The following is a 58,859-nucleotide window of genomic DNA, read 5'->3' as shown; positions in this document are numbered from 1 at the left end:
CACCTAGAAATATAATGGTACGTCCCAACCATATAAATGGGAGTGAAGAGTTAAGAATCCTTTCACTTCTGTCTGAAGATTGCAGGATATATCTATCACTACTTTTCACTCGAAGTAATTTTATATACGCTCTGCTTTTAGCATCGAGCACATATATTATATGCATATCAAGGTGTGTTTGTTTTGGCTTCTAAAACCACACCTTTTAGTGATTGACAACTCAAGGCTGTCTGTGTGTAATTTCTTATTTGCAAGAAACGGGGAAGTGGTGTGGAGATATAACAAAAACCGTTCGCTGTAAATCTGCCAGTCGTCCATCAAAGTAGTTCACTTCATGTAGCCTGATATCTGTCGTTATGATGGTCTACTACACTTTTATAGTAACGTTGACCTTTGCTACGGTGTTTCATTTTCAATGTGAAGGTAAGTTGTTTAAAAGTCATTCAATGCTAGAGCAATATCATTCATCGATCGGTGTGAAGCATTGATTGAATCGGCAGCTTTCAGAGATACGTGCAGTGTAGTATTTCTAACATCAGTCGCAATTCTACCGAGATCGTCATGGTCGTCATGCCATCCCCGTTTTGCTACGCGTAGCTGACGACAAGGAAATGAAGCACGCAATCAGTGAGACGCTCGATTTTAATCTCAGAGACGGTGATTTGCTTTTTGCAGCAAGAACGACAACCCACTGGCTAAACACGAATGAGGCAAAGTTTTTCACCAGTTTAGCGAAGCATAACAAATTGTCATACATCATAGACTTCCTTAGGAGCTTCCTGTACATTAACATAGACAAGTGAACTATCATCTCTTTCCGTTACCGTGTATTAGTTTTGGCGGGAAATATATATTATTTTTTTCAATCGGGTGAGACCTCTGAAAAAAACAGCAAAATCACTGGTGATTTGTCAAAATTCTGCAAAATGGTTTAGGTCGGGTTACCGAAACTCACATATTTACTTTTTGTTCAGCGTATTTACGAGCCAGTATCATCACAGCACTGTTCGTAGTCTGCCACTGCAGCCACCATTTAATTGTCATACGGACACCAGAAATCACGGCTCATCGCCTTGGTTACTCATAATAGGCAACGAAGAGATCCTGTACATCTGAAAATTGAACCCTCCTGATAAACCTGTTCATGCATTCACGCTAATTTCGTTTTTGATAATGCAGCAGCCTGTTTGTCTAGTTCCGGCATGTTTTAAAGTCGGCCTATTCAAAAAGAGAAGTATACGAGTCATATTCCTTATTTCCTTGTTGAAGTGTTTTAGAAAATGGTTCTCCTTCGACAAGTCTATCGATGATCCATTGTTAGGCAAAACAACTTCCGCACTTCTACACAAGAGTTACTACATCCCAGTAAACCATACCAGGGTGGGTTTTGAAAACTGAACTATTTATTAGCGAGGTGCAATGGCATGCGTGCTTAGGCCTACATTAGCAAGCGAAGTAGTCTGACAAAATTACCAAAGGGGCAGAACCCAGCGCAGCTAGGATTTGGGTAATTTAACATTCCTTGTTCTCTTTTGTGAGCAAATTTCCACCGGATTCACCGAATTCTGTACCGAATTGCCGCTGAGACTCGCCTTCTTGAACAAAAACTTGGTAAACATGAATCGTCCCGTTATAAATCTGCATTTTTAAATATTGTCCCACCATCTAAAAATCCAGAATCGTGTATGATGCCAGGTACGAGGGCCACGAAGATTGCCATGAACATGGGACTGTTGGTATCCGCTGCTCGACGTTGGGAATCAAAGGGGAAGCAAAGAGAACTAAAAGTATCTTGTTCCAGGAAACTAGAGCTGCAAAGTACAAACTCCCTAATATTGAATGGGATTGCTATGGTTACTGCGATGACAGCTAAAATGTCTTTAAGCTATAGACCACACCAAGCGACGGTATACCAAGAGATTTCGACCAGGTCACGACATATATGCACAAACGATAGCGAGTGCATGCATAGGGTGAACTGGTGAAAACCGCGACGTTGCCAGAATGGTTTATTGCTAATATATCATAATAATATATATTGAAATTCTGGCTTGAAACGTTAAAAAACGGGCATTTTCTCTGGATGAGAGCTCGCGGAGATGAGAGCACGGTTACAGCCGTGCTATTATCATGGATATAGCACGGTTGTTTTGACGTCTTGACCAATCAGATCATTTTATTTGCGCCTATAATATACTGGCATGATATAACTGATAATATAAGCTTATTTATGCTTTCAAAGATAGGTACTACAGTACAAAAAACGTACCATATATTTCATACTTCTAATTTTCCGATATCGATACTGTTTGACAGTAGGAAACAAAGTAAAAGATAATTTTTCATTCATATTACTCTGTTTATATATACCGAGATAAATTTAAATTATTAATTTATTTCTGGAATTTAAATTTCAGCATTACAGACATCCCACATGCACAGCGCAATGTGAGCTTGTAGTCTTTATATAACGCTTAGCTTCCGGCAGTGGCTAGTGAAAGCCTGCCAAGAACCTGTCGTTTCTGTTCAGCAGGAACAGTTTATGGCAAGACATAAAATCAGTGATGCTTGTACTCAGACTACGGAGAAAAGATCTCACAGAATAAAAAAATGGATGGAGAGTCACCATGTTTCCCATGTAGGGTGAAAAGGTTTTTCGAAAGTAATAAAGCCGCATACACACTTGCTATAATTTTGAAAGCTCCTCCAAGAGACTGGCAGAAATTACAGGGAAAAGTCATTTAAGGTAGAACGCACCTCGGGGACGGACATTCGGACTCTCAAACTTTTACCTCTTCTGATATACCACTTGTGGGGGTTCATTTTAAAGCTCTTTGTGAAAGAAAACTTTTCACCGGATTAGTTTTCCGAATTTCGAAATTTTTTATTTTTCTCTATAGAGTTAACACAGGGATGGCGGCCATTTTGAATTTCGAATATCGGTAATTCTTGGGTAATTTGTTTCTCTAGTACCAAAATTTGCACGGTGACCCCCTATTTTTATTCTTGATTTTGAAAGAGAATGATTTAAAGATTCCTTGAGGAAAGTTTGAGCAAAAGTTTAAGTCTTTCACTTTCGAGGTGCATATTACCTTAATGTTGTTTCAAATTGGAATCGGGATGTGTTTGAAGGGTCATGAAATTTCACGTATGCCTTTAGGGGAGGGTCATCATTTTTTGTGCAACTATTAGAGAGCAATATGTGCATGGCCGATATAGTGCTTCCTTTAACAATATGAAATCATAATACATGGGAGTCCATTTGGCAAACTATTAACAATTTCCCCCTAAAAACAAGCCGTATATGTACATTTACATATGGGAAGTAAAAGGTGCATGTGTGTACAAGAAATTTGATTTTTGGATTAAATCGATGTTGATTTACTATATAAATTTACTTGATCAGAATTGAGTGGTTACAAGCGCATATGTGTATAAGAAATTTGATTTTGGAATTTCACCGAAAATGTTGATTCACTATACATTGCAGTCTATGAGAAAACTATAAATACTTTTTGACGATACTAAACTAGCTTAATTTATGATTTTATAAGTGTTTGGTAATTGATACAAATGTAAATAGGGTGTTTGAAATTGCAAATGTGAACAACAAATGTTTTAGAATTTCATCCAAAAATATTAATTCACTCCTCATGGTAATCTAAAGGCAAGCTATTAAAAAATTCCCTTACAAACTTGCTATATCTGTGCATTTATATGTAAATACTGTTAAATGTTGATTTTTAGGCTGTAATAAGTTTCTGGACAATCAATAATAGTACTTCTCTGTATAAGTTCAAGCCAAATTATAAAGTAAACATTAGAGCTATTCTCCCTTTGTGATCACAAAAGAAAGGTTTGGAAACAGGATGACTACCCTCACCTGCAAGCAAAACTGGACACAATCAACACATTTGTATCAAAGGGACGTTAGGTGCACCTTTTGGCCAATCAAGTATGTTTTGTTGTGTGTATCGACTGCAGTTTCTTGTTCTACTCCCCACAGCATACCAATATAACAAATATTCATTTTGGCAAAATACTCTGCATATGTGTAAACTTCGGACCATAATCATTGTTACTGATGACAAATAAATTCTAATCTAGGCATGAATTCAATTTTTAAACGATGGCAATGCTGACTGTACACGTATGGCTGTGCTGATAAGTTAAGAACTGGACTTTTCATCACACTTCAGGGAAGGCAATAAGAAACTGCAATGGATATACAAAACAAAACCACCTAAAATTAGCTAAGCGTCACAGCTATAAATTAACAACTCAACGCATTTCAAATCAATCAGAGACAGTTTTATTTCGAGTCCCCCTATAAGTCCCAAAGCAAATCCCTTCAAATATGCCCTCAACATACCTTGATATTTTCAGAACCCCCCCCCCCCCCGCCCGTCAATTCCCTCGAGGTATTTGAGAATAAAGCCTATCACTTTTGAAAATCAAGTGACTATACGCTGTGTGGAAAAGTCATGAAACACACCGCCTCCCCATTTGCAGTTTACAATTTCAAATGACATCCCTGGCTTTACCTGCCAACCCACAGCCATAGTAACTGGGACGCTTCCTCAAACATGTCGAAAATGAAGCATTTACCGTGCAAACACAGTGTGTTGTATGTAATGTTCAACGATATTGTTGACGAGTGAATTCGCGTCCGGACGGTGAGTCAATCTATCAACAGTATGGGACGTTTCGTCCATGCCTCAAATATTGCAAAATGGTTTGGGGAGTAGAGGAAGAAGAAGACACATTTTACGAATAGAATAAAAACACTGAAAAATACGCCACAGGATCAGCCAATAAAGTTTTAAATTCGCCATAAAACCCTCAGGCCCATAATTCATACTGTAATCTTACCGACTTTGTGAAAGAATTTGAATTATTTAGTGTATATTTCTTGTATTTTTTTTAGCTTCACATGACCCTAACGAAACAACCCTTTATGGAGAGCATGGCCAACCTTCTTCGTCGAATCGCCGTGACGACATCAGGTATGTTATTCCTGTTTCCTGTATGTGGGGCAATGACCTTTGACTCTCATCACCCAAAACTCGCGGAAGTTCGTACCCGACCGATGGCAGTTTCTCATTTGGCTCTCAGTCACACAGACAGACATGCAGACACTCGACATACGTTCACAACATGCAAAATATAATCTATACCCACGTAGAGACCTTTTTGAAAAAGGGCGTCAGCATAACTTCAAGGAACCAGAGCTGAGAAGGACTAAACTATCCAATGGAAGCATTAGCGAGGAGAAATGGGCATAAGGCCAAAGAAAAAAAATGTGCTGTTCCAATAACCCGACGTACCCTATTTTTTGCCTGCCGACCCTAAACTTTTTAGAGTTACGTAAACACGGAAATAAAAAAAAACCCGTAAAATCTCTTGTTCGTTGCCTGACATTTGATTTTTCCTTGAACAAGGACGTCTTTTATGTTTTTATTCCTTTTATATGTATGATACGTTTTCCTGGAAATGTTGTGGCCTGTGTTTCATCGCCCTGAAAAATGCGTATTTAAAAATCAAAATACCTTGGAAAAAAATTCCTAACCCTATTTTGAAAACTATGTTTTCGGAACAGCACAATTTCTTTTCTTTTTTTTCTTCTTTTTTTTGGCATAAGCATTTTCCCACTTACTAGGTTGACACTTATAGTTTAATGCATGTTTCTATGTTGATAAATCATGTACTCTGTTACATTAAAACAAAACCATTGTGTGTTGCTCATCGTGTTAAAGGGAGGCAGTCGTTGGAACTGGGTGTGTGCCACTTTCTTGTTCTTAAACAATGTATTTCATGCATGATATTGAGATGCATTACTTCAACATTGCTGCGACATTTAAATTTTACGATACTGTAACAAACATGCTTCAACTTACATCAATCGCCAACGTACACTAGATACAGTATTTACATCGGTCGTAGGGGGTCCCTGGAAACCTTTGAGCACAGTTCCGACGAGCGCCTCCATTTAAATGTAATAGAAGCCATCATGTTTTTGCAGTCCAAGGTCAAAAGGTCAAAACTGAGTCTTGAATACAACAGATCTAAGGTATTATAAGATACTTAAATTATTAACGGCATATTTACTACGTGTAACGTTTCTCAAATCTTCAACCTGTCTGTATAAAGCTCCTGTAATATCGTGAATTTTCCAGCTGTACAATCAATACAAGACTTCATAGTTTGATATATCGCACCGTGAGTACATTGCCTGTGTTTCATGAAACGCTACGAAATTACATGCCTTTCTCGGTGACAATGGCATGGCAAGCAACTTTGATAGTGTTCCCCGATTTGGGCAGCAAATTAAACGTAAAGACTGGTGAATGACAGCGCACACAGTATCCCGGCCTTGCAATGCTCAATTGTCAGACCGAGGCTTTGCTCTCTACAGTCTCCAGGCCAAAAGCCATCGCTAGAGGCTGGTCGGTTGAGGTTTCTAAATTGATTTGCAGATTACAGATCCTTGCTTCTTGATAAAGCACATACGCCAAAATTTCATCAAATGGTGCGTCATCGATCGCTCCAATTTTAAGCGACAAAAATCTAATCGCTTTCTATTTGTTTTGTTCTCAGTGTTATAAGATCTGTCGGTGAATTTAGATTAAAAACTTTGTTGTACTATCGTTTGGCACGTTCACACGTTGACCGTTTGGCTGTTAAACATTTCCCTCATACTGAATAAAGCGTAATATAATGTGGGTTTTACAATATGGGTTGTACACCAATAGGTTGGTGACATAAAATATGCTAGAAATGTAAGTACTTAGGATAAGTAGTAGAGAGAAGATCTGTGGTTCAAACAAAAGTCAAAATTTCAAAGTTTACAGGTACTTTCCGGCGGACATCGCTGTGCGGAAAAAAAACTGCCCGCGTTATATTTATGATACGAAACGTACTTTCACTGACCGTGTTTCATACAAATTCACGTAGTTCACTGAAACTTCTCAACTGAGAGGGGTCACGAAGCGTTTCTCTATTCACGGCAAGGCAAGGGTGGCTCCCTTCCGTCTGTGTCACCATGCGAATGCACTATTCCGTTTGCAAGTGCCAAAGTCGCTTGCCGTTGAGAAGTACACGGCGGACGGTCCTGTGAAGTATAGGAAAGTTGCATTTATCAAAGTGTGAGCTTTCGTTTATATTACATTGCATTACATTATGTTGTAATATTGGAGGATTTCTCATCAATCTGTATGCTGGTGACATTTGCCTGATTAGTCTTTCTGTCAAGTGGTTCGGAAGTTGGTCAATTGATTTTGTTACTCTTTTTGTACAGATATGACGCACTTTGTTACATTCACCGTACGAGTTGGAATCTAAACAATGACCGACGAAACCAGGAGAGGCAAACACTTATTGAGGTAATTACAGACACCCAATATGTATGTATGTATGTATGTATGTATGTATGTATCTATGTATGTATGTATGTATGTATGTATGTATGTATGTATGTATGTATGTATGTATGTATGTATGTATGTATGTATGTATGTATGTATGCATGCATGCATGCATGCATGCATGCATGCATGCATGTATGTATGTATGTATGTATGTATGTATGTATGTATGTATGTATGCATGGAAAGATGGATGGATGGATGGATGGATGGATGGATGTGTTCGACACTGTTGAGCCAAATTTTATTCCAGCTCTTCTCAAAAAAATTCAGTTTGGCAATTATTTCATATATACTATTAGAACCATGTACAATTCTTGTCAGAGTTGTGTTAGCAATATATAATGGCTGGTCTTCTTCTTACTTTGATCTTCAACATGGACGTCAAGGTTGTCCATGTCAGCTTTATTATATCTACTTGTAGTGGAAATCATGGCAACACATATCTTACAAAGCCGTTACATTGCCGGCATTGATGTCTGTTGTCAACCCCACTTCTACTGAAATCAAACTCTCACACTTTTGCTGATGATACTACTCTTTTTTGTGTCAGAATATGTCTCAATCCACAACGCTATTGATGCAGTTACAGCTTTTGGATCTGTATCAGCTCAATGTTAGCAAGTCAGAAGGTTTATGGCTTGGTTCTTGGAAAATATAAACCGGCTGGTCTAGACTGGGATCCGCATCCTATAAAATCCCTCGGGGTCTACTTTCGGATATGATCGTGGCAAGTGTTTGCTACTTAATTTAGAAAAGAAAATTGAAAGGCTCCAAATTGTGCTTCATTTATGGTCATGGCGTAGGTTAAGTTTATATGGTAAAATTACAATTTTAAAATCATTGGCCTTCCCAAAACTTGATTATGTCATGTGAAACCTAATGACTCCCAGTTGACCGGCTGAATACTGTCAATAAAATTATTTTCAGTTTCTCGTGGAAAAGCAAACCAGATAAGATCAAGTTATTGGTCATTATGAGAATGATGGGCTCAAGATACCTGGTATTTTTGACACTCGCGATGCACTTAGTGCATCATGTATTCGTAAATTATGTGATATTTTGTATGCTGAGTGGAAGGCTTTGCCAATTTATTGGTTTAGCTACTACGATCCAGATCTCTTGATTCCTCACTTTTTTCGTGTTTTCCCTTTTTTGGAGATAATTCCGCTATTCTATAGAAGCCTGATCTAAGCCTGGCATAAAGCTGGAGAGAATGGAATGTTACTTTCTGGAAGCCCACTCATCTAGACATTCGTTATCAAATTATTTAGGGCACCTTTAACATTTCTGACCATGGAAAAACTGTTTTTTCCCCGAATAGGATTCATTCAGATATTATATTCAGGATATTATTGGCGATAATGGGGAGTTCTTGTCCCCAGCTCTGCTGTTACAAACCTATGAAAAAAATGCTACACTGATATTCTTAGTCTGCTGCACCTCAAGCCACAGCCCAGCAACATCGCCAGCACAGACAATGCAAACTAAGTGGATTATGTAATAATGGAAACTTGGATGACGTTCCTAAAAAAAATTTCGATAGATCTTATTCAGGTTCTCGCGGCTTTGTATTTTTCACCAAATTTCACACTTCTTAAATTGAATTTTTCCAGTTCTGCGTTAAGGTTAGGGTCGGCGGGTAAAACCTAGGGTAGATTGGGTACCCTGAACCACATGATTTTGTTTTACCTTGGCCCAATGGACATGGAAATAGAAAAACAAGTGAATGACACAATATATATATATTATAGCCCAAACATGGGACTATGTGCCGGAGGGTAGGTCACCATTTGCCCTCCTTACATCGAGCAAATGGTCTCCTGCCCCGAGGGTACATAGTCCCTTGTTTGGGCTATAATGGTTTTCTTACATGCCTTTCTTGCATAGTTTTCACTCAAAATATTTAGTTTATTGGCAAATGATAATCAAATGCTTTATTTCCATCTTGGACAAAATCTATTAAAAATGGAACGATTTTTTTTATCGAATGGCGCATTGATATATTTAAACTATTGTTATGCGGTTTATCAATTTTTTAAGCAAATTTTCCAGAAACCGGATTTTCTGTGCAAAACATGAAATTTCAACATCCAAAAGCTGCCTAGTTGAAAATAGTTCCGGTTCACTTTCAGTCCAATGATGACTATGCGGCCCGCGACGTCATTGACGAGTTACCATTGAATCCTATGGAGCGTGCGACGTTTGATATGCGAGGCATGTAATAAAGGAAGCTGACGACGATAAGTTAACTGTTACGAATTGTACAGTGCTTACATTTAATTAGTCATGATTGTGGTTTCTATCATGCGTTATGCAATGAGATTTGTTATGTATTTTAACTTATTTTTCGAGCCAACGTGAAAAAGAAGGGCGCGGCTAGTCAAGGTCGACGCGCTTCATGATAAGAAAAAAAAGCTTTGCCTTTTTAAACAAAATGTCACGATGCTGAAGTTATTTTCGTATTCGTTTTCGTATTCGTTTTCGTATTCGTATTCGTATTCGTATTGGAGTCACTGACAGAAATTGTTATTTTTAGTCCAGGTTTCAGGTATGAAACGTGCAATATACGATATTTACTGAGGTTTAAATATTGTGATAATTTGATTCGTAATTTCATCTGCCAAATTTGGTTAAATTTACATAAATTTGCATTTGTAGATTTTAAAGAATTTTGTTCACTTCATTTTATTTGAAAAAAAATACTTAAAATCGGTTGGGATCTGGTAAGGCAGCATCTTCGCCTGCCAATGTCTCTTGACCGGGCAGCTGGATGCACCCCGAAATCAGGTGGTCATTGCCAAGTAATGAATGGGACTCGTGAGAGCGGGTGCAAAGGAGCGCTAGCTGCCCTGGACTGTACCATTGTTTTGCGGGGAGGGCAGATTTTTGTGAGGCGCTGCAAAACGGGTGACTGTGAAAGCTATGATGAACGGGGGACTTGTCTAGGACAACCATCTGAATAAAAAAATGTGAAAATTGTTATATCCGGTCAGGGGGTATACAAAACGAAGACCGAAGATCGAAGACCGAACACCGAAGATCGAAGACCGAAGACCGAAGACCCCTGAATTTGGATTAAAGGCACGATGCACTCTAACCGGCAAGGACGGATCGAACGTTATAGTATTTAGTACGCAGTAATTACGCTTTTTCAGACATGATACACGCCAAATTACCATCACATCGGAGTCAAACTGAAACACTCGCCTGCGCGACTTGATAACGATGGCGGCTAACATTCAAACACAATACACGAAGTTCAACCGAAATTAAGCTAATACGGCGAAATATGGTCCTTAAATACCGGAGATATCACAGTTCTTTGATTTGTACTTTTGACTTTGACAGATACGGCAAGCCGCTAGTATTGGTTTCGGATTGTAATTCTCAAATAGGCGCAACTATTTTAAGTTTTAATGTTTCATATAGCCATTTTTGATATAATTGTGGATGAATAACTCTCACCTTGACCAATTGAAACAATCCCGACGAAATATGGACGATTATTACGAGAGATATGCCAGGGTCTTCGTTTTGTACATTTGGACTTGAAAAACGCCCAAAATTAGTAGGTTTTTCTTAAATTACTCCAAAAATATACGTCAAAATTTGGTTTTTGGCACGGAATTGACTTCCTCCCACTATTCGTCACAAAATAAACCAATACCGACAATGAATGATCCTTAAATACCGAAGATATCAAGGGTCTTCGTTTTGTACTTTTGACCTTACAGATACGGTAAGCCGATGGCATTCGTTTCTGATTCCGATTCTCAAATAAACGTAACTATTTTAGGTTTTAATATTTCACATGGCCATTTTTGATATAGTTGTAGATGAACAAATCTCTCCTTGACCAATTGAAATAATCCCGACGAAAAATGGACGATTTTTACGAGAGATATGCCAGGGTCTTCGTTTTGTACATTTGGACTTGAAAACCGCCCAAAATTAGTAGGTTTTTCTTAAATTACTCCAAAAATATACGTCCAAATTTTGTTTTTGGCACGGAATTGACTTCCTCTCACTATTCGTCACAAAATAAACCAATACCGACAATGAAGTGCCCTTAAATACCGGAGATATCAAGGGTCTTCGTTTTGTACTTTTGACTTTGACAGACTCGGATACGGTACTAGCCGCTGGCATTGGTTTCGGACTCCGATTTTCAAATAAATGCAACTATTTTAGGCTTTAATGTTTCATATGGCCATTTTTGATATAGTTGTGGATGAATAACTCTCTCCTTGACCAATTGAAATAATCCGAACGAAAAATGGACGATTTTATGAGAGATATGCCAGGGTCTTCGTTTTGTACATTTGGACTTGAAAACCGCCCAAAATTAGTAGGTTTTTTTGACATTACTCCAAAAATATAGGTCCAAAGTTTGTTTTTGGCACGGGATTGACTTCCTCCCACTATTCGTCACAAAATAAACCAATACCGACGAAATATGGTCAACAAATACCGGAGATATAAAGGGTCTTCGTTTTGTACTTTTGACTTTGACAGATACGGTAAGCCGCAAGTATTGGTTTCGGATTGTAATTCTCAAATAGGCGCAACAGATTTTAGGTTTTAATGTTTCATATGGCCATTTTTGATATAGTTGTGGATGAATAACTCTCTCCTTGACCAATTGAAATAATCCCGACGAAATATGGACGATTTTTACGAGAGATATGCCAGTTTTTTTTTAAACTTCTTCTTAGTTTTGTCTTTTTCATTATTTTCGGTCAGTTCTATTATTTTTTACCCAATACCACATAGATATCAGTTTTTTACCTGTAAAATATTAGTTAGCCGCCTCTGATGACTACATTTTGTCGTCTGCCACACAGTTACGCGTGGTTCAATACATAGCGGCCGCCACGTGGTATGCACGCATACCACACGGCGTCCGCTATGTATCAACCGCACATATCTCTGCTAGTCACCCATGCAAATTCTGGTGGAATCAGCAATCTTTGTTTTCCGTTTTTTCTCCGAGTCAGTAAGACTCGGTTTTCCCCGACGCGTCATGACCGATCACCGACGCAAGTGGTACTGTGGCGTACAGCAGCGTTAGCGTAGACTCGTACTCCATAGTTTAGTTGACAATGGCCCCAGTGCCGAACGTTCGATGTTCGGAAGCTGGATTTAGGTGGGCCACCGGAATTCAAACTTTTACTTTTTTGGGGACATATTTTTATCGATATCTCGCGATCCGCGCGCAGTCGCCACGTCAAATATCGACCGTTGGCATTAAAAAATACGTTTTAAAAATGTTACCAAGTGGGAGTGCCTCTTTAAGTAGCACATAGTGGATAAATCGAATGGTCGTACTGGAATTTGTTTCATGCATCAAAATTGACTAATGTTTACTTTAACATGGTATTGTGGATATATTGAAATGGCGTGAGTGGTTACACAAATTCGTTTTTTGTATTGTTATTGCCAAGTACGTGACCTAAACAACTATGTGTTTCTTGTAACATGTCTCCGAAAATTTGGTTAGGTAGGACGACGATTGTTTTTGTTGATAACACGATTGGAACTAATTTGAGATAATGGGATTTTCATATTTTTCAAATTTCTCAAAAATTGTACGTGCCCTATAGCGGAATGATGCAATATTACAAATTACTCATAAAAAAAATGCATTTGTCACTTAAAAAGACAAGCAAGCTAACGGAAGATATAGCTACGCTGTGTTTATGTAGAGAATAACTATTTTTGACACATGTTGATGAAGAAGGTGGAAATCTTTGATAGCTCAATTCAGGAGCCGGAAAAAAGTGGCTAAATAGCTGCAAAAATACACAATTTCATCATAATTTGAATATATCTCATCAGATCATCCCTAAGAACATGTCAACCAAAGCTATCTGACGAGTAGTTTTTTGAGAATAAAATTTTCTGACCAAAAATGGTAAAGATTGCCCCAAAAATAAACATTGCAGATTTCACCATAATTTCAATATATCATATATTACAATAGCCCCTTGGAAACTGTATACCAAGTATCAAAGGAGAATCACAGTTACTTATACGGCGATGTCAGGATGGCTATTAAAATGCACATCACCAAGTTAGGGTCTGTCGTACTACCCATGCTATTACTTATTAAGCAACATGTTCACATGTACCTTGTGTAAAAATGTTTCAACAGTATCATAAACCGATGACCCTCGCTGTAATTGTTCTAAGCAATTGTTTTCCTTCGTAAGATAATACCGATCACAATACAGTAGTTATCTTGAAGTTCGAATTGCTACAAATTTGATGTTTTACCATTACAAAGGACTATGTAAGGTCAGCGTAAAGTTGACAGTTCATTTTGTTTTAATAAAAAAAACTTTCAAATAGCATTAAGCTTGTTTATATATATAATATATATATATATATATAATATATATATATATATATATATATATATAAATATATATATAATCTAAATCTATCTATCTATCTACCTCATCTACTTCTATCTCTCTATCTGTCTGCATGTCTGTATGTATGTATGTATACATTTATGTATGTATGTATGTATGTATGTATGTATGTATGTATGTATGTATGTATGTATGTATGTATGTATGTATGTATGTATGTATGTTAATTAATATAAATAAATAATTTATTTAACTCTTCGATATTCATTTATGCATTTATTATTATAAATGTAGTAAAAATGCCTCACAACAAATAAACAAATATAATTCAGTGAATTTTAGATTCGTAATCTGTAATCAACGCTAGATCATGCTTTCGTACCTGTCAACGTCAAAAGTACAAAACGAAGACCCTTGATATCTCCGGTATTTAAGGACCCTTCATTGTCGGTATTGGTTTATTTTGTGAAGAATAGTAGAAGGAAGTCAATCCCGTGCCAAAGACAAAATTTGGAAGTATATTTTTGGAGTAATTTAAGAAAAACCTACTAATTTTGGGCGGTTTTCAAGTCCAGTGTACAAAACGAAGACCCTGGCATATCTTTCGTAATAATCGTCCATTTTTCGTCGGGATTATTTCATTTGGTCAAGGTGAGAGTTATTCATCCACAACTATATCAAAAATCGAAATATTGAACATTAAATCCTAAAAAAATTGAGTTTTATTGAGAATCGGAATCCGAAACGAATACTAGCGCTTTGCCGTATATGTCAAAGTCAAAGTACAAACGAAGACCCTTGATATCTCCGGTATTTATGGGCCATATTTCGTCGGTATTGGTTTAATTTGTGAAGAATAGTAGGAGGAAGTCAATTCCGTGCCAAAAACAAAATTTGGACGTATATTTTTGGAGTAATTTCAAAAAAAACTACTAATTTTGGGCGGTTTTCAAGTCCAAATGTACAAAACGAAGACCCTGGCATATCTCTCGTAATAATCGTCCATTTTTCGTCGGGATTGTTTCAATTGGTCAAGGTGAGAGTTATTCATCCACAACTATATAAAAATGGCCATATGAAACATTTAAACTTAAAATAGTTGCGCCTATTTGAGAATTACAATCCGAAACCAATACTAGCGGCCTACCGTATCTGTCAAAGTCAAAAGTACAAAACGAAGACCCTTGATATCTCCGGTATTTATTGACCATATTTCGTCGGTATTGGTTTATTTTGTGAAGAATAGTAGGAGGAAGTCAATTCCGTGCCAAAAACAAAATTTGGACGTATATTTTTGGAGTAATTTAAGAAAAACCTACTAATTTTGGGCGGTTTTCAAGTCCAAATGTACAAAACGAAGACCCTGGCATATCTCTCGTAAAAATCGTCCATTTTTCGTCGGGATTTTTTCATTTGGTCAAGGAGAGAGTTATTCATCCACAACTATATAAAAAATGGCCATTTGAAACATTAAAACCTAAAATAGTTGCATTTATTTGAGAATCAGAAGCCGACACTAATGCCAGCGGATAGTACCGTATCCGAGTCTGTCAAAGTCAAAAGTACAAAACGAAGACCCTTGATATCTCTGGTATTTAAGGACCATTCATTGTCGGTATTGGTTTAATTTGTGAAGAATAGTGGGAGGAAGTCAATTCCGTGCCAAAAACAAAATTTGGACGTATATTTTTGGAGTAATTTCAAAAAAACCTACTAATTTTGGGCGGTTTTCAAGTCCAAATGTACAAAACGAAGACCCTGGCATATCTCTCGTAATAATCGTCCATATTTCGTCGGGATTGTTTCAATTGGTCAAGGTGAGAGTTATTCATCCACAATTATATCAAAAATGGCTATATGAAACATTAAAACTTAAAATAGTTGCGCCTATTTGAGAATTACAATCCGAAACCAATACTAGCGGCTTGCCGTATCTGTCAAAGTCAAAAGTACAAATCAAAGAACTGTGATATCTCCGGTATTTAAGGACCATATTTCGCCGTATTAGCTTAATTTCGGTGAACTTCGTGTATTGTGTTTGAAATGTTAGCCGCCATCGTTATCAAGTCGCGCAGGCGAGTGTTTCAGTTTGACTCCGATGTGATGGTAATTTGGCGTGTATCATGTCTGAAACAGCGTAATTACTGCGTACTAAATACTATAACGTTCGATCCGTCCTTGCCGGTTAGAGTGCATCGTGCCTTTAATCCAAATTCAGGGGTCTTCGGTCTTCGGTCTTCGATCTTCGGTGTTCGGTCTTCGATCTTCGGTCTTCGTTTTGTATACCCCCTATCCGGTCATCCTTTTGGACTCACTTTAGAATGATCATATCCATTTACAATTTGTATTTCAAGTATTTTACTTGATTTTGATATGGCTCTACGTAGACCTGAAATAAATTATAATAACAATACAATACAATACAATACTTTACAAAACTCAGGGAGTGCGGTAAGGCAAAAATTACAAAATTGCAAGTTACGACTAAGTTGTACGTGCTGCTACAGGGAGAAAGTAACATAAATCAATGACAATAGGTAGTTTATCTTTCAGAGTAAAGATGTGAGCAATATTATACATAAAACCGGACCGACCGATAATTCAAGTATTACATTCATGAGGCTCAAAGTAGCGACCATTTTCAGTCGCATAGGTGACCAAATTTTATGAGATTGCGACTGAGTTTTTTTCAAGACATTTCTCCATACCGTATACGTGATCAAATACAACATATATTCGCTCAGTGTTCACGGAGCATTGTCCTGAAAGGCCACGACCCCAAAATACGCATTGAATAAGCATAGCCGTTGAGCGGAGTTACTCAAAGGTTTGAGCGCGTTCTCTCCTCTGCACAGCGCTGCCAATGTGTCTGCTGATGTTATCTTGAATGATCTGTCAAAATATCCCATGAATTTAATGATAAATTTTACTACAATCCAATCAAGTATCAGAAGCAGTTTTAGTGCTGTCACATCATTTCAATGAACCAATCATAATCCCAGCATAAAATGTCATCAAAATATAGCTGACAAGGGAAAACAAGAAACCAGTAACTGCAACATGTTTCATGCGTTCACGTGCGTAATGAATATTTGCGTTAATAATAGTGGCATGTGACCGGCTAGACCATTTCCGGAAATCGTCCTTTGGAAAGCAGATCAAAGCATCGATTTCATCAAGCTTGGACTGGATTATCCTGTTTCATAAAGGTTTTTGTTTTCAGCTAGATCTAAATAGCAAGCAACTTTGTTGAAATATCATGGCAAATCTGCCGGGTAGCGACTGCAATTTTGTAGAACCATGGAGGTAGTAGAGAACAGACCATGGATGGGACTGTGGCGATGACCTCAATGACCCGAGCGAGTTCGATACACGCCACAAGTACCGCTGCGATATCACAGTTAGGATTAAATGCGCATATACCTTTGAGTTTTGTTCTCTTGCCTACAAAATATCTATCGAAAGTTGATAGTTGCTGCATTTCTATTCAGAGTTTTTGTTGAAAAAAGGAGCTCTCTACGGCTAGCGGCTTAATTGGTCCCCCAAAATAGTACTGCTGAAAGTTTTCGGAGTGACCTGCAGTACGGAGTTGTAGAGCGGGGCAAACTGCGTAACACTAAAACTGGATCGCACAGTAACAATGACGGAAACCGATCGAGCCAGTTGCGACAGCTACTAGACTAGCTGAAGTCTATTTATCATAGAATACAGGTATTTCTCGATATTTCGCGATACAAATTAATTTCCATGCATTCTAGGTGTATCTTATCATAACGCAAGTTGATTAACATGTTCTGGCAATGACAGTTGACGCAAACGCAAGGAAAGAAAAAGAGACGGGGGCCGTACTGAAATAAAGACTCTGACAACAGCTCACACATTAATTTAATCTTTATTAGGGAAACAAATGTACCGATCGGGACATAGGCCGATGATACCATTTTATTCATCTCGTTTTCTTTTATGACGCTTTCCCACATCATATGAGATGATATTTTCTTTGCGACAGCAGTCTAAATATAGCATGTCATCGACTTAGGGGCATGCGATAACGTTGAGCCCTGCATTCATTGTCGTTATGACGATCACTTTCTCAGAGATATCAGTTTAAACAAGAAAATTACCTTTTAAGTTTACAACTCGTCAAATTGGGCGGGTCAGCTAAATTTCCATTATCGATACTAATGATGTCAACAGAATGTTTAAGTTGGTTGTTGTGATAAAGTTAATACGAAAACGAATACGAATACGAATACGAAAATGATGTTTGTTTAAAAAATCTTTCCTCCAAAGACTACTACTGGCCCACAGGCGCTAATAGCTTGGTAGTCTGCTAAATAGATCGATTTTCGGCTCGATCTATCGATCCCGTGGTCAGTATGCCCGCCACTATAACCTAGTGAGTATTTTGGTTACATGGCGCGCATATCGACTACGGGATCGATAGATCGAACCGAACATCGATCTATTCAACAGACTACCCAGCTAAGGAGTGCCTGTGTACTGGCCGTTTGTTTTTAAAATCTCTCCTCTAATTATAGCAACGATATCTTTCAATCTAGGGCCTAAAAAGATTGGATCTTTTTCAACTTACATTCTCAAATATTGAAGTATTGATATATTGTCATATAAAAAGCACTTTAAGTTCTGTAAAGACAGAACTTTTGTATAATACGTACGAAATTTGGACTAAAAATAAAAAATTTTGTCAGTGACTCCAATACGAATACGAATACGAATACGAAAACGAATACGAAAACGAATACGAAAATAACTTCAGCATCGTTAAACAAAATGTCGTGACTTTTTTTCCAGATGTTTAAGGCGACTAATGGCAAGAACTGGATCAACAACGGCTTCTGGTTGGAGGATGGGATAGACCAATGCGAATGGTATGGCATATGTTGCAACCGACTTGGGTTTGTGGAAAATATTACACTACCAGTGAATAATATGACTGGTATTCTACCAGACCTGTCGAGACTGAGAGACTTGCGTTGCCTCAAAGTCAACACAAACCATCTAACGGGACAGATCAGTGACTTCTTGAAACCAAATATGGCTAAGCTTGAAAGAATGACTCTTTCTTTTAACCGTTTCTCGGGTTCTCTAGAGGGCGCGCTGATCAGAAACATGCCTCTGCGTTTTGTTCAACTGAGTGTGAACCCAGACATCACGGGTGATCTACCGATTGAGCTCTGTAATAAGACTAACCTGACGGTTCTCAGTGTTGGCGAGACGGCCATAACAGGTGCCATCCCTGAATGCCTTGGCGAAAATAAACCATATTTACGATTTCTTGATTTTGAATACACAAAGATGAAAAGTCGTTATCCCAAATCACTACTCGAGTTGAAGGCAATTCGTTCGCTACACATGTCAGAGATGGGCCTGTATGGAGAACTTCCGGCAAATTTTGGTGAAAATTACCCAATCCTAGCAGCGATAATAATGGCGAATAACAATGTGACAGGCATACTTCCAGAATCAATCGGAAATTTGCAAAACCTCTCTCGCTTAGACATGTCCTTCAACAAAATCAGCGGGAAATTACCAGAAAATCTTACTGTTTTGCCAAAGTTAACCAGTGTCGTTATGAAGGGCAATCTTCTGTCTAGCCTTCCTTCTAAAAAGTTTGAGCACACTGATTTGGTAAATGTAGACTTGTCGGACAATCCGCTGAATGACGAGTTTGATTCGATCTTGGAAAAGTTCCGAACGTGCACCTCTCTGATTTGGCTGAATCTTTCCAGCACGGGGCTCCATGGGCCGCTCAATTCCAAAATGTACGAGTACCCCTATATGAGCTCAATTGATCTGAGCCACAATAAGCTCACCGGCAACATACCACATTGGTGGACAGATATGTCATACCTCTCATATTTAGATTTTTCTGACAACGACTTGTCTGGTGAGGTGCCAAAGACATACGTTCACTTCAACAATCTCAAGTTCTTTAACATCCGAAACAATCCGGGAATGCGAAGCCGCACCGGTCGCTTGGACGGCGGTCTGTTTGTTGTCAATGAGGAAAATGTAGTTAATGAGCCGAACAAAGATTTCTCCTGTCCGAGAGTTCGTCTCGTGAAACGAAATTCGGCGGAGTGTTTTATAGAAATGGATCCGTCTTATTACGATTATCACCTGTGCACATGCAATGAGCACTTTTTCGGCCAGAAGGGGCGCTGTCAACGCTGTCTTGAAGGCGGGACGTGTCCCGGTAAGGCGGCATGGAGCACGATGACGTGGTCCTTGAATTATTGGCCGTCACCTTCGCCGGACAGTGTTCGTCGTTTCGAAAAGTGCTCGGTCTCGAGGGCTGAGGACCCTGTTTGCAATGTCAACGCAACTTGCCGTTGTCACCTTGAAGTCGACCGGAGGCGCATGAGAACTGTATGCGACGAGGCATGTGTTTGCAAAGAACATCACGGAGGTCGGCTGTGTTCGCAGTGTGAAAGTGACAGCTATTACCATGACAGCAAGAACAGTTGCCGACCTTGTTATGAAGGCACAGGCAAGACTTACAAGGTGCTGGTTGCCATGTCGATCGTGACTGTAATCTGTATCACCGTGGCATGGCTCGTGCGTTGGCGGGTGAGAAAACAGGCCTTCGTTGAAATCGCTACGACGAGTGCACTTCAAGTTTTCTTGTTACTGATTCATATTACCCTCAGCGCCTTTGGCCTTACACCTTTTTGGGCATTCCAACTATCTTTCATCGTGGTTGTCGCTAACCTGTCAGGTCTCGCTGGAAATTCACAGGCCATCCTAAATGGTTTGGTGTTCTACGTTCAACTTCTCGAAGCTACTCTACGTACATACCCAGTGGCACCAAAAGAGATTTATCACGTAATATATTTTGTCGTGGATGCGTTCAATTTTCAGTTTTCCAGTCTAAGTTGCGTGTACCCGAAATTATACAGGCCTCCTGGCCATCTGATAGTAATGCTCACATTGCCAATAGTAGCTGTCGTGTTAGCTCTTCTTGTAATTGGTGTGGGCGCCTTGATAGTCTTCTTGGTACATTTTAGAAAACAGCGTCGCGGACTCGTGCACGAGCGCTCCCAGCTCCTTCTCCAGTCGGAGAGCTCCGTGGAAACAACTCAGTCAGGTCGCCCTATTGACTGGAGTCCGGTTATACAGTTTGCGTACAAGTGTGGCGGCGTCGCGATATTCGTCCTCGGCGTTCTCTACTTCCCAATTATAAAGTTGTCGCTTACTTCGCTCACAATATGCGACAGGGACGTGACAACAGGTGTTCATTACATGCACAATTACCCGACAATTCCCTGCGGGAGCGCCTTGTGGGCAACACTGGTCAGTTGGTCGTCTGCATCGCTAGGTATTTACGGCGTTCTGATGCCGACTTTATTTGGAATTTTACTGTGGGTGTACATTCCGAGGAGACGAAAAATAGCGGCGCATTCCGACTTGACTCCTGAAATGGTGCGGTCGTTGAAAAATATCGATACTTTTCTGGGACGCTTCTTCAAACCTTACAGGGCTGGCTTCGAATATGTTGATATGTGCTTCCTGTTTCGCAAACTCTGCCTGGCTGTGTTGTTCTCTTGCGTGCCCCGAAGCTCGGCCCTACAACCGGTATCGATCACAGTTGTGTTCGCCTTATGCGTGCAACTGCAGAATTCCTTTCGTCCCTTCCAAGGCACTCTGGAGAACATCCTTGAGGGGGCGTCCCTGTGGACACTTCTCTTCACCGTCTCCTGTTCGGGTTACCTGTACCTCGCCAATGTGGACATCCAGAATAGTCAGGCTACCTTTGTCATCTTGTATGCCTTGGTCGTTCTAAACGTCCTAACATTCACTTTGTATGTAGTGGCACTTCTTTACAGGATGTCAAACTGCTTACCGCGCCCAGTCAAGATAAATCAGACTCACTCCTGATAGATTCTCAGTAACCGTGTTCCGATATTAGGCACAAGACTCGATATTTTTGTGCTATGTTAGTCTTCTCTGAAAGTACAATAGATCTCACATAGCGTGCTGTTATATATATGTATATCACTTTTGATTACTTTCAAGTATCTATGCGTTGTACTTCTTAAGTGACGTTTCTTATTCACAACCACCATGTACCAATGTCAACAACGACACCTGCATTTCGTCTGCAAGGCTGTAATTTTGTATTGCAGCATACTTTCGGAAATTTAAATACTTGTTTCTTGAACAGAAGTGATGAACATGATAGACAAGAGGTCTGTCAGCTTATAGGCTTAACTGATTCAGGCGAAATAGCAAATTGCTCGTTGCACACACCAAGCTGAAATGTTGGATGTTTCTGAAAAAGAAATAAAGATGTTTTAAAGCAAAGACGCTGAGTTCCGAGGTAAATAAAGGGAAGAATTATTCTTCCAAAGGTCAAATACCCGGGAGGGGTACTCCTGATATTTCATACGGGGGTGTGCCGCACAAGTCGAAAACATCTACCGGTATATTCCAAAAATATGTCCCATTGTTAGGGATTTGCTTGAGAAATTTGGGAAATTTTCACCTTTGCGGCTGAGTGTGAAGATATTCCTAGAGCATGTGACATTTGCTTTTTTGTTGACCCATACTTAGGATTGTTTTCGTGAAAAAGTTACCCATTCGGCGGCACTTACCCGTAGTCATTTGTTTCGAAGTACCCCCCCCGGGGGTAAAATAAGACGAGTCAACACATATTCGTTTCCAGTAATCTTACGCTATTAAGTGTTCTGCTCCGGTTTTCAAACAAAGGTCAATGTAGAACCAAAGGGTCTGTATGTCTGTGTTTGCCTGTTGGCAAGATATCTCAAGGTCGGCTTAATTTGATGGGTGTGAAATCTGAAACAGTAGTTCCTATTTAGAACTGGCAAGATCGAAGTCGTTTAGAGGTTTTTGTTTATGTTTTCCCCGGCTGTAGCTGGCATTTATATTTGATTATTGATACACAAATCACATGACTTTCTCCAATATAGCTGACGTCGCTGCGGATTACCGAGAGAACGACGATACAAAATATTTGGTGATCCTGTTCGAAGGGTCATTCATTACTCAAACTGACACAATAGTTTAAATCACACCAATCAAAGATTGATCTTATCAGAGTCATGCCGTAAAGATGATTTGTAAAATATTACAATTTTACGATTAAACAATTTGCGCTAAAGCGATCGATGGCACAAGAATAATTCAGGGTCACACGGGCACAAACAGAGTTAAAGTAAACAAGAGAGCTGTTGTGCAGAGACCCAAGTACTACGGTTTTACGGTTAATCCAATACGTGGGCGACAAAATGTTTGCTTTAGGGAGCCGTCATTACGACCTTGAGGGTTGGGGGTCGGAGGAATCAGAGCGGGGGTCACTCAAAAAATTGAAAGCCACAAGGGGGTTACTCAAAATGTGCAAAGGGAGAAGGGCTACTCAGTTTTTTTGGCAAATGTACTGAAGCATTTAGCGCAGTTATGAAATGATACAAAAATAATAGAAAAGAAATAAAAAACTGGTACAATTTGATGTATATACCAAGTATGTTGACTATCATTACTAAATGAGTAATTTCTCCGTATTTCCTGATAAAAATATGTATATTTGCCTGATCAAGAATGAGAAACATCTACTCTCTATTCTACAGGGTACTGATTATTGGGGAATGTGTAAAGAAAGTTAATTCTACAAAGTATACAAAACATTGGACTGCTTCGATAACAAACCCATCTTTTTTGCAAGAAAATAATTTGTCGCAGTCCCAAAATACCTGAGCGATAGATTCCAAATGAAAATTTATTTTCTACATTAATTTTCTGTTTTCTTTGTCTTGTTTATTTTCACTGTCCTCTTTGACACAAGATTTTGCAATCTCTTGAAAACATAATATTGCAGAAACAAAGTTTTGACACCTTAATAAATAGAAAGCATAAAATTCATTCAATGCATACTTTGATAAAATATGTTTTACTCTTAAAGATGTTAAATATAAAGCAAATAAATGCTTTAACAGAACAATCAATATTAACTACATGAAACCAGACAAAAAACCCAAAGTACAGTAATGTGTAAATCCCACTATGCATCTTGATTTGCCGTTGATAGACTCAAAAGATGAAAATGCAGTGTATTTAATAACCATTTTGGCATTTAACCACGCGCATCCAAATTAAACTATACTATAATTATGGTTGGATACCGATTATTGGCTGAGCTTTTATATCTGTATTTGTTGTGACTTTGAATTTTATTTTGTTGGTTTCACTTTTTTCAACTGTCATGGGGTAACTGATGATAATCTAAAATGGTAAACTAGAATCTGACAGGTCTTTATTATTGCTACGTCCGTAAATAACACGAATACATGTATCCATATTTAACTTTTCGAAGTATTTTTGGGCGGTGGTCAACCAAAATTTCTGTATTAGAATGTGGGTTTACTGAAATTCATCATCGTTGGCTAAGGAGAAGGGAACACTCGAAATTTTGGAGTTTCTTAAGTAATTCCTCCGTCCGAACTCCGTAAATAATGACGGATACCATATAAGCCCTTATGACCCAGCGCTAACAACACCTTTCAAAAGCAGAAGAAAACCTCTTTTAAACTCTATTATACGAAATTTCTGAATGAGACAATAAATTCCACTTTTCGAATGAGTAGCTATTTACTCAGCCGCGAAAAAACGAGAACCGAAAAACCTAAAGCAAAAGTTCCCCAGCAGAAGAAGTAGTGTTTGTGTCAATACAGCAGCGGTGACCAAAATGGACAAAATAAACATACGCCTAGCCAGACATTCACCAACTTGTTCTTTCATTTTCACAAACCGAAAGAAACGCGTAGAATTTTCAGCGTCTTTTTGAAAACAGTCTTTTCCAAAAATTATCATGGAAGGTTAGCACATTCCAAAAAATTCTGATTATTATTAGTTCTGACAATCCAGAAATTCAAACCATCAGCACAATCGTGTTTTGTTGATATCTGTCGGAGATCCAGACGTTCATTGACTGCAAACGCTGTGAACTTCAGTGGGGCGGACTTCCAGGGCTGACCTTTCTCAACAAAAGCGCTCTGGGATAGAGTTATGCAAGAAGTTACATAATTATTAGACTTGGTTCAAGTCGTGAATTTTAAAAAAATAAAATCATTTATAATAGTTTCTTTTGTGTCTCTCCTATTTCGTACAAACCTATCCGGAATTTGGCAGCTCACGCCAGGTTTTCCCAGCGATTGAATGCGTCACGTTTGAGTCTGCGCAGTAGTGAGTTAGTTTCTGCCGGATTCACCGACTTGGACTTCTTGCAAAGTACAGGCGGTGAGACGGACTGTGTACACAGTGACGTAGAGCAAATACAAAATGATTGACAGCCCCCGCCGTTATTCTGGCCAATAAGAAGAACGCTTGCTAAAAACCTCTGCATGCATTACAAAGTTTGTTGTCATCTCCGTGATTCCGGGTGAAACTCCGCTGTATAGCGTTCACTCCACTCATCGCGTTCACCCTACTCATCGCGTCCACTCACGCGCGCGTTTCACATGAAAGCAAAATACAAATCATCGCGTTCACTCCTCTCAAACATTCACAAATCACAGACTTGAACCAAGTCTACATAATTATGTACAGCACGTAAATACCATAACGATTACACAAGACGTCTGCCAAAAATACATGAGGGTACGCGGTACCAGAGAGGCGTGTCGGTTATTGTGACAGTAGGTTCATGATTTAACTTTCATGTGATTGTAAGCCGTGTCACGGAAGGAACTCGGACTTTTACGTCGAAAGAAGCAGCAAAAATAAAGCTGTTCGCGAATAGAAAGTTGTTCGTCAGCGTACCATCAATTATAGGAAAAGGGCGGGCGTGCTATGACATCAGCGAGAGGAGACATTATTTTCTTCTGGTGCTAAACGGACGAGACTTTAGAAAACACCAGTGGGCTATTTACGGAGTAGGATTTGCCTTTTACAGGGATTTGCCGAAGGAAATCCGAGGGGACAATCGTTTGGCGGGCAGACCGCAGTGGAGTGCTGAGCCAAGGGAATTTTGAAGACAGGATACGGCCAGTTACACTGGTGACGACTAGGAAATTATTGAGAAGGGGATTTTTTAAATTTTGGGGGAACGCTTCCATTTCCGTTGGAACGCTTCCATTTTCCGTTTGACTTTTGATCTTGTTCAACATAGCGGAGAATAATGTATTGTCTTTACGGTGGAAAATACGCCTCGTTGTATGTAGTGGCACGTCTTGACAGGTTGTCAAACTGCACAACCAGAAGAAATCAGACTCACCCCTCATAGTATCTCAGTAACTGTGTTCCGAGATGAGGCACTAGAGTACATATTGAATTCTTAATTTCTTAGCTAATGAGAAATAAACCCCTCTCGTCACGGTGCTGAGGATATTTATACAGTTTTCTTCAATGGAAATATCAAAATAAAGAGAAATGCCTATAATTTACATAGAGATATTACATTGCTGCATAAATTGTTTCTTGTTTCGTTAACTTGAAATAATAAAGATGACAAATAGACATGTCATGGAAGCCAACGTTTGATCAATAATGGAAACTATCAAAGTCGCTCTTTTTTGAGCTTTTTTCGTGAACTTCGTTTGATATGGAAAGCAGTTTTAGTTGTTTGACTTCTTTAAACACGCTGAAATACTTGTCAACTGTGGACAAACTCAAACCTGCTTACAGCCACACAAGATTAAATATTCAGTGAAACATTCTATGGTCTGTACAAAAAAATCAAGTTCAAAAAGTCAAGTGCGCAACTCTCATCATGCATACACCGTTACATGAAGTTTGGTCCTCATTCAACTTGAAGCTTTTGTAATGAAATCTAAGTTGGCGGTGCCTTATACGGATAGCAGCTTTCCCATACCCTGTGGCCATGTTCATTTGTCATAGGAAAGCAATTTGAATGTACCGCCGTCATCTGGCATACTGAGTGACTTATTGCAAGTATTTCACGTTTTCTTGTGAAAAAGAGCGGATTTGTTCCTGTAAGTATATGTCCACATTAAGGGTATTTCCATCAAATATTCTGAAGATTTTAGGAAATTTTGAATACACATGGCAACTGATTGTAACTGTCACTTTAGGGACCGTTCAGTTTTACGGCCGGGGGGGGGGTATCGTAATTTTGGAATCCGCAAAGGGGGGGGGTCATCGCTTTTTCACTGATGGAAAGGGCGGGGGTCACCACATTTTCAAAACATAATACCTACAATAAAGTTCACTTTATGCCATGGCCATGATTGACCCTCTTTACCGGCGGGCCGAAGGCGGCCCACTACAATAAATATACTTTATGTATTACCCATGACCCTCTTAATGGGCAGACGCCTTTGGCGGCCCACTCCAATTAGGTTTACTTCATGCAATGGCCATGGTCGACCCTCTTTACCGGCAGGCCGCCTGTGGCGGACCACTACAATAAATTTACTTTATGTAATACCCCATGACCCTCTTAATGGGCGGACACCTTTGCTGGCCCACTCCAATTAGGTTTACTTCATGCAATGCCATGATCAACCGTCTTTACCGGAGGGCTGCGGCGGCCCTCTACAATAAATTGACTTTATGTAATAGCCCATGACCATCTTAACGGCCGGATGCCTTCAGCGGCCCTGTCCAGTACAGTTTACTTTATGCAATGGCCATGATCGACCCTCTTTACCGGCGGGCCACCTTTGGTGGCCCACTAGAATAAAGTTGACTTTACGTAATGGCCCATGACCCTCTTAACCGGAGGGCTGCCTTTGGCGAACCACTCCAATAAAGTTTACTTTATACAATGTCCATGGACATAAGTTGTCTATGGAAATGAAGTTAAAAATTGCCTCACAGCTGTCCTAATTAACAGACGTTTGCATGGATGTGGCTGGGAAGTTTGTGCACTGGCATCTCTGCTGCACGAATAAAGTGCGCTGCGTACCGGAGTTCAAATCCAAACTGTGCGGGTAAATTTGACATATGAGTTTTGGTTATTTTTCAGCGGGGGTGGGGGGGGGGGGGTCATCAAACTTTTTCGTGTGAAAAAGGGGGGGGGGTTATCTTTTTCACCAAAAATGCAGGGGGGTCTATATTTTTTTGGACACCGGCGACAAGATTTTGCCCCCCCCCCAGGCCGTAAAAACTGAACGGTCCCCTATAATGAATTATTGCGACTGAGAAATTGCGGAAGCTTGGCATGTGTAATCGATCCGCCGTTTCCTCTATCATAGCTTTACAATTTAACAGAACAGTCAACTGGTTACTGATTAGTCTGGGCAAACCAAAAGAGTTGCAGGTTACAACAGGAAATAAATTATACCACAGTAAACATCGATCTAAAACAGTCGAGTTATTTGCGGGAAAAATAAAGGAAGCGACCGAGGGAATGGCAATCCCGGTCTCGACGGATAAAATACTGTTAAAAAGGAGACAACACACCTGCAGGTCAATGCAATCCAGAACATTATACCTGCACTATTCTTTTTAAACTCTGAAAATTTTTGACGCATCCCTCTTCCTGAGAAACAGGATGAACAAGAGGTTGATACCCCTCCCCCCCCCCCCCTTCACTTCTTCGGACTTAGGCCCACATCAGCGATAACAAATGGGCGCTCCCTTCTGTTTTGACCTGTGACATAGGAATTAATTATTGCCCCAGACAAACTGTGTGACCTTACATGCTCTATAGGATTACGGACCTGGGAATTTCCCGACGGCTGCACAAGTTTCCATTTTCATCGCACAATAAAAGTCGGTATTTCCGCGTTTCTCAGAAAGGCCACTGTTTTCGTTTTCATTTGCAAAATGTGCTATAAGCACTTGAAATTTATAGGTGTTACAGATCGAACGATGTTGGAAGCGAAGATATTTTGTTATCTTCTTGTTTTAGTGTACAGGCTGACAGCTGTGTGCACAGGTAAGTATCGAGTGTCGCCGCTCAATTACTTGATATGATCACAGGTCTGCGTACGAGCAGCGTTATATGGTGATGAAACATCGGTAATGCGAAGTCATGCTTACACATTGAAAGCTACTCCAGTTCTATTGTTGTGCATTAAGCTTGCGAAGCATTGACTATTCTATTCTATATATATATTATATAATGTTATGTAGGTCATTTACCCCACACTCATCATGACCTGAGTTCAATTAGTCTAGAACATTCTCTAGGTCACTGCCCTTGATGACCTCACAACCTTGAATTCAATTAGTCATGTTTGGAATGTTCTGGAAAGTTGATTAGTTGTGTAAGGGAGATAATTTTAGAACAGTAATTAGCATGTCAATAAAAGTTCTAGATTGTTCTTATATGCCTTTATAAAAGGGACGTGCACAGCTTCCAGTCAGACTTTTGGGATCGTGTCTCTTGTGTGTTACTAAACTCCAGCAGTAGTCATTCTCAAGACTTTTCAAGGCCTTCACGTCAACGCTGGATTTATACTGTGGACTTTGTGCAGCTTCAAGCCTGCAAGCCAAAGGACTGTTTCATTCATCCGACTGACTGTTACAACTCTGAGACTGGAGCTTTGCCGTCCCAGCTGAGATAAGTAGTCTGTACACTTTTAAAGCTTGTACTCTGTCCCTGACTTAGCAATTAGTTTTGTTTTCGTAATAAATTTTGTTTAAACGGAAACTGCTGAGTTCACCCTTTTGTTCGTTTTCTCTGCACGTAACAAATTGGGGGCTCGTCCGGGATACGAATATTTTGAGCCGTTTGACAACATTTTGCCTACCTTTTCAAAACTACTGTATACTGTGAACTCAGCTAAATTCAATCATGGCGGAATTCAAGCCAGACGAATTTATGGATGACCTTGATCAGGACACATTTAATTCCCTCAGAAAAGACAACCTCATAGCACTGGCCAATTTCCTTAAAGTAGATGTCAAAAGATCTATGCGCAAGCGAGAAATACAGTTCAAGATTGCAAAACATTTAGTTAATTCTGGCCATTTTGAGGAGTCTGCCTTAAAAGATTATGAGCCTGAGTCTTCCTTCGAACTCAAAAAATTAGAATTGGAAATACAGGCAGATTTCGAGCTAAAAAAATTGGCATTAGAAAAAGAAAAAGAATTACAAATGAAAGAAAAGAATTACAAATGGAAAAGGAGAGACAGGCATTAGAAAAAGAAAAAATACAAATGCAGTTAGAAATGGAAGAAAGACAGAAAGAGAGGGAATTGGAAATGAAAGAAAAAGAATTGCAAATGGAAGAAAGACAAAGGGAGAAAGAAAGAGAGGAAAAAGAAAAGGAAAGAGAATTAGCAGAACACCGACTGCAGTTAGAAATAAAACGTTTGAGCTTGGACAGTCAGGAAAATTCTTCCCTTCAGACAAGTTTGACATCACTAAGCATTTCAGGTTAGTTCCCCCTTTCCAAGAAAAGGATGTTGATAAATATTTCCTTCATTTTGAGAAAATTGCTCAGAGTCTGAATTGGCCTAAGGAGTCCTGGTCTATGCTTTTGCAGAGTGCTTTGGTGGGTAAAGCCAGAGAAATTTACATTCAGTTGTCAGTAGAGCAGGCTTCAAATTATGATTCTGTAAAGGAATTAATTCTCAAGGGCTATGAGTTGGTGCCTGAAGCTTATCGTCAGAAATTTAGGGATTGTGAGAAGGTGAAGGATCAAACTTATGTTGAATTTGCTCGAACAAAAGAACAACTGTTTGATCGTTGGTGCTCTTCTGAAAAGGTCAGTCAGAATTATGACAAATTACGACAGCTTGTTTTGATTGAGGAATTTAAGAGGTGCATTCGGAGTGACATCAAGACGTTTATCAATGAACAAAAGGCAGATACATTGGAGGTTGCTGCACGTTTGGCCGATGATTATTCATTGACCCACAAATCTTCATTTCTCAGCAAACCATCCCAGTCCTTTTCATACAGAAACAATGCAGGTAAATTTAACTCGTCCTTTTCATCCAAGAATTCTCAAAGGAGAGTAGGAAATCAAATGACAGCAGTTCACACAGTTCAAGTAACACTCCCACATCATCAGATCCCAAGTCTCAATCTCCTTCTGACAAACAGTTCGGTACACTTTCTTGTAATTATTGTAAGAAAGACGGCCATTTAATGTCAGATTGTTTCAAATTGAAAAGAAAACGTGAAGGTCAAAGTGGTCAAAGTGGATCTAAGCCAACCGGCTTTATTTCTTCATCAACTCAATTAGAGTCTAATAACGTGTGTAACACATTGTCTGAGGTTAAACCCCTCTTATCCCCAATTAATGAGGTCAAGGTCAATTCTTCTCAAGATAGCATTATGGGTATTTTCGAGCCATTTATTCATAATGGTTTTATATCACTTTCTAGTGATTTTTCTTCCGCTACCCCTGTCAAAATTTTAAGAGATACCGGGGCTTCCCAGTCTCTTTTGTTGGCAGATACCCTGCCGTTTCTGAAAAGTCATTTTCAGGTTCTAAAGTTCTTATTAAGGGGGTAGATTGCAATGACTACATTCCTGTTCCTCTCCATAATGTCTATTTGTCTTCGGACTTTGTTTCTGGACCTGTGACTTTAGGTATTAGGCCTTTTTTGCCTTTTGAAGGGATCACCTTCTTCTTGGAAACGACCTTGCTGGGGACAAGGTCATTACTAATCCACTTGTGACTGATAATCCTAGTTTAGATCAGGATCCAGAGCCAATTGAACAAGAGATACCCGATTTATTTCCTTCATGTGCCATTACTCGAGCCATGTCAAAGAAAACTTCCGAGAATCAAAATACTCTCAAAATAATGTCACAGATGTTGACTTAAATGACACCTTTCTCAGTCAGGTGTTTGACACGGATCATTCCGTTATCCCTCGTGGATTTGAAACTTCCAGTAAAACTTCTGCTGACCAAAGTCAGACATTTTCTAGATCAAATCTCATTGCAGAACAACACAAAGACCCAGATATTTTGTCTTTGTTGGACAGGGTAGATGATGAAGGTAAAACTTCAGATAGCTCTGTTTCCTATTATACAAAATCTGGTATTCTCATGTGCGTAAATGGAGACCTCCAGATGTTTTGGTTGATGACGATTGGGCTATAAAACATCAAATTGTGGTTCCAAAGCCCTACCATGCTGAAATATTGCGCCTGGCCCATGAAACCCCCTGGGCTGGTCACTTAGGAGTCAGGAAAACTTATCATAAAATTCTCAGTCACTTTTATTGGCCTAATCTCAGGCAGGACGTAGCACATTTCTGTAAAACTTGTCACACATGTCAAATGGTAGGAAAGCCGAATCAGACCATTCCAAAGGCCCCTTTACAGCCAATTCCTGCATTTCAAGAACCATTTAGTAGGATTCTAATAGACTGTGTTGGGCCCCTACCAAAAACAAGATCAGGAAATGAGTACATGTTGACAATTATGTGTACATCAACTCGGTTCCCAGAAGCCATACCACTGAGAAATATAAAGACAAAGACTATAGTGAGAGCTTTAGTCAAATTTTTCACTTTATTTGGCCTCCCCAAATGTGTCCAGTCCGATCAAGGCTCCAACTTTATGTCTGGTATTTTTCAACAAGTAATGGATCAGCTAGGCATTAAACAGTATAGGTCATCCGCCTATCATCCAGAAAGTCAGGGTGCTCTTGAGCGATTTCATCAAACTTTGAAAAACATGATTAGGACCTACTGTTTTGACACAGAGAAGCAGAGGATGAAGGAATTCATTTTTTGCTCTTTGCTGTTAGAGAGTCAATTCAGGGTCTCTTGGTTTTAGCCCATTTGAGCTTGTATTTGGACATACAGTCCGTGGCCCACTTAAGCTCGTTAAAGAGAAATTCCTATCAGACGATGATGATTGTCTGAATATTTTGCAATATGTGTCAGATTTTCGTACGAAACTCTCTAAAGCCTGTGAATTAGCCAGAGAAAATCTTGAGTCATCTCAGCAGTCAATGAAAATCAAATATGATAAAAGCACCTCAAAACGGAAGTTTGAACCAGGTCAAAAAGTTCTTGTTCTACTTCCAATTCCTGGCAAACCACTCCATGCTCGTTACTTTGGGCCATACCTAATTGATAAGAAATTGAGTGATTTAATTACATCATAATAACACCTGACAGGCGAAAACAAAAACAGCTATGTCACATAAATATGCTTAAGCCATATTTTGATAGGGATAATCCTACTATAACTCAGCCTGTCAGTGCAGTCAGTTCAAACCATTATGAAGATAGTGATACTGAAACTGACTTGAGTGATAATACTCTAAACTCAAAGCTGGGCTCGGTCAAGCTTCAGAACTCAGAAATCCTGGAGAAGCTGGAGTCTACAAAGTTGACACACCTCCAGCCAGAACAACAACAACAGCTGAAAGAACCAATCCATGAACATTTGTTTCAAGATGTTCCAACGAGGACAAACGTCATCTATCACGACGTCAATGTTGGGGACAGTAAGCCTGTAAAACAACATCCATACAGACTGAATCCACAAAAGCGAAATATCTCCAGGAAGAAGTCAAATACCTGCTGGACAATGACTTTATTGAACCCAGTAAAAGTAACTGGAGTTCGCCGTGCATACTTGTTCCCAAATCAGATCACAGTTATCGTATGTGCACGGACTTTAGGAAGGTCAACACTTTAACAAAGACAGACACTTTCCCAATCCCGAGGATTGATGACTGCATCGACCGAGTGGGAAAAGCCAAGTACGTGACGAAATTTGACCTACTGAAGGGATTTTGGCAAGTCCCTCTGACGGATCGTGCTCGTGAAATATCCGCCTTTGTTACACCAGAAGGATTGTTCCAGTACAAGGTGATGCCATTCGGAATGAAGAACTCTCCGGCAACGTTCCAACGGATGATCAACGACGTCATATCCGGGCTAGACGGGTGTGCAGCCTACGTTGACGACGTCGTCCTGTATAGTGACACCTGGGAGGAACACATCAAGCTCATGCGGAAGTTCTTTGAGAGACTGAGCAAAGCAATGTTGACTGTCAACCTTGCCAAATCTGAGTTCAGTTGGGCAAGGGTGACTTACCTTGGACATACCTTAGGACAGGGTGAGATAAAACCAGTGCATCTAAAATCAATGCCATTTCAACTTTCACCATACCAAATTGCAAGAGACAGCTGATGCGCTTTCTCTGTATGGCTGGTTACTACAGAAAATTCTGTCTTAATTTCTCCACCATTACTGAGCCTTTGACTAACTTACTTAAAAAGAACGTGAAGTTTGTTTGGTCTGAACAGTGCTAACAGGCATTTGATACACTTAAAGCCATACTGCAAAGTGCCCCAGTGTTGTCTGCACCAGATTTCACTTTGCCATTCAAATTAGCTGTAGATGCTAGTGATACGGCTGCTGGTGCTGTTTTATTGCAAGAGGATAGTCATGGGACATCCTGTTTGCTACTTTTCACACAAATTTAACAAATCCCAGAGAAACTACTCTACAATTGAAAAAGAGTGTTTATCTTTGATATTAGCTTTACAGCATTTTGAAGTTTATGTTACTTCTTCAAATCAGCCAATAGTGGTTTATATTGATCACAACCCTCTTGTTTTTCTGCAGAAATTTAAAGGCAAAAATCAGAGATTGCTAAGATGGAGTTTAATGTTACAGGAGTTTAATCTTGATATTAGACATATCAAAGGCAGAGACAATTTAATTGCAGACTGTCTCTCTCGTATTTAGAGTTTATTGTTGTTCACTTTCAAGAAACTTTACTTTAGAGTAAAACAAAATTTGAGTACTTAAATCCTTTTCAAGATTACATTTGTAAAAGAAAGATTTTTCTTTGAAAAATTTTCTTTTTTTTTGAAGAGGGGGTGTGTTATGTAGGTCATTTACCCCACACTCATCATGACCTGAGTTCAATTAGTCTAGAACATTCTCTAGGTCACTGCCCTTGATGACCTCACAACCTTGAATTCAATTAGTCATGTTTGGAATGTTCTGGAAAGTTGATTAGTTGTGTAAGGGAGATAATTTTAGAACAGTAATTAGCATGTCAATAAAAGTTCTAGATTGTTCTTATATGCCTTTATAAAAGGGACGTGCACAGCTTCCAGTCAGACTTTTGGGATCGTGTCTCTTGTGTGTTACTAAACTCCAGCAGTAGTCATTCTCAAGACTTTCAAGCCTTCACTGTCAACGCTGGATTTATACTGTGGACTTTGTGCAGCTTCAAGCCTGCAAGCCAAAGGACTGTTCATTCATCCGACTGACTGTTACAACTCTGAGACTGGAGCTTTGCCGTCCCAGCTGAGATAAGTAGTCTGTACACTTTTAAAGCTTGTACTCTGTCCCTGACTTAGCAATTAGTTTTGTTTTCGTAATAAATTTTGTTTAAACGGAAACTGCTGAGTTCACCCTTTTGTTCGTTTTCTCTGCACGTAACAATATATATATATATATATATATATATATATATATATATATATATATATATATATATGAAACTTAACTATATTTCATTACTTTGCACTTGAAGTAATTTTGTATTTTCGTTTTGTTAATAACGCTCGGCTTTTGCAATATATATGTAGATATCTATATATGTATAGCGCTCTGATTTGGCATCAAACACTAGATAGATAAATGTCTTCACAACCCTTGCTGTGGAAACGAAGCTATCACAACCAGTGGGTTTTTATTTGTCGTGGTCCAAACTTCAATGTGAAGCTGTTGTCTTGGAGACGTCGATATGCCTTTTGTTGACAGTCTATTAGACTGTTGGTGTCAGCTTTTATGCCAGGTGGCATCTCCAAATTCCATACAGCTCAGTTCCTAAATGTTGGGTATAGCATTGCTATGTATCACGGTCTGTCGCGTTATTCAAACAGACCTGTGACAAGCGTTGCAGTCCATCGGATTTTTGCAGTGTTTTGGTGACATTTTGTGAGCAAGTACTTGCAATCACGATACAGCCAAATGTTTATCATTTGGCATAACCACTGTTCTTTGAGATTCGTTACACCAGCATAGAAAACAGTTTTTCTTGAAATTTCCCCACAGCTCTACCAGACAAAAAAGACTTTGAAAATTCCAAAAGAAGTACTCAGCGTTTTCGATATATTTACTAATTTCTGTACAAAATTTCAATATCGTCAGAAAGAAGATCAGCGCATATCCAATCTTATCGAATCCGCTGGAATTGCCATGAATAAAGTCTTGTTGACAGCTTTCCGTTGAAGTAGAACGTGCCTCGGAGACAGATATTTGGACTCTCAATTTTTTCTTCAATACTTTAAATTTCTAGTCTATCTCTTGTTTAGACTTATATTAAAGCTCCTGGAGTAATAAAAATTTTAAGCATCTTAACTTTTAGAAAACCGAAAACTGTATACTTCCCCAAAGAGTTAACACAGCCTCTCAGGCATGGCGGTCATTTTGCAAATATCAGTAAATGTTCGCTAATTCGTTCCCAAGGTTCCAAACTTTGCACTGTGACCCCTGATTTTTTTATTTGGTAAGAGAATGGTTGAAAGTTAGGAAAGATTGAGCAAAAGTTGAAGTCTTTCGCTTTCGAGACGCACACTGCCTTAAGGTTGGCCAAATACATGCAGGAAAATTTCTTCACTCAGAAATTTCACCGGCCCATGTGTCTACTCAGTTGAAACTTGAGGAAATTCGAAAACAGAAAAGAACGAGCATGAAAGCGACAAAGGTCAGAATGTAATCAGAAGCCTTTCATAATCACTGACCTTAAACCTTTTGGATCCTGTGTGAAAGGTCATGTTTCTCTTTTTTTTAAAAAAGAAAGTGTGGCTAACCCCTCTATCATTGGTTTATCCATTGAAAAGGTAAGCTATAAATAGACTGGCAAACTCGATAACACATTTACTCACGCCTGACCCAACTGCTGGGTGTTTCGAACATCAGCTGGGGCATCGTTGTAAAGGAGAGAACAAAACGAAAAGGAAACTACGTACTATTATTGATTATGATGTAATCCTGTTGAGGTGGAGTGTGTGCTAAGTGTAAATTTGTGTTTTCCACTACTAAAATTCCCATTGAAACTAGCTTATGAATCCACCGAAGAGGTATGCCGAGATTAACTTCCACATATCATGAATAGAGAATAACTCTCGGCTACACTGGTCGGCTATAGTTGGAACGGTCCGAAAAGGCTGCTGTGTCATCTGTGTCCTAAATTTGTAGGAGAACCATTTTATCGTGTACAGGTTTCATCGCACATGTCAGTCATCTGCAATCGGTGTACTGTACCCAGACTACTCATTAACCAATATAAAGGTACAGCATAGAACATTTCAGTCACACAATATTTGGCACATTGCGGAATATGTGTACCGTAACCGTTAGCAGGACTTCAGTAGACATCCAACACACAGGCGCTCCTTAGCTGGATAGTCTGCTAAGTAGATCGATTTTCGGCTCGATCTATCGATACCGTAGTCGATATGTCCGCCACTGTATTTAGGTTGCAGTGGCGGGCATATCGACTACGGTATCGATAGATCGAGCCGAAAATCGATCTACTTAGCAGACTACCAAGCTAAGGAGCGCCTGTGATCCAACACTAGACCACTTAGCCCATGTCAGGCAGGACAATAACATTTAAGGTAGAACTCGCCCCGGGGACAGTTTTTCGGACTCTTAAGCTTTTACAATATTCGTTTGACCTACCACTTATGCATGGGGCTCATTTCACTAAAAGCTTTTATAGTAAGAAACATTTTCACCGTCTTAGTTTTTGAAAATCAGGAATTGTATTTTTCTCCCATAGAGATAACACAGGGATGGCGGCCATCTTTAATTTCAAATATCTGAGTGTATTTGGTAATTTGTTTCTCCAGTGTCAAAATTTGCAAGGAGACCCCCGATATTTGATTTTGAAAGATAATGGTTGAATGTTTACTTGAGAAAGCGAAAGATTAAGTCTTTCATTTTGGAGGCGCGAACTATACAACAGATGACTTATCACGCCCATCATCATGGCGTTTTACTGACAATGTAATTACATTTCAGATAAAAATACTTTTAATGTCTGTTGCCAGGAAGACGACAGAAGAGTGGAAAAACTAGTTTCCGGTTTCAAATAACATGCCATTGGGTTTATTCTTTTGCCATATCCTATAACAAGATCCTCTTTTGTAACTTGTTTGAACTGGTTCGAAATATTGCAAAGCCGTCTGTTGCGATTCTTTTCAAGTAAATCCCATGTTCCCGGTCTAGCATCAGATCGAACACAACTTATATGCAGATATTGAAATGAATTTAAACCTAAATCTCTTCGATGTCATTCTCCTCTCAGGTAATATTATTACGGAAAGAGTGAGGGCGTGCGAAAGGCCGTATACTGTTGTAATTAAACCCCTTGGCAGCGAAAGTAAATGTGATAACGAAATCAGCATCATCGAAATTGTAAACATAGGCTTTAGTTTTGAATGATATTATGGCAAAGATTAATACTTAAAAATCTGTAAGTACGATTTTATTTCACAGACCAATAATAAAGCATTTATTAAACACGCCTGGCACAACTCACTGGGTAGTCGAGTATATGGCCAAGAAAAATAACAAGTTTGTTTCTCATCCTCAAGCGTGTCAATTCAGATGCGTCGCGTCAACCTTTTTTTCTGCTCATGTGGAAACGCAAAAATGTGCGACGATAGTGCATAACACAGTGCTGTATGAAACAGAACTGTGAACAAAATAACTGACACTAACATTCCATTCAAAACTGTACACATATGTCACTGTTATATTAAGCTGTCAAAACTGTGCATTGCTGCACTAAAAGTCAAACCGCAGAACTGGTGCGATACAAAAATACTAAAGCAACACTGCTGTGCAATTATCTCTACGTGCATTCCTATGTTGTTTTCATGATTTTTGCGCGTTCTTGTTTGTTGAAAAATAAAAAAAAAATGGGAAGAAAAAAAACCGCGTCACCGCATCATTTTTGCAATATGTCTAGGATGAGAAACAAACTTTTTATTTTTCTTGGCCTAATATAGAGTTTTGATTGGTCACTTGCCACATAGGTCACAGTACTCGTTAAATTGGTTATTTAACTCTTGTAATTACTTTTTAGCATATTTTGGCAGACAAAAAATCTCATATTCGTTCTGGTGATGGCATTGGGGACGAGAAAGCGCGTTCCGATGCTTAATCTGTGATAAGTTAACTTAAAAATGTGTATTTCTCATTTGTCATGACTCATTAGGTATTTTGCCCATAACATCGTGGAACTACCTGAAGAGAACTATTTTTTAATACTCTGAGTATCAAGCATTCGAGAAAATGATGAAAAAACTTACAAATCAAAACTATTGAGGAAAAAACCCACATTTTACAACTCTCAACATGTGTCTTCCTAAATGAATCTGAATGTATGTACATATATATTTATTGCAAATCTGGCAGTTCAACTAAAAGCGTAGACAGGTTTCAAAATTTCAAATGCGGAACTCGAGCAAAAGAGGGTCCATGATACTATCGATTACAAAAACACTATGATCACATCTCAGAAAGAGGAACTTTGGGGAAGGTCACAATTTTCATAACGGACTCAAACCCCACCCCCTCCCCAAGTTTCATCAGGTTCATCCCTCCCATAATGCTTCATAAGCAATACATGCAGTGTACAGACGCGTTTAAGGCCAAGAAAACTAAAAAGTTTATTTCTCATCCTCGCGCGCATCAATTCAGACCCGCCACGTCAACCTTTTCTTTTCTGCTCATGCGGGAATAAAATGTAAAAACCCGCAAAAAACGCGACGACAGTGCATAACACAGTGCTGTATAAAACAGAAATGTGAAAAAAAATAACTGACACTAAGATTCCATTCAGAACTGTACACATATGTCACTGTTATATTAAGCTATCATAACTGTGCATTGCTGCACTAAAGTCAATCTACAGAACTGTTGCCATACAAAAATGCTAAAGCAACACTGCTGTGCATTTATCGCTGCGTCCATTCCTATGTTGTTTTCATGTTTTTTGAGTGTTCTTGTTGATTAAAGAATAAAAAAAATTGAGAAGAAACAAAAAGCCGCGTCGCCGCATCATTTTTGCTATATGTCTAGGATGAGAAATAATCTTTTTATTTTTCTTGGCCTCAGCCTATGCTTGTAAAATCTCTGTGCTGTATACTTAACTTGAGACTAAAACACGGGGTCGAATAACGTACTATAGTTTTCTTTCATGTATTTTTAACTCTTAAACTATAAGATTCCAAAGACTTCGCAGATTTAAATAAGTTATCTAAGATTTAAACACAACTAACGCCCGAACAAATCACAGGAAATGTTTTGAATGAACATTTTTTCTTTTCCTTCTCAAAAAGATTCAATAACAGAGTTTTCGTTGCCTTGTAATAAATTAACATTTCTTACAGAATCATACAATGGTGAAACGTCATCATACGATGTTAAAACGTTAACACTTACTGAAACCACAGATTCAATTCTGGAAAATTCGTCGCCTATGCCTTGCAATGACAGTAAAAAGTACGTAAGCTTCTACATCCACATCGATATAAGTTGTCTTTCTATCAAAGAATGTGTATTGTCTATGTATCTATAACATGTATCTATAGCATGTAGTATGTATGTATGTATGTATGTATGTATGTATGTATGTATGTATGTATGTATGTATGTATGTATGTATGTATGTATGTATGCCTATGTTTTAAGCGCGTATGTATGCATGTGGAAAACAAGTATTTTGAGTTTACAAAATTGCCTCACAAGTATGATTCATTTACTCATGAACATAGAAACTAATTTTTACTAAAATTTTCAGGAATGTATACGGCACCTGTTACTGTGGGCCGTGGAGTGGAAAAGGAGATGGCTCACGCGACTTGGAAAGGAAAGTTCTTGATCAGGTTTGCTCGCAAACATTCCATAACTTTACCATTTCCAAATTTGTTCAACACTGTCTGCCTTACCTGAACCCATCAACGGAAAGTCCTGTATTTCAAATACATCGTACACAAGTGTTTTAAATCTGTAATTTGGAACCACATTTTTGTTTAGACCATCGGTCAGCATAACACGTCACAAGAGCTTTTGATGTATTTAACAATATGCTAACAAACAGCTTCCGTGTAGAGGATGTAAAAATACGTATACAGTTTTTCATATAATGACGTCAGCTAACTGCCACGATGCGTCCTGCAAAGAACATACGTTTAATGTATTGATGCACTGGTTTAGAAAAGACTGTTTAGTCACTGAACCAAAAGAACAGCTCCCATTGACTTAAAGGTGCATGATTATTTGGTGTACCAAATTGCCGATTAAAATGTAATATAAAACTTTAATTAATTTTTATAAAATATAAAATATAAAACTCGTATGTATACAACTTACATGTAGGTATAGCAGCAGCATTGTGTATGATTGTCAACTTACATCAAAGAGATGTGATGTGGTACGGATGTTTTTGCAATTTTTTCGGTATAACACGCGATTACTTGACAAAATATACTCAAAGAGGGATTCATATCTTGTTGACAAACCAATACGTTTTGTTACAATTATGTACCTCCGGACATCAATCAAAGACTGAAAGCATAGTCATAGGAAAAGTATGATAATATTTCGACTGTCTAATGCTTTCTATCCTCAACGCATTCAATAGTTAAACTTGCACAATCACAAAATAGTTCATTAAGAAATCAAGCACAATGTGAACCACAGTTTATGATCACTGCACTGATACTGCAACGTTTGTAAGTAAAACATTAAATACGCAATACAAAACATAATTTATTGCTGCATAATATTATTTTTGCTCAGTTATTTTCAAAAGCTCGGGCAGATACTCAAAGCAGTCTATATAGGCTACATTTAAAATAATTCACAAACTAAGAAGAGTATAGTACATCAAAGTGCGCCTTGCTTATACTGAAAGTGATTTAAATAATGAAAATTCTCATAGACTACAACTTCCCTCATCACAGTATGTTTTTAAAACCTTAATGTGCATTGCTGAAAATTTATCATATATTACTACACTTTAAAGAGGCACTCCCACTTGGTTACATTTTTAAAACACATTTTTTTAATGCCAACGGTCGATATTTGACATGGCGACTGCGCGCGGATCGCGAGATATCGATAAAAACATATCCTCAAAAAAGTTAAAGTTTGAATTCCGGTGGCCCGCCTGAATTCAGCTTCCGAACATAGAACGTTCGGCACTGGGGCCATTGTCAACTAAGCTATGGAGTACGAGTCTACGCTGACACTGCTGTACGCCACAGCAGTACCACTCTCGTCGGTGAGCGGTCATGTCCCATGGGAGAAAGCCGAGTCCTACTGACTCGGCAAAAAAAACGCAAAACAAAGTTTCCTGATTCCACCAGAATTCGCATAGGTGACTAGCACAGATAGGTGCGGTTGATACATAGTATGCATAGTGGCCGCCGCGTGGTATGCGCGCATACCGCACGCGGCGGCCGCTCTGTATCGAACCACGCGTAACTGTGTGGCAGACGACAAAATGTAGTCATCAGAGGCACTAATATTTTACAAGTAAAAACTGATATCTATGTGGTATTGTTTAGAAATTGAATACAACTGATTGAGAATAATGAAAACGACAAAAACTAAGGAGAAGTTTTAAAAAAGAATTACAAGAAGTAAAGGCATTGATAATGATGTATATAAAGTCATCGCAGTAAGAGGTAAATTAATTGCGTCATTCGAACGTTTTTGGACTCCTTAGAATATCGTCAATCAGCACGACAACACACTTTCGGGGGATTTCGGGTCACAACCAGAAACGATCGTAAAACTTCGGGATGTGAAAAATACGTTCGGGAAATGACATGTTTTTATCGATATCTCGCAAACCGCGTGGAGTCGCCACGTCAAATATCGACCGTCGTCATAAAAAAAAATGTGTTTTAAAAATGTTACCAAGTGGGACTGCCTCTTTAATACTCACCACAAAATCCTAACTTTAACGCAATGTAACTTTAACTAAAAATCTGAATCATTGTTGCACAAACAATTGTAATAGTGATCACAACATCTGCCTGATCGTAACTACCACTCAATCATTCAATGTCTAAAATAACTCAAATTTTTAGGTTTTATCCAAATCATCATGTGGTATCTTGCTAAAATACGTTTAATTTCAGCTTTCAACACAATTTTATTGAACTTTCTCACTCTTATCCGTAATGCAGACCTAAAATAACATTTTTTATGTAGTATCTATTGAAATGACGTCATCGTGACCCAATTACTGACCACTGTTGTGATAGTAGTATGTTTATTATAGTGACATGTAATTACTAAAGTATATAACTAAAAGAGAAAAATGCAAGATGAATTACCCAGCCCATTGGGCTAATAAGTCACTATGAAATACATATTCATTCAAAAAGTCATAGAGGGTGCTATATAGTTAGAATACATTGACAAATTACATTTAGAAACATCATATTATCAAACAAAGAAATCTCACAAATCACTAATTAGGAACATACAGAACATTTCGCCGCCTATTAAAGGCTCTAACAATACATTTTGAGGTTGTCTAAGTTGGTAGTAATATAGTAGCTTCTTTCAAACGCTTTCCATTGGTACCATACACACCATAGTTGTAATTATCAGAGGGTATTTTAAGAGCAACTTTACCCCTTGTGTCAATGGACACGGCCTTACCTGAGTGCCTACCAAATATACTTCAAAACGCCCAATGCCCAGGTGTTAAACAAACGCAAATTCACTGGGTAAATGATAGGCTTTCAAAAGAAGGACTGTCTGCAAATTTTGGAATTGGGTGGGGGGAGGGGGTTCACTTCTGCTGGTACATAGTCTAATTTCGTAGCAAAGCAACACACAACATATTGTTTTTGGAAAAGACGTTTTAAACTTGCGTGATTTCTTTTCAGATCTACCACGCTACAAATGGAGATCATTGGAATAATTACAGTTTGTGGCTTGTTAACGGTACGGATCATTGTCAATGGTACGGTATATGCTGTAACCAGCAAGGATTTGTATCGAAGATTTTATTGTATGTGAACAATATGACTGGTCACCTCCCAGACGTATCCAGGTTGGAATATTTAGACTGCTTGAATGTGAATTCAAACCGCCTCAAGGGAAATCTGATTGACTTCTTGAAGCCAAACATGACGAACTTACAAAACTTGACCATCTCTTTCAACAACTTCTCAGGATTTCTAGAGGGCGCGCTGATCAGAAACATGCCTCTGCATTTTGTGCAACTCAGTTTGAACCCAAACATCACGGGTGATCTACCGATTGAGCTCTGTGATAAGACTAACCTGACGGTTCTCAGTGTTGGCGAGACGGCCATAACAGGTGCCATCCCTGAATGCCTTGGCGAAAATAAACCACATTTACGATTTCTTGATTTTGAATACACAAAGATGAAAAGTCGATATCCAGAATCATTACTCGAGTTAAAGGCAATTCAATGGTTACACATGTCGCAGATGGGTCTGTATGGAGAACTGCCGGCAAATTTTGGTGAAAATTACCCAATCCTAGCAGCGATAATGATGGCCAATAACAATGTGACAGGCATACTTCCAGATGTGACAGGCATACTTCCAGAGTCCGTCGGGTACTTGAAAAATCTCACACTTTTTGACATGTCGTTCAATGCCATACATGGCAAAATTCCAGAAAACTTCACTGTTTTACAAAATTTGAGCAGTTTTTCTCTGAAGGGTAACCAAATCACATCTTTACCCTCTAAAGCATTTGAATATGAAACACTCCGCTATCTTGACCTTTCACAAAATCCACTCAATGCTACGTTTTCCGACGTTTGCACTTTCATTCAAGCTTGCAGTCAACTTGCCTGGTTGAATTTATCGGATACCGGTCTGAAGGGCCATCTTGACCGGGCACTCTACAACTTCGTATACATGAATTCAATTGATCTGAGTCACAACAGACTTAGCGGTAGGATACCACTGACAACCAGGGACATGCCATTCTTGACAAACTTCGACTTGTCGAACAACAATCTTCGCGGTGAGCTCCCTTCAACGTACGTCATTATGTCTGCTTTACGATACTTGAATATTCGTAATAACGCTAAAATGCGAAGTCATTCCGGTCGTTTAGACAGTGGACTGTTTACAATTGATGAGAACAATATGGTAAATGCAAAAAGTGGGAACTTTTCCTGCCCCAGTGTTAGTCTAGTCAAACGAAACACGGCCGAGTGCTTTGTTGATATGGATCCCAATTACTATGATTATCACCAATGTACCTGCAATGAGCATTTCTTCGGAGAGAGGGGGCGCTGTCGACGCTGTCTGGATCGCGGAACGTGCCCTGGAAAAGCAGTAGTGAGCAACATGACTTGGCCATCCAACTATTGGCCGTCACCTTCGCCTTACAACGTAGGTCGTTTTGAAAAGTGCTCGGTCTCCGAGGCAGAGGACCCAGTTTGCAATGTCAACGGCACCTGTCAATGTCATCTTCATATCGACGAATACAAAAACGAAGAAAATATAGTCTGCGACGAGGCATGTATCTGCAAATCATACCATGCTGGTCGGCTGTGTTCACAGTGTGCGAGTGAGAAATATTACCAAGACAGCAAACACACTTGCAGACCGTGTCACCAGGACGCATATAAAGTTCTCACCGGAATTTCTAGCATGACCGTATTCTGTATTATCATAGCGTGGTTCGTGCGCTGGCGAGTGAAAAGACAAACGTTCATTCGTACTGCATTGACAAGTGGCCTCCAGGTCGCATTGTTGCTTATTCACTTAATTCTTTGCGCTCTAGGTCATGCTCCATTTTGGGGATTCCAACTGACGTTCATCGTTGTTGTTGCCAATTTGTCAGGACTCTCAGGAAATTCACAGGGCATCCTCAACGGTTTTGTGTTTTACGTTCAACTTCTTGACGCTACTTTGCGTACCTACCCAGTCGCGCCTAAGGAAATCTATGAAATGGTATATGTCGTACGTGATGCATTCAGTTTCCAGCTGTCTAGTTTGAAATGTGTAATGGTTAAATTATATGAACCGCCCGGACAATTAATAATCATGCTTGTTCTTCCCATTATCTCAATCGCACTTCTTGTTATCCTAATCGTAACAGGAGCATTGGTCTATTATTGCTATCATTCTCGAAAAGATCAACGCGATGCGCTCGGCGAACGAACACCTCTACTGCAAGCAAATGAACATTTTAATATTATTGATTGGAGACCATTCTGGAAGTTTGCCTACCATTGTGGAGGGGTAGCAGTCTTTGTTTTAACCTTGCTGTATTTCCCGATTATAAAGTTGTCGTTGATGGCGCTGACAATATGTGATGCAGATGAAGCCACTGGATTTCTCTACATGCATAATTATCCAAACGTACGTTGTCAGGGATATCTTTGGAGGACATACTTGAGATTGTCCTCCGTTTCCTTGGCCATCTATGGAGTCCTGACGCCAGCAGTGTTTGGTGTAATATTGAAGATATTCGTGCCAAAACGACGTCGACTCGCTCAAATCACCGATCCATCTGCTCACATTAAACGCTCCCTCGAAAATATCGATAATTTTCTTGGAAAGTTTTTTAAACCTTACAAATCTGGTTTTGAATATGTCGAGATAGGTTACATATTCCGCAAACTTTGTCTTGCAACGCTTTTCTCATGCGTGCCACAAGGCTCGGCCTTGCAACCCGTCTCCATCGCTGTAGTATTCGCCATATGCATACAACTTCATAACTCATTTCGTCCCTTCCAAGGGACTTTAGAAAACTTTCTCGAGGGGGCGTCATTGTGGACGTTGCTCTTCACTGTGTCATGTGCTGGCTACCTGTATCTAGCCAATGTAGACGTACATAATAATGTAACCATAGTATTCATCTTGTACGCGCTAGTCGTTCTAAATTCTCTGGTATTCGTCAGCTATATCATTTCACTGCTGTACAGGCTGTCAGATCGTCTGCCCTGCTTCAAAACCAGAGCCAAGAGGGAGGAACTCGAGCGCGTTCTTGATTACAACCCAAAGCAAGAAAGGAAACCGAAAAAGACGAGAAAGAAGCCCGCGGTTGCCCGACCGTGCTCTGTACGTCGTTTCTATGGCAAGCCAGGTCTACAAAATTTAAGGAGGAGAAAAATATATCCGAAGCAGCTGCGTGACAATCGACGAACTAGGTTGGCATCTAAAAGAGATCAAGACGAAGCGGCATCGATTGTCAATGAATGCGATTCAAGGTATTCTGTTTAAGCGGATGATTGCAGAAATCATAACGATAAATAGATGCTTATTAAAATAAATTTATTTATCTATTTATTTATGTCTATTTTTATTAGCAAATGTATTCTCACAATCGTGACAGCATTGGTTTAAAGATCGACGGAAGTAATGTCATTTGTACCACCAATACTATTTGAAGGATACGCTATGCATGCAGGCCCGAAGCTGAACAAAGATAAAACGGAGGGTATGAATTATGTAAAAAACCCAACATGGATCAATGATTAATTTCATGAGCAGATAAAAGTTAAAGACAATAATTGTCTATTTGGACATGATGCAAATCAAATGGAGAATAATTTGTGTGGAAAGAAAATTTGAAAGTATTGGATCAATATTGCTTATATGGAAAGATATATCTTTACATATTTGGAATACTACTATTTGCAATGTTTTGCTGTTTTAAAATGTGTTGTATCTCGATGTATGATTCTGAGTATGACAGCTTTTGCGACGTATAAGGCAAAGATGCTAAATGTATAGATGTACAGTGTTTATGAAGCGTTTTCTCAAGAAATAGTTACTGATCACAAAGAAAAGTGAATGCATGTATATTAGAGAATGGTTGGGTAATTCTATGAGGCTAAAGATATGAATATGGCATCTTCTTCAAAAGAGACTCTTGTCCTTTTTTCAATAGCATGCGTAGGTGAGATATATTGTAATTTGCCTTGAAGCTGAAAAAATAGAATGTATATATGTTAATGTTAAGAATAATAAGAAGGTATTAAAAAGATGTTTCGTAGAAAAATAGTATGAGTGTAAATTCTCCCAATACTCGTGTGTAGCTGCACACTCTCCAAACTTAACGAGAGCTGTGACAGAATTAGCCCATGCACCTTTTTTATTGTACACATATGCACTTGTAACCATCCTATTCTAATCAAGAGCATCTATGTCAATTTTCCAACGTTTATAAATGTACAGATATTGCTAGTTTTACATTGAAAATAATATTCATAGTTTTCTCATAGGTCCCATGTAAAGTGGATCCACAAAATCAAATTTCTTGTACACATATGCACTTGTAACCCTCCTATTGCAATGAAGTACATTTATATCAATTATCCAATGTCTATAAATGCACAGATATTGCTAATTTTATATAGAAAACAATATTCATAGATTTTTCATGGAGTCCAAAGTAAAGTGGATCCACATTTTCGGTGAAATTCCAAAATGAAATTTCTTGTACACATATGCACTTGTAACCATCCAATTCAATCAAGTGCATCTATATCAATTATCAAACATCTATAGATAAAGCAAATACTAGTATTGCTAGTTTTATATTGCAAAAAAAAATTGTTTAAAATTTTCCATAGACTACCATGTATAGCAAATCAACATCGATGAAATCTAAAAATCAAATTTTTGTACACAATTCACTTTTTACCTGCCACTTATTGACCTAAAGCAAAGTACATTCACATGAATTATCGGACTAAATAAACATAGAGATATACCTCCTTTGTATGGGAAATATGGTGATAGTTTACTCAATAGACTCTCATGCATTATAATTTGATATGTTTGGACGAAGCACTGTATCAGCCACATTTTGTCTTCCTTTGACCGGGGGGGGGGGGGGGCTTCAAAATTATAGCAAGTCAGAAAAGGGTTTTGAACGCATTGTGAGTTAACGGAGCATTTGAAAAAATCTGCAAATTTTTCTTAGAATCTCCTCCGACGTGTTTGTGAATGCAGCCTAGGGCTTTCTCGCACGCATCTGCCTGTTATCTAGTAGCCTTCTCATAGCTGGCTAATAACAGCTGCTAGCGGACTAGTCAGGCTTTCTCAGAAGTCATCAAATGTTGCTTGGCAGCCAGCAAACATCTAGCTAAAAAGGGCTGATAGCTAGTTAAAACCTGCTAAGAGGAGCTGAAAACGGCTAATAGCTTGAATGGCTGACTGGCCAGTCCTTCTCGGAAGTCACTGTTACTTAGCTGATGGCTACCCCTAGCTATCAGCGGCGACCAACATCCCATGAAAATTCAGAAAGTTTAGCCAAGAAAATCTAGAAACAAGCTATTCATATCGTCAACCTAGCTATTAGCCATCTAGCTGATTCACTGTACATTAGAGGCTATGAGAAAAAAGTATGAATATTTTTTTATGATACAAAACTAACTTAATCTGTTTTTATAAGTGGTTGACAAATGATATAAGTGTACGAGGTGTACTTGATTCAGATGTGGACAACAAATATGACATTGGAATATCACCCAAAATTATAATTTCACTTCTCATGGTTGTCTACGAGTAAACTATTAAATATTTACCCCGACAAAAGTTACTATATCTGTAGTATACAAGTATATATGTATATATTTAAGTAGATAAGTAAGTGTTGTTAAATATTGACTTACAGGCTGTAATATGTTTGCATCATTGTATAAAAAGTACATTAGCCGTACCTTTGGCCAATCATGTGTGTTTTTTTCTGCGTATTGACTGCAGTATCTTGTTCAACTCCAACAGCATGCTAGAATAACAAAATTATGTTTGGCTAATATTCGGTATATGCATGTGTAAAGACCATAATCATAGTTATTGATGACAAATGACTTCTAGTCCTGACTCGCATTCAATTTTAAACAATAACAATGCTGACTGTATACGTATGGCTGTGCTGGACTTTTCATCACGCTTCAGGAAGTAGAGCAAGAAACAGGAGAGGATGCACAAAACAAAACCATCATAAAGTTAGCCAAACGTTATAGCTTAAATCAACAATTCGACTTGGTTTGTATCAATCAGAGACAGTTTTGTTTCGAGTCCCCTTTTTAAGTCCCAAATCCTTTCAAGTGCCCCAACATACCCTTGATATTTTCAAGTTGCCTTCAGAGGTGTACTTACATAGGAAGTTACAAGAGTGACATTTATTTATGTGTACATTGAAGACGTCTCATAGATATATTGTATGAATATTGTAAAACCAAGAAGGTGTAGTATTTAGGTCTACCTAGGGATTATTTCACACAGGCAGGCGTAGTTTCTAATGACCAAGACACTTACATTTTTCTGTTTTGAGTGGTAAAGGAATCACCTATGCTACGTAGTAACAGTGTTCATTTATTTGAATAAATAGTTTTGTTGCAAATTAAATTAGGGGGAGAAAGTTGCGATTTGTAGAACCAAGAAAATAACATAAAGTCACAGGGCTTATTGAACGGTACGGTAATCGCAGTCAATTTCTATGTGATTGCATGTAAGTGGATTTATACTCACACTCGATTAAATGCCAATGACATGTTTTGCATTATCTGTTATTTAAAGACGTACCCCTAAATTAATGTTTGTAAAAGTGAACCGAAGATTATGCAAAAGTAGAGAATGTTTATAATAAACCTCTTCCAGCAGATTAGAACAATAGATAAGGAAATGGCAATCACGCCGATATAATGGCATATTTCATAAAATTTGTAAAATGACAAAATTGGTAGAGTTGGGAAATAAAGGTTCACAAAAAAGCATCGATGATGTAACAAATGCGACAGAACGTTTTTACTTTATGACATTTAAGGAAGAAGACCAAGTTGCGTAAAGTTTAAAGTAACATTATCTAATAAACATCCTTGCTTTTACCACATACAAGGAGAAAAACATGGTGTAATTTGATATACATAAATGTATGCCAAGTATATTAGCTATCATTACTAAATGAGTAATTTTGCAGTATTTCCTGATAAAATTGGTATACGTACCTCCAAACATCTACTCTCAATTAAATAGCTAGGGTACTGGATATTTAGGGGAATGTGTAAAGAAAGTGAAAAGCTAATTCTTCAAACTAAACAAATAATTGGACTGCCTCCATAACAAACCCATCTGTTATTTTCAAGAAAATAATTTATCTTAGTCCAAAATACTTGAACGATAGAAAAATCTTGTATCTTTCATCCAAGTGTAAATTTAATTTGTTTTCTTTTTCTCATTTATTTTGTCTGTTCTTTCCGACTCAAGTTTTGGCAGTCTCTTGATCACACAATATTGCAGAAACAAAGTTTTCATACCGTAAATAAACAAAAAATGTATAAAATACATTTTATGCCTATAAATGATTATTTGAGATGTTAAATATAGAGCAAATTAATACTTTAACAGAACAATAAATATTAACTTTATGAAACCAGGCAAATACATGAATTCATATTTAACTTTTCCATGTGTGGGGGGGGGGGGGGTCAGTCAAAATTCTGTCTTGAAGAGGTGGTTACTCAAATTCATCATGGTTGGCCGGAGGCGGGGAGGGGGTAGTCCGTGGGCGGGAGGGGCCCACCGTGCACCCCCCATAAACCTACTACATGGGTATTTTTTTGTTCTTTGGGATCTGCTGAACTAGAAAAAAGATGTTAACATTGGATATTTTGGGATGCACTACCTGTCTGCACTGGCTTTTGATTTATTTGTACCACAAAGATGGCGAAAAATGGGTAGGGGTAGGGGGTACTATATCCTCCCCTAAATTAAGTAAACTAGCATGAAATAGCACAAACCTTACATTTTTGGAAAGATCAGATATTGCTGTTTCTGAGGAATACCAACTTTAGAAAAATTAATTTGTGTACATAGAAAAGGCCGACTTTAAAATGAATTTTTTTGACAATTTTGAAATTTTTTACCCAAAATACCATGTAACAATTGTGATTTACTTTTTATTAAGCAAAATTTTCACAACTTTTTGTGATTGAATTATTTATTCCGACATATTAAACAAGAAAAAAAAGTGTTAACATCAGATATTTAGCTATACACTACTTCTCTGGCGTCAATTTTGAATTGCATGTATCTGTACGGGGTGTGCAAAAACTAGGGGTAGGGGTACAACATTCTTTCCTTGATGAAGTAAACTGGCTTGAAATGCCATATACCTTATAGTTTTAGAAAGCTTAGATACTGGTCTTTCTAAAATGCATAAGGTTTTAGTAAAAAAATATGACGTCATAGAATTGGATAACTTTAAATCGATTTTTTCTGGTAATTCAGCAATTTTAACCGGAAGAAAATACGATAACTATTGATTCCTCCCAATGAAGCAAATCAACCAGATTTATGGATGTTATTTACTAATGCCAATGTGCTGAAGAAGAAAATAAAAGTCAAATTGGGTATTTAAAATGCATTATTGTCTCTACTCACTAAAATTGCAAGTTTTGCTACATGGTATATCGTGAAGGGCATTTTATTGTTATGCAATGCAATGAACTAATGCACAGCCTTAAAAAGAAGACTAAAACGCACACACATAGTCATATTGCCATTTTCTCCTTAAAGTAAATAGATTGTTGATGACTGTCTATTTTTATAATATACTTTTTAAATATTTTTTTTAAAAACAATTTTGATAAGACGTATTTGGAAAATTGTCTATGCCTCCTTGTCTTACTTATACAGCAAGCATTACTAACAATCTATTAGGCCTTTGGCACAGGATAACAAACCTGTATTTTTCAGAAGCCTTGGGATCCCTAGAATAAGAAATAAGATTTTAACAGACAAAATATAGGGACTCAATAGCTGTTACGGTCATGTTTTGAAGGGTACCGCAAAATCACGATTTTGTGACCCACATGGATTTTTGTCAAACCTGTCTTCATGTACGTCATCTGCTGAGCTTACTGTTTAACATGACCTGGCTTATGGGGTATCATTAGAAAGGTAATTTATTCTTCTTGAAAATAGTATATAGCAATATGCAATATCTTCTATAGTTTTCATGAAATAGGGCCATAATTTACCCCATACCCCAAAATTTATGTCGCAAATTACTGTCAAATCTAATCTAAATTCTACCAATTATTTACCTAGACATAATACAAAGGGCAATGCTGTGTATTAACTTTGTGTTATTTGCTACAGGTACATGTTAGAAACCTGAAATAAACTTTTGACAGAAAAAATATTGGGATCCTGTAGCTGTAATAGTCATATTTTGAAGGGTTCCGCAAAATCACAGTATTACTGAATCACATTCGTTTTTGTTAAACCTGTCTTCTTGTAAGTCTTCTGCTGAGCTTATTTTGAACATAAAGAGGCATATGCGGTATCATTTGAAAGTTAATTTACTTTTCTTTAAAATGATATATTGCAATATGCAATATCTTCTATAGTTTTCATGAAGTGAGACCAAAACTTACCCCATACCCAAAGTTTTATGTCGCAAGTTACAGTCAAAACTAATGTCAAATTCTACCAATTATTTTCCTAGAAACTTTACAAAAGGCAATGCTTTGTATAAAATATATTGTATTTATGGTATAGGGAACATATCAAAAATATGAGTTAGACTTTTAACAAACAAAATATTGGGATTGAATGACTGTTACTTGCATGTTTTGAAGGGTACCGTGAAGTTAGAGTATTACCGACTCGCATATGTTTCTGTTAAATTTGTCGTCTTGTAAGTCATCTGCTGAGCTTACTTTTTACCATAACCTAGCTTATGGGCTGCCATTATAAAAAGACAATTTATTTGGCTTTAAAATAACATATTGTAATATACAATATCTTCTATAGTTGTCACGAAATTGGACCAAACCTTACCCCATACCCCAAAGTTTTATGTCGTAAATTACTGTCAAAACTAATCTTAAATTCTACCAATTATTTTCCTAGACATTATACAAAAGGCAATGCTTTGTATCAAATTGTTTTATTTGACACAGGTACATGTTAGAAACTTGAAATAAACTTTTAACACAAAAATATCCGGATGCTGTAGCTGTAACAATCATATTTTGAATGGTACTGCAAAATCACAGTATTGCCAACTCGTAGACATTTTCGTTAAATCTGTCTTCTTGTAAGTCGCCTACTAAGCTTATTTTTTAACATAACGTGGCAAGTTGGGCATCATTAGAAAGTTAATTAACTCTTCTTTATAATAATATATTGCAATATGCAATATCGTTTACAGTTTTCATGAAATAGGACCCCAACTTACCCCACACCCCAAAGTTTTATGTTCCAAATTACAGTCAAAACTAATCTCAAATTCTGCCAACTATTTACCGGGACATAATACAAAGGGCAATGATTTGTATTAAATTTAGTTTATTTGCTACTGGTTTATGTTAGAAACTTGACACGAACTTTTAACAGAAAAAATATTGTGATGCTGTAGCTGTAACAGTAATATTTTGAAGGGTACCACAAGATCATGGTATTGCCAACTCGCATACGTTTTTGTTTAACCTGTCTTATTGTAAGTCATCTGCTGAGCTCATTTTTTAACATAAGTTGGCAATTGGGGTATCATTAAAAAGTTTTTTTTTCTTTGATATAACATATTGTAATATACAATATCTTCTTACGTGTTCAGGAAATAAGACCAAAACTTACCCCATACCCCTAAGTTTATATTGCAAATTACTGTCACTACTGATTTAAAATTCCACCAAACTTTTACCTAGACATATTACTAAAGACAATGATTTGTATGAAATCTGTTTTATTTGCTACTGAGACATGTCACAAATATGAGATAGACTTTTAACAGACAAATACTGGGATTGAATGGTTGCTGCTGTCATGTTTTGAAAGGTACTGTAAAGTCACAGTCTTGCCCACTCGTATGTGTTTTTGTTAAATGTGTCATCTTGTAAGTCATCTGCTGAGCTTACTTTTTACTCTAACCTTTCTTATGGGCTATCATTGGAAAGACAATTTTTGCCCAAAATCGACCGACATATTGTAATATGCAATATTTTCAATAGTTTTCATAAAATAGGACCAAAACTTACCCCATATCCCAAATTCGCAAACTGCAAAGTTTTAGAACAGATGTAGTTTGAAAATCAAACTAAGGGCTGGGGTGATGAGGTTTTTGCTATTTAATTACAACTTAAGATGATAATGCACTTTATGATATGCTAAAAATAAGAGTGATAAAATCTTTGTAATGATACCCTACAATCTGGGTTATGGACAAAATAAAGGTTGGCAGATAAATTTCATGGAAACCTGTTGAATAAAATTTCACGGGTTTCAGCAACATATCCTGCTATCCTTCAAACCATGATGCTAACAGCTATTAAATCGCAATAATTATCCTGTTAATTGTATCTTTCATAGTTGGAAATGTCTCAAATAAAATAAACAAATAAAATAGGTTTCATACAAAGTTTGTCTTTTTTATAGAATTTTTCAAAATTAAATGCTAGTTTTGACAGTAATTTACGACATAAAACTTTGGGGTATGGGGTAAGGTTTGGTCCAATTTCGTGACAACTATAGAAGATATTGTATATTACAATATGTTATTTTAAAGCCAAATAAATTGTCTTTTTATAATGGCAGCCCATAAGCTAGGTTATGGTAAAAATTAAGCTCAGTAGATGACTTACAAGACGACAAATTTAACAAAAACATATGCGAGTCGGTAATACTCTAACTTCACGGTACCCTTCAAAACATGCAAGTAACAGTCATTCAATCCCAATATTTTGTTTGTTAAAAGTCTAACTCATATTTTTGACATGTCCCTGTACCAAATAAAATATATTTTATACAAAGCATTGCCGTTTGTAAAGTGTCTAGGAAAATAATTGGTAGAATTGACATTAGTTTTGACTGTAACTTGCGACATAAAACTTTGGGGTATGGGGTAAATTTTGGTCTCACTTCATGAAAACTATAGAAGATATTGCATATTGCAATATATCATTTTAAAGAAAAGTAAATTAACTTTCAAATGATACCGCATATGCCTCTTTATGTTCAAAATAAGCTCAGCAGAAGACTTACAAGAAGACAGGTTTAACAAAAACGAATGTGATTCAGTAATACTGTGATTTTGCGGAACCCTTCAAAATATGACTATTACAGCTACAGGATCCCAATATTTTTTCTGTCAAAAGTTTATTTCAGGTTTCTAACATGTACCTGTAGCAAATAACACAAAGTTAATACACAGCATTGCCCTTTGTATTATGTCTAGGTAAATAATTGGTAGAATTTAGATTAGTTTTGACAGTAATTTGCGACATAAACTTTGGGGTATGGGGTAAATTATGGCCCTATTTCATGAAAACTATAGAAGATATTGCATATTGCTATATACTATTTTCAAGAAGAATAAATCACCTTTCTAATGATACCCCATAAGCCAGGTCATGTTAAACAGTAAGCTCAGCAGATGACGTACATGAAGACAGGTTTGACAAAAATCCATGTGGGTCACAAAATCGTGATTTTGCGGTACCCTTCAAAACATGACCGTAACAGCTATTGAGTCCCTATATTTTGTCTGTTAAAATCCTATTTCTTATTCTAGGGATCCCAAGGCTTCTGAAAAATACAGGTTTGTTATCCTGTGCGGGTGGGGGGGGGGGAGGTGCACGTAGACGCCCCCTCTAGCCCAAGGCCTAATAGATTGTTAGTAATGCTTGCTGTATAAGTAAGACAAGGAGGCATAGACAATTTTCCAAATACGTCTTATCAAAATTATTTTTAAAAAAAATATTTAAAAAGTAAATTATAAAAATAGACAGTCATCAACAATCTATTTACTTTAAGGAGAAAATGGCAATATGACTATGTGTGTGCGTTTTAGTCTTCTTTTTAAGGCTGTGCATTAGTTCATTGCATTGCATAACAATAAAATGCCCATTCACGATATACCAATGTAGCAAAACTTGCAGTTTTAGTGAGTAGAGACAATAATGCATTTTAAATACCCAATTTTGACTTTTATTGTCTTCTTCAGCACATTGCAATTAGTAAATAACATCCATAAATTTGTTTGATTTGCTTCGTTGGGAGGAATCAATAGTTATCGTATTTTCTATAAAAATTACAAGTGACCTCAAAAGAAGGATAAAACTGCAGCAAGTGTGAAGGAATACAGTAAAAAATTGGCCGACTAGCGGGAAATACAGTACTCGTTAAAATAAAGAGCAAAGTTAAAACAAAGACAGTAAAATACTAACCGACCAGCTGGTCGGTTAGTATTTTACTGTATTTGTTTTAACTTTGCTCTTTATTTTAACGAGTACTGTATTTCCCGCTAGTCGGCCAATTTTTTACTGTATCGTATTTTCTTCCGGTTAAAATTGCTGAATTACCAGAAAAAATTGATTTAAAGTTATCCAATTCTATGACGTCATATTTTTTTACTAAAACCTTATGCATTTTAGAAAGACCAGTATCTAAGCTTTCTAAAACTATAAGGTATATGGCATTTCAAGCCAGTTTACTTCATCAAGGAAAGAATGTTTTACCCCTACCCCTAGTTTTTGCACACCCCGTACAGATACATGCAATTCAAAATTGACGCCAGAGAAGTAGTGTATAGTTAAATATCTGATGTTAACACTTTTTTTCTTGTTTAATATGTCGGAATAAATAATTTAATCACAAAAAGTTGTGAAAATTTTGCTTAATAAAAAGTAAATCACAATTGTTACATGGTATTTTGGGTAAAAAATTTCAAAATTGTCAAAAAAATTCATTTTAAAGTCGTCCTATTCTATGTACACAAATTAATTTTGCTAAAGTTGGTATTCCTCAGAAAGAGCAATATCTGAGCTTTCCAAAAATGTAAGGTTTGTGCTATTTCATGCTAGTTTACTTAATTTAGGGGAGGATATAGTACCCCCTACCCCTACCCATTTTTCGCCATTTTTTGCGGTACATACAAATCAAAAACCAGTGCAGACAGGTAGTGCATCCCAAAATATCCAATGTTAACATCTTTTTTCTAGTTCAGCAGATCCCAAAGAACAAAAGAAATACCCATGTAGTAGGTTTATGGGGGGGGGGTGCACGGTGGGCCCGTCCAGCCCACGGACTAGGGTATTCGTAATGTCGGAGTTTCTAATGTAATTCCTCCAACCCCCAGGCCGTAAATAATAATGGCTTCCTTGTGAAGCTGCTAACAATCCTTTTCAAAAGCAGGAGATTTTTTTTAAAAAACTTAAAAAACTTATATGAAAGTTCGTAATGAGACAATATATTCCAACTGTCGAATTGATAGCTATTTACTAAGACGTGAAGAAACGAGAACCGATAATCCTAATAAAAGCAAGCGTTCACAAGCAGAAGTAGTGGTGTGTCAATGCCACCAACAACAGTGACCAAAATGGACGAAATAAACAAACGCCATTAGCCAGATTTTCACCAACTCGTTCTTTCATTTTCACGCGATTTCAGCATTTTTTATCGAAAACATTCTGTATTCATCGTAGCATATTCAGAAAATTTCTGACTCTAATTTGTTCTAACAATCAAGCAATTCAAACTTTATCAGCATATTCATGTTTTGTTGACATCTGAGATATGCAAATGTTCATTGACTGCAAATGCTGTGAACTGCTGTAGAGACTTTCAGCGCTGACCTTTTGTCAACAAACGCGCCAAGGGATATGTAAGTAGGTTACACAATTATTATGCAGTACACGTAAATATCAAGACGATTACACAAGACGTCTGCCGAAAATACATGAGGGCACGCGGTACCAGATAGGCATGTCGGTTATTGTGACAGTAGGTTAAGGATACAACTTTCATGTGATTGTAAGCCGTGTCACGGAAGAAACTCGGACTTTTACGTCGACAGAAGCAGAAAAATAAAGCTGTTCGCGAATAGGAGTTTGTTCGTCAGCGTACCATCGGTTATGGCATAGGGTACAGCAGTCAATCCCCTGGGTGGGGGAGGGATGGGAGGAATGTTTTTTGTAAAACGGTTTATTAATTTTGACTGTGATATTAATTTTCAGATAATGATTTCAACTCAACCGTCTGACTGCTTTCTTTAGCAGCCAAACGGTTTGGCGTAGAAATCTTTTATTTGAAATACCATAGTCAAAATAAATAAAATTACTACTAGTAATAAAGAAAGCAGTCAGACGGTTTGGGATCAAAATTTTTATTTGAAAT

General features: G+C 38.0%; 2 protein-coding genes across 2 annotated transcripts; both read left to right on the top strand.

The window, feature by feature from the left end:
• The first annotated feature begins 249 nt into the window (after positions 1-249).
• LOC139114019 (putative leucine-rich repeat-containing protein DDB_G0281931) lies at positions 250-23,257 on the top strand. The gene is made up of 4 exons (XM_070675493.1): positions 250-423; positions 4,928-5,006; positions 7,298-7,382; positions 18,620-23,257. Exons 1-4 carry the CDS (start codon positions 357-359, stop codon positions 21,704-21,706), a joined length of 3,318 nt encoding a protein of 1,105 aa, XP_070531594.1. The 5' UTR covers positions 250-356; the 3' UTR covers positions 21,707-23,257.
• Positions 23,258-28,519: 5,262 nt separating this feature from the next.
• LOC139114967 (putative leucine-rich repeat-containing protein DDB_G0281931) lies at positions 28,520-46,949 on the top strand. The gene is made up of 5 exons (XM_070676880.1): positions 28,520-28,685; positions 40,101-40,212; positions 40,511-40,595; positions 43,620-45,400; positions 46,652-46,949. Exons 1-5 carry the CDS (start codon positions 28,574-28,576, stop codon positions 46,947-46,949), a joined length of 2,388 nt encoding a protein of 795 aa, XP_070532981.1. The 5' UTR covers positions 28,520-28,573.
• The last annotated feature ends 11,910 nt before the right edge of the window (positions 46,950-58,859 follow it).

The sequence above is a fragment of the Ptychodera flava genome, chromosome 16 (assembly GCF_041260155.1).
Source record: "Ptychodera flava strain L36383 chromosome 16, AS_Pfla_20210202, whole genome shotgun sequence".
In the NCBI taxonomy this organism is placed as follows: domain Eukaryota; kingdom Metazoa; phylum Hemichordata; class Enteropneusta; family Ptychoderidae; genus Ptychodera; species Ptychodera flava.
Note: the sequence above shows the minus strand (reverse complement) of the source record. Positions and strands in the feature narration are given on the sequence as shown.

Bases quoted from the DNA above. Each gene is read 5' to 3' on its own strand.
- LOC139114967 (XM_070676880.1), top strand. From the start codon at position 28,574: ATGTGCTATAAGCACTTGAAATTTATAGGTGTTACAGATCGAACGATG. The intron at 40,596-43,619 runs GTTTGCTCGCAA...ATTTCTTTTCAG, and splicing joins AAAGGAAAGTTCTTGATCAG to ATCTACCACGCTACAAATGG. The intron at 45,401-46,651 runs GTTCGTGCGCTG...ACTGCTGTACAG, and splicing joins TTCTGTATTATCATAGCGTG to GCTGTCAGATCGTCTGCCCT.
- LOC139114019 (XM_070675493.1), top strand. From the start codon at position 357: ATGATGGTCTACTACACTTTTATAGTAACGTTGACCTTTGCTACGGTG. The intron at 424-4,927 runs GTAAGTTGTTTA...TATTTTTTTTAG, and splicing joins GTTTCATTTTCAATGTGAAG to CTTCACATGACCCTAACGAA. The intron at 5,007-7,297 runs GTATGTTATTCC...CTTTTTGTACAG, and splicing joins AATCGCCGTGACGACATCAG to ATATGACGCACTTTGTTACA.